At 38.6% G+C, this 59,064-nt stretch overlaps 1 protein-coding gene across 3 annotated transcripts; it reads right to left on the reverse strand.

Annotated features, from left to right (window-relative positions):
- Nucleotides 1-12,663: 12,663 nt before the first annotated feature.
- NAB1 (NGFI-A binding protein 1) lies at nt 12,664-57,462 on the reverse strand. 3 transcript variants are annotated; one of them, XM_058711132.1, is made up of 8 exons: nt 57,125-57,462; nt 45,624-46,461; nt 35,482-35,615; nt 32,951-33,002; nt 20,838-20,927; nt 19,032-19,191; nt 16,962-17,075; nt 12,664-15,195 (listed from the first exon to the last, which is right to left on the reverse strand). In XM_058711132.1, the coding sequence occupies exons 2-8, from the start codon at nt 46,440-46,442 to the stop codon at nt 15,107-15,109; spliced, it is 1,458 nt and encodes a 485-aa protein (XP_058567115.1). In that variant the 5' UTR covers nt 46,443-46,461; nt 57,125-57,462; the 3' UTR covers nt 12,664-15,106. The 3 variants fall into 3 exon arrangements, with proteins under 3 accessions (XP_058567115.1, XP_058567096.1, XP_058567106.1); XM_058711113.1 differs by having other exon boundaries at nt 19,032-19,194; XM_058711123.1 differs by lacking the exon at nt 57,125-57,462 and adding an exon at nt 56,930-57,035 and having other exon boundaries at nt 19,032-19,194.
- Nucleotides 57,463-59,064: the final 1,602 nt, after the last annotated feature.

The raw sequence follows: 59,064 nt of genomic DNA on the forward strand, positions 1-59,064 counted from the left end.
AATTTTAGGATTGCTTGTTCTAGCTTTGAGAAGAATGCTGGTGCAATTTTGATTGGGATTGCATTGAATGTGTAGATAGCTTTGGGTCGTATTGACATTTTAACAATATTTATTCTTCCAATCCATGAGCATGTAATTTTTTTTCCATTTCTTTATATCTTCTTCAATTTCCTTCATAATCTTTCTATAGTTTTCAGCATACAGATCTTTTACATCTTTGGTTAGGTTTATTCCTAGGTATTTTATGCTTCTTGGTGCAATTGTGAATGGGATCAGTTTCTTTATTTGTCTTTCTGTTGCTTCATTATTAGTGTATAAGAATGCAACTGATTTCTGTACATTGATTTTGTATCCTGTGACTTTGCTGAATTCATGTATCAGTACTAGCAAACTTTTGGTGGAGTGTATCAGATTTTCCATGTATAATATCATGTCATCTGCAAAAAGTGAAAGCTTAACTTCATCTTTGCCAATTTTGATGCCTTTGATTTCCTTTCGTTGTCTGATTGCTGATGCTAGCACTTCCAACACTATGTTAAACAACAGCGGTGAGAGTGGACATCCCTGTCGTGTTCCTGATCTCAGGGGGGCAGTTCTCAGATTTTCCCCATTGAGAATAGTATTAGCTGTGGGCTTTTCATAAATGGCTTTTATGATGTTTAAGTATGTTCCTTCTATCCCAACTTTCTCGAGGGTTTTTATTAAGAAAGATGCTGAATTTTTTCAAGTGCTTTTTCTGCATCGATTGACAGGATCATATGGTTCTTATCTTTTCTTTTATTAATGTGATATATCACATTGATTGATTTGCAAATGTTTTGTTGAACCAGCCCTGCAGTCCAGGAATGAATCCCGCTTGATCATGGAAAAAAAATTTTTTTAAATGTTTATTGATTGATTGAGAGAGAGAGAGAGAGAGAGAGAGAGAATGAGTGGAGGAGGGGCAGAGAGAGGGGGGCGGAGAGAGAAATCCAAGCAGGCTCCATGCTGTCAGCACAAAGCCCAACACAGGGCTCAAACTCAAGAACTGTGAGATTGTGACCTGAACCAAAATCAAGAGTCAGTAGCTTAACTGACTGAGCCACCCAGGTGCCCTTACCTCACCTTGCTTTGAAGTCTGCCATATCCTAGGGATGAAAGTTGTTTGCTTTCCCTATTGTTTTCACTCTGTCTGACTCTTTTTAGGGAATCTGGGCAAGCCCCCTTCTTGGGAATTTTGGTCCCATGGCTCCTTCTAAGCAGGCAGTGATGTGACCTAACTTTTCACAGCTCACTGGAATGTGTTTGTGCCTTGAGTTGGAACAATCAAATTCTCTCAGCAGGGAATTTGGAATTGGGCTTTCAAGACTCTCATCAGTCCTGGTTGATATCTGGACAGAAAGTCACTGTCAGGCTGAGCCAGGCAGACATGAGCATCCTGAAGCAGACTGCTGGTCTGACAGATGTGCGGAGGGAAGGGGAAACTGGGAAGCATTCAGCTTCTGTGATACAGCAAGAGAGAACAACTTCTGCTTCTAAATTCCCAAATCTTGGGCTCCAGTTCTTCCTGAAGTTGCCCTGACTTCCTGTCCTGGGTTCCTTAAGATATCCTTGTATTCTTCCAAAAAACTTTCCTGTGCACTTAACCTGATTCCAATGGGCTCTGCTGCATTCAATAAAGAGCTCACTGTAGGGGCCAGTCATTATATAAGATAGAGTATGTAGCCTGACACCCGTTCTCCTGATTCTCAATACAGTGAATAGCAAATAAAAAGAACATAATCCAAGTTTATTTTTCCCCTTCCCGAATATTTTTTCAAGCAGAGTGGGGGTATTTCAATTTCTTGAATTTGCTTTTCAATATGAACAGAGATTTAAGAATTTGTTTTACCAAATGCCGTTTTATTTTAGTTGAAGGCCTAGATGTGAGAGCCGGAAGTCACATATGCTTAAGATATGAGGTAATAGATTCAGGAGTTCTCATTCTAAATAATGTTGAGGCTGGGGCACCTGGGTGGCTCAGTTGGTTAAGCCTCTGACTTTGGCTCAGGTCATGATCTTGCAGTTTGTGAGTTCGAGCCCCACATCAGGGTCAGTGCTGACAGCTCAGAGCTTGGAGCCCGCTTCGGATTCTGTCTCCCCCGCCTCTCTCTCTGCCCCTCTCCCCCTCTCTCTCTTTCTCTCTCAAGAAGAAATTTTTAAAAAACATGAAAAAATTAAAAGAAAATAATGAGGCCATCAGATATTTTTCCTCACAAATTTCAACTATTTGTGGAGTGATCTAGTGCCAGAAATCTCTTACTCTGTGTAGGATTCAGGTTGAACTCTAATGAATAAAATAGCTAACTGGAAATGGAATGCCATCTTTGTTCAAAATTGATAAAGTTATAGATTTCTTAGATGATTAAAGCTCAAAGAGATCAGTGAGGTTAGGACTTGTTTACCCGGAGTCCATTATCCATTAGATGAGGCAGTGAGTCCACTGAAGTTTATGCAAAAGTTGAGGCCTGTGTACATTAGGAGGAGGGGATCAGTAGACTTCACTGGATTATCAAAGGGCACCTGTTACCAGAAACCAGTGAAAGCCCAGCCTCTTTTTACAGATGAGGAAATTACAGCATGGCAAAGACCCCATAAATGACATATAAAGACAGTGGCAGAGCCAACGGCTGGAATCCTGGGGTCCTGAACCTTATTCAGTATTCTTTTGCTGCATGGCGGTATCTCCTAAGTGCTCAAATAAAAAAGCCCCTTTATTATTATTTTTTAAAACCTCCTTGATTTTTTTTAAGTAGGACTGTAACAAATAAGTAAAGCATGTTCTCAAATGGAAAAGATAAGTTGCAGACTACAAGATGTTTTTTCCTCAGTAACTCGTAGCAATAACTTAAACATTGTAAGAGTAGCTTCATGGGTTCTCAGGGCACTCATGGAACCAGCTGAGGTATATGCACCTTATAAAAGACGGACCATTTTAGAGTACCTTTATGGTTTTTTACATGCCATGATCACCACAGTCCTGCAATTTGGAGAGCATCCCTTATGATTTACCTTCTACAAATGGGAAACTGAAGGTCAAAAAGCTTTCATGACTTGCTTAAAAGTCTCATCACCTGAAGATGAGCCACTTATGAAAAGGAGGGTTTTTGACCCCGAGTCCTTTGATCTGTAGCACTTGGCTTTGAACCGCAAAGTGCACTTCTCTGGATGAGGGAAATGCAGCTTTGGATATAAGATAAAAGGTGGCTTGTTGGTGGCAGTAAATAAATGGTAGGTGCACAGCAGGACTCACATTCATGTTTCCTGAATTGTCTCTAACCACTAATAGTCAACAGGTGTTGGTTGGTTGGTTGCTTGGTTTGGGGAAGTAACACAAACCTTCCCTAGTGGAGAAGGAAAGTGGTGCAGGAGAGACAGCACTAGACCAGGGAGACAGTCTCGCCCTGGCTCTGTCACTTGGGGGAGGTGGGACCTTTAACAAGTCACTGAACAGGTGCACCTCAGTTCATTCTGAGAACTGGGCATGTGATCTCAACATTCTGGACTCTTTCAGCAGAAAAGATTCCTTAGATTCTTCCATCTATGTGTATGTGTCGCACTCATGATAACATTCACCATGTTAGAATTCAGGTCCCCATCTGCACTCAAGCAAACATAGAATGGACATCTTGTGAGAGATTTTGAGAGAATCAAGTGATTTTAAAAACATTCTTTTATGTTTTATTTATTTTTGAGAGAGAGAGAGAGAGAAGTGGGGTAGGGGGTAGGGGTAGAGAGAGAGGGAGACACAGAATCCAAAGCAGGCCCTAGGCTCTGAGTAGTCAGCAAAGAGCTCGATGTGGGGTTTGAACCCACGAACTGTGAGATCATGACCTGAGAAAAGTTGGCCGCTTAACTGACTGAGCCAGGTGTCCTGAGAATGAAGTGAATTTTAAAAGATGCTTTTATTAAGTGAAAGAAAAAAAGAAAAAAGCAAATTTCAAAGAATGAGGCTGATTTCCTTAACTCAGAGGTTTTTATAGAAGTTAATTACCTTGTATACTACTAAAATTTTAATTTTTACAGCTCTGTGGTCTCGATTCTTATGTTCTTTGAGTTTGAGCAGGCCTATCTTTCCAAACTGCCAGGGCACATACCTCTTTTTAGGGTCTGTTGTGTCAACATACACCCCCTCCCTTTGGTGGCAGAAGCAAAGAGCAGATGAGTCAAGTTCACTTTCATGGAATTAAAGGCATCGAAGTTCAGGGCATGTGAGATCAGGGAGAATATGTTTAGGCTGAACTACAGCTATCAGAGTGTTCTATTCATACCTCAAAGCTGCCTTTAGCATGAGGAAAACAAGCACATTCTAGAGGTTAAAATGTACTTCAAATCTTTTTTTTTTTTTTTTAAATTTTTTTTTTTTTCAACGTTTATTTATTTTTGGGACAGAGAGAGACAGAGCATGAACGGGGGAGGGACAGAGAGAGAGGGAGACACAGAATCGGAAACAGGGTCCAGGCTCTGAGCCATCAGCCCAGAGCCCGACGCGGGGCTCGAACTCACAGACCGTGAGATCGTGACCTGGCTAAAGTCGGACGCTTAACCGACTGCGCCACCCAGGCGCCCCTGTACTTCAAATCTTTAAAAAATATATTGCTTGATGGATTGTTTGGGTTTTTTTTAAGTTTTTTTATTTTGAGAGAGATACAGACAGTGTGAGTGGGGGAGGGGCAGAGAGAGGGAGAGAGAATCCCAAGCAGGTACCAAGTTCAGTGCCGAGCACTGATATGGAGCTCGAACTCACATAATTGTGAGATCCTGACCTGAGCTGAAACCAAGAGTCGGATGCATAACTGACTGAGCCACCCAGGTGCCCTATTACTGTTTTCTTCTTCTTTTTATTTTTTATTTTTTTTGGGACAGAGAGAGACAGAGCATGAACGGGGGAGGGGCAGAGAGAGAGGGAGACACAGAATCGGAAACAGGCTCCAGGCTCTGAGCCATCAGCCCAGAGCCTGACGTGGGGCTCGAACTCACGGACCGTGAGATCGTGACCTGGCTGAAGTCGGACGCTTAACCGATTGCGCCACCCAGGCGCCCCATATTACTGTTTTCTTCTAAACATTCTCTTCATTCTTGATTTTCACTACTTGTTTCTACCTGTCTCGCTACTTCATCTTAGCCAAAAGGCTGAGAAGCGATGGCTACCTGTTTCTGAAACCATAAAAACCGCAAATAAGCAGGGATGAAATAAAAGTAGTGTTCAAAAAGAAACACAAGATTATAATAAACAGCCAGATGTTTGTGATGGTGGCCTGGCATCATGGGTTGAGAATCAGTAGTATTTTACTGTTAAAAGGTCATTTTACTGAAACACATAGAAAAACCGAAAACAAAACAAATTTTTTCTTTTATACAAATCTGTTCTGCTGTAAGGTCTGGTGTTTCCAATTAGTTGTTATCGGATTCTACTGCAGCCTTTTGAGATGCAGACTGTGATGGCAGCTGGGATGAGTTGCTTAAGGATTCTAGTGCCCTGCCTTCTGGCTTGCATAGTAAGCTTAAATGTGTCCCATAGTTTTAAGTAAATCTATCTTAAGTTTCTGTGATGAAAGGGGCACCTGGGTGACTTCGGCACAGGTCATGATCTCATGGTTCGGTTCATGAGTTCGAGCCCTGTGTCGAGCTCTGTGCCGACAGCTCAGAGCCTGCTTCGGATTCTGCGTCTTCCTCTCTGTCTGCCCCTCCCCTGCCCGCGCGTTCTCTCTCAAAAATAAACATTAAAAAAAAATGTTTCTGTGATGAAGGAAGGATGTGGTGTTTTATCAAGGTTTAAACAACCTTAGATTTGAATAGAAGAGGCCTGTATGAAGCCAGTTGGTAATTTTTCATACTCTTTGTTTACTTTTATCACTATATTGTTTTACTTTAATGGCATTAAACAATTGCATCAATTACTCTTCCCAATTACCCTCTGGTAGCACTACCTTAAAGGTTAACAGTGACCTACTTAGCAATAATCAAATCCAGCCTGTTCTCATCGTAATTGATTCTTGCCTAATTTGACCTTACTGCTGACCTCTACTCAGTGGCTGCTTGATGTTAGTCTTCCTCGCTCTCTGACTGCTCTGAGTATCTTTGGTGGCTCCTGTCATCCCACCTGCTCCATATGAGCTAATATTTCTCAGGATTCTATCTTTAACTATCTTCTATTTTTGTCCTCTTCACTCTCAGGGCTTCAACTACCATCTGTGAGACACCAGTACCTCCCAAATCTATGATGCCAGTCTTGACCTGAGCTCCATATTTTTCAATGTCCAGATTTTTGTTTCCAAGTAAATCCTAAGTACCTCCGCTAAGACAGAGAACCTCAAACTCAACATGTCAAACAGGACTCACTGTGGAAGTCAGCTCTCACCATGGCCTTTCAGTGATACCGTTTTGGGTACTCATGCCCTTGAGTGGAGGCAGAGCATGGGTCTGGGTGGTGGACACAGTTTGTAGTTCTTATTCTTTGCATTTGTTCAGATGATAATTTTTGTTGTATTTGGGAAACCTTTGAGTTCTTAAAAAAGTATTTTAACAAAACATTTCTCGATCTTAAAAACAAAACAAAACAAAAAAATCCTCAATGGGGGTGTCTGGGTGGCTCAGCCCGTTAAGCGTCTGACTTCAGCTCAGGTCATGATCTTGAGGTTCATGAGCTCGAGCCCCAGCCCAGAGCCCACTTCGGATTCTCTGTCCTCCTCTCTCTCTCTCTGCCCCTCCCCTTCTTGTGCTCTCTCTCAAAAATAATAAACATTAAAAAAAGACCCTCAATTTAAAAAACACAGTATATATTTATATTTGACTTTGAGTATCTTAAGCCATCAGTGCCCATGCTTCTTCCTCAAATCTTCCATAATTGTCTCATTAGTGCCTCACATTGGCTCTCATAAAAGAGCTGGAGGCAACCTGTATTTTTTTTTTAAATGTACAGTCTAATTTTTCTTCATTAAGGACAGAAACCACAGCAGAAATAACCATCACCTGCAAACTAATTCCTTCTCTAGGTATCAATGGGTTCCTAAAGCTCTTGGTGCAGTTTTTTCTTTCAGAGAACAAGGAAAATAATGCCAAATTTGCAGGGTGTGAAAAGGATTTAATTAGGTCACAATTGTAATGATAAAGATAGCCTTGCAAGCTTTAAGTGAAGGCGCTATTTCTAGAATTTTTCCACTCAGTTCAGGACTTCACAATAGTAAAATTCGCTTTTTCTCTTTGTAATTAATAATTTGTAGGTGAAATTTGGAGATGTAAATGAAGTTAAATGAAGCAGTTACTAATCTAGCTAATTTGTTTCCTTCACCGAACCCTTCCTCTCTTCCATCTAAATACACTGTAAACACACCTTAGCCTTTCATCATGGTGTTTTTCTTTGTGGGTTTATCAGTTTGTGTATACAAACTTTGCTTTTGGTGGAGTCTCTCCTGGAACAAGACTTCAAATTCTCAAAAATCCAGAACTCCATCCTGGACCTTTTACATGATCTTTGTTTTGATATTTCTTGCTGCCTGTAAGGCAGCCCTAGTCATACAGATCAACAACACCAAAATGGAATGTATGTGAAACAAAATATTGAACACTAAACTCTTTCCTAAGTTCTTTCTTAGAAAGTGGCACTACTATTCCTTTTCCCAGGGTCAAAGGCATGGTAGTTTTCATCCGATTGGTAAATATGTTCCTTTCTCATGAGCCAGACATTTATTTTAATCTGTTGTCAAGTACTGCCACTTTATCATCAATGATCTTGATTGCTGTCTTCCTCTAGTAAATAGTGAGTGTCCCTCAAGGGCAGGGACCATGCCTCGAGATCTTTGTGTGCCTAGTTCCTAACATTGTGCCTAGGTATTTTTAAGCAGGTGGCTTAATGAATGGTTGCATGATTGGGTAGCTTTCATTCTTGTTCTCCCTGGTCCTGATTCTCACTGCTCACTTTGGCCACCTGAACGTTGGACACTACTGTAGTATCCTAGCCACTCCTTCCATACCTCAGAGCCAGAATCACACTCTTTGGGGGCTCCTTGAAACACCTTAAGGATCCAATTTGTATTACTTTGCTCTTATGTTCCAGACATTTTTGGACTGTTTCACTACCCTCCCGAAAAGCTTCTAATTGCTTCCCAAATTAAACCAGAACTTTGTGGGAGTTTCAAAAGATTTCACTGAATGGACATGATCTCCTTTCTAGATGTTTCCTCTCTAATAAAATTTTTGTGGGGCGCCTGGGTGGCGCAGTCGGTTAAGCGTCCGACTTCAGCCAGGTCACGATCTCGCGGTCCGTGAGTTCGAGCCCCGCGTCAGGCTCTGGGCTGATGGCTCGGAGCCTGGAGCCTGTTTCCGATTCTGTGTCTCCCTCTCTCTCTGCCCCTCCCCTGTTCATGCTCTGTCTCTCTCTGTCCCAAAAATAAATAAAAAACGTTGAAAAAAAAAATTTTTTTGTTTGAAGTCTTTGCTCTAGTCTGTTAAATTTTCTAACGGTACTTGAATGTGACTTTTCTGCTCCCCCATTGTGGGCCTATCCCAAAGCAGTGCAATGTCCTTTTACTCCTCTGCTTAAATACCTGCCTTCAGAATGGCTCAATATTTCCTTCCTTTAGGAAGTTTCTGCTGGAATCTAGACACCACTAACAACCAGCTGATCACTTGGTTCAAAGGAAATTTAACAGAACAGGGTGCATGCGGTCTTGCCATCGAATAAGCAGAATGGCCCAAGTTACTACTTACTAGCTCTGTGATAACTAATTACCTAATCTTAAGACCTGTTTTCTCATCTGCAAAATGGGTTGTTACTTCCTGGAGTTGGATTAAATGTACAGCAATTGGCCCAGTGCTAGGAAATGGTAAATGTGACACATGGCAGCAACACAATTACCACAGGATTAAGAGTATAAGCCTGTTTTTAGGTCATTTGCCTTCCAAAGCAGAACTAGTTGTCTTTTTAATAAGGGAACATAGAAAGTAACTTATTTCTCCTGTTGAAAGTCTTGGGAAATTCGATATTTCTTCTTACTTTTAAATATTACAACAGAGGCACCTGGGTGGCCCAGTTGGTTAAGCATCTGGCTTTGGTTCAGGTCATGATCGTACAGTTTGTGAGTTCAAGCCCCACATCGGATTCTGCACTAATGGTGCGGAGCTGGGATTTTCTCTTTCTGGCCCTCCCCAACTTGCACGCTGTCTCCAAATTAATAAATATATAAACTTTAAAAAATACATTTTTTATTCTCTTTGAATAAATTAGGTAACCTCAAATTTCTTACCCTGAACTGTTAATTTTTGAAAAGTTAATTTTTAAATAAGTGCAAATTGGCTTTTTTAATACCCTAAGCGTTGGAGTTAAGTAGGTGGCTGTTTCTGTGGTATCCTTCTCATCGTACAAGCTGTCTTGTCTTCTCATCAGTAAAAATCAGAAAGATGTGGTCCAATCTGAGACTTAGCCAATGCACGCAAAAGAAATTCACTCAATCCGTATATGGATGTGTTCTGATGACAGAGTTAACTGGCTGAATTCAGAAAGGAAAAGGATGACCCAGTTCATTTTAACTGCTGATGGAAAACATCCTTACCTTATGCTGTTGGGAACCTGAGGGTGGAAAGTGTGTGCTTTAAAAAACAAAAACAAAAACAAAAACAAAACAACTAAGTAAAATGATATGACTTCTGGAGGGCCTACAGTAGAAGAAGATGCTACCAAAGAAATCACTGTCTTGTGGGAAGGGTAATAAATAGGGTATGGGGCTAGACCACGAGTGTCTGGTTTAACAGTTCACAGTTGACGATGGTAGGTCGTCTCAGAAAATTAGAAAATGCTTCTGCTGAGCCAGTTACCGGTAAGATCCCACCTACGTATGCACTACTTCAATACCTTCCCACATACTTGAGCCTAAGTGACCTGTCAGCAGAGGGTATCTGTGACAGTCGTAAGAGAATGGCCTTGCTTGCTTAGGATTGTATGTGGGTGTTGAACATGGCACTTTAAACATAAATTTATGAGGTGCAAACTTCTAATGCAAAGATGACTCATAAAGTTTCAGAATGTGTAAATATGAAGCACAATCTAACTTACCCTGTCACTGGTGCTCACCCACAGCAAAACTGGGCTGTTTACCAAACTGTTTGCACTGCCAGGACATTCACAAAATTGGCCACCCTTCCTGAGTTGGTGAGAAAAATTCCTGGGCTGGTGTTAACATTTGTGTGGCACTACCCTCTTACCTTGAACAACTGTTCTGTTTATGTAACCTGCATCTGCAACATGTTTGGTGGCAATATTCAATTAACTCTATTTCTCTGAGTTTGTGAAGAAGTCAGTTGTTTTGGAGAAGTTCCACTGGAAAACTTAAGTAGACAGCAGTTGTATAATAAAATAAAAAAGTTAAGAGGAAACTTCTCTCTAAAGTGTCTGGAATCGGTCAGTAAGAATAAAATAGAAAGAGGATCGTAAATACACATTTCATATGTATGTTGAAAAAAACCTAAGATTAGTATTTTATGTGATTCATTTTCGAGGTTCTTGTTGGAGAGTTTTATCCAATCGCTATGAAAATGTCATAAAAATCTCCTTTAGCTGAAGATGAACTAAACTTTGAAAATAGGTATTTAGCTGTCAGAAGAATAACCTTGGAAACTTTGACCAAACATACACAACCAGGAGACCCAGAATTCAGTAAGATGTTGTTTTAATCCTTAGAAGTTTCATGGCCTTTAAAAGACAGGGAGGATATGAAAGAATAAAGAAAGAAAGAAGCTCAGTTAACCAATTCTGTAAGCAGAACCAGTCATTATTCATTGTTCCCTTAAAAGTGATTGTTAAAATTTTCTCCACTGATAAAGACTTGCCAAGTTGGAACTTAAAAAATAAATTTCCGGTTAGCTTTTTCTGCACACATACAAAAAAATAAAAAGACCTTCAAGGTAATTAAAAATTTTTTTTCAAAGGTCGGTAGAAATGGAAGTCAGAGAAGAGGTTTTAAAGCTTTAACCAGTGCATACTCAAAAAGTAAGAAAAACTCTGGCCCTCGCATTTAGCTTTTGGTCACTTCTATGTAAAATAAGAATCATCTTACAGAGTCAGTAAGGAAATAGTTAACAGTAGGGTTTTTTTTAAGATTAAAGGGGTTTACAATAAAAATAAATTTCTGAACATTGGCTCATTCTTTTATTAATTTTGGAGGCCCACTTGAGAATCTCATTTATGAGGACACCCATGGATAATATAATAAATAAATAAGCCTGGATTCCCTGAAACAACACCCAGGCACACAGCTGGACCATAAGGTGGTTTTTAGTTAAATAGCAGCTACCATATTTGGTTATATGCTTTAAGCTGTTACAAACACAAAACATTTACTCAACTCTAACTTTAGCTGTTTACTTAACCGAATTCATTTCCTATAAGAGACAGACCTCCTCAATTTCAGTAGGTTAATACCTTGGTTGATCTTCTTTTGAAGTCTCAGTGCAATAAGTGAAGTTACACGCATACAAGTAAAAGAGGTATCGTGTCAATAATACTTTTTAACATTTGAGTAACCAAGTATGTGAGAAAATTCCTTGCATGCTTATTTAGGTTTTAAGTCTTAAATACCGCCAACTATAATTGTAAAGGTACACTAGGTGCTAGTAGCCTCATAATCACCGCGTCCTAAAGCTTTTACCCAAGTGGTTTTGCTAATCAAGGAAAATCAAGAAAAAACACAATTTCCCCCTGCCTTTTGACAGGTTCAGTGGGCAGGTCAAAAGAACTACTATCCTGGCAAGCAGATGTAACTGGCATTCAACTTAAAAAAACAAACAAACAAACAAAAAACAACCTAATAATTTTTTTTTTAAGTGGCCTCAAAGAGAAATGCGCAACTGCTATGGCTTTTTATCACATCTCATGGCCTTCTGTTAACTATTCTAGTCGTGGCTGATCTCTTCTGCATCTCAATCACTAAATATGCTTTCTTTCACCTGTGAAGTGCCTACTCCCATAATGCCTACTAAACACAGAATACACATAAATGTCAGCTGCTTATTCATCCCAAGTCTGTAACACATGAAAATCTGTATTTTTATCTGAGTGGTATTAGTTCCAATTCAACTAGGTATTGGATTCACAAAGGGCAAGGATCATGTCTTAGGTTTCCTCTGTGGCCTCCACCCTCATCCTACCATCTAGCACAGTGTTGGGACACAATGAAGCTCTCTATTCACCCACCAAACTCATCAATTAAAACTTCACTGCAAAGCTTTTGCTAATTCTCTACCAGTTTGGCTCAATATCATGTAATTAGCTGTAACACTGAGGCCAAATCACATTGACACTTTATAAATATTAGTGTATCATAAATGTTAAATCCTAATGTTCCTCCTTTAATTTATTAGTTGGTTAGATACGGTGGATAGTTTTTACAATGTCTTTGTAAACTTCTCTTAAGTGAGAACAATATAAACCAAACGCCATCCCCGACAGAGTCAAATTAAGTAACTGTTTGCCAAGTAACTTTCTAGAAATGAAGGCAGACAATGATATTTAGTTTTGACTTAAAGAGAGAAGTCCTGGCCCTGGCTCCTAACACCCAAGTCCAGCCCAAAAAAATCACAGAGGGGAGGCAGAGAAGGCTACTAATACCTACTGTGAAAAGTGCTATGCAGAAAGTTCTATACACATAAATGTGTGAGGCACAGAAAATCTTTATTGCCACAGGAAGCAAGTGCACTCGTCCCACCTCACCAACAGATTTAAGAGTCACAGAAACGCAGACTTCACATAATAAAGTACAACACAGACTTGGGGAGAAATGGTCCCTTGGACTATATTGGCTGTAATACTGAGGTAACCAATTGACCTTGTTCAGTGAAAATACCTCCAACACAATGAAAAAAATCAACTAATTATAACATCCAATTCATATATACAATTCAAATAAAAATATATATTATTTGCTTCAATGTATAGCAAATTTAATACATTAGTGTTTACAAAATAAAAACTGTATTCTACTGAAATTTTTCTTGTGCTTCCCCCTTATCACTAAGCTTGAAAGACCAGGAAAGTATGATACTTACGGAAACTTATTTATGGATTTAAAGATGCAGTTTGTGGGGCCATGAAAGATGGATAAATATTAGTTGGAAGATTACCGCATCTTTAAAAATTGTTGCTTATTAAAATCTACAAACTTGAACTGTAAGACACAATTAAAAAAAACCCACAAAATTTCTCAAAATAGATTAGAATACAGGAAACGTTTCATGAAACTACTGAGATACTAACCAGTTCTATGGCTAATATTAAAAACTGAACAATCTATTTAAATCATACTCCTACTATTTCTACACAGTGAACAATACCACCACAATAATCAACCTCACGCTAGCAACGAAGTTGCAAGGTCCATAAAAAGATTCTTCAGTGGGCTAAACACTATGGTACAATTAAAACATTTAGGTAGGGGAAAGAGCCTTTCAATAGTATAAAAGTTGTTTACTGGTGTTTCTACTGTAAAGCTATTCTACATATCAAAATGAAAAAGCAATTATATATGTGACAGTGATCAGAGACTACAGTCCCGACATTTCATCCAACATTTGGCTGATGAATTTTAGTATAACAGAGTACAACTGAGTATTTTGTACACAATTATGACCTAGAGCAGAATTAAAAACAAAAAAACCCCACATATTCAACTCAGTATGCTGTTGTCAGCAATATCTGGGTTTAGATGAATCTGGAGGAAGTAGGTAAAGCGGTCAAATGTCTTCTTTTAAACCAAAAGAAAAAATGTAAATTGGTAGAAATAGTATTTGGTTCTTTTAAACTATGGATTCCAATGTGAAATTCTCCTAAGTATGCAAGTACATTATTAACATTTAAGCACACCCCCATAAATATGCACACAGCCCACTAATTAGGGGGAAGAAATTAAAACATACTTTCAAGCTAAAATGAATTTTAAGAACAAAACTGCAGACACAAATATGAAAGGTCCACAAAATTGTAAAATAAATAACAAATACAGGTGTCAACTAAATGTCCACAGAATTATGCCTGCAAATGTGGATGCAGTGATTGTCCACACTTGTTACGGTCTGGGTGGTGAGACATTCCCCAGGGAGAGCCACCTACTTTCTCAGACTCTATCTAGGACATAAAAAAGAATTTCTGGATATAAAATGGTTCTTACTCTATAATATTATATATTATAGCCTTTTTACTAGTCACCATCCTTATCACATTTGGGGTTAACTTATTATGCCTTAATCTATTTAACACATTCTTAAATAACAATGTTTAAGTCAAGGCTTTTACACATCAGTTCACTTGTTTCAAATACTCTGTCTAAGTAATAGCTTCCTATTTTTGTTACGATACAATGATATAATGCAATCTGAGTCGACTAAGTAAGAGATTTGCTACTCTAGTGCCCATTTTTAAACTTACTTTAGTATTTATTAATTGCATAAATGTGCCTGATTAAGCCAGCAAAAGTGCATTTTACTACTAAAAAAGACACATTTCCTATTAAAATCAGTTTTATCAAATATTAAATACACAATATTTTTCTTGGTTTAAATTAAGCCATTTGCTTTCCATTTTTCCAAAGTCATTGCAACCTTGCCAATAACTACATCACTTAAACTTTCTTTATGACTGCAAAGATCTAAACTCTAACAAATAATAATATCTATGCTAAATACACTTAAAAGTAGACAGTGAAATTTCAAGTAAAATAAACTGTATCCACATCTATTGGACCAAACAGGTCTCCACATCTAGCTTTTACTTCTATAAATTACACAAATACATTGTACATTCTTAAATAATGAATGCTTACAATATTAATTTGTAAGCTTTTCCACGTAAAATGACTTACACAGGAATGTGAATGGATCAATATTTCTGTTACAGATTGCAACATTCTCTCAATTTTCTCTTTTGTGGCTGTTGTTCTGTCTTCCTGGTTTCCACAGACTACTGTATCAATCCTTATGCTTTGGCTATGAAATCTGTTTGAGCTGAATGAGGCAACGTTGGTTATTAAGGCTTATTTCTATGATGGAGCATTATTATCCTTAAACTGAATGCCATTTCCAGAGAACAGTGGGAGAATCACAGCTATCTTGAATCTTCAGGCTCTGTTTTGATGACTTTCTTTTCTAAAGTAAAAGCTGAGTGAGGGTAGTCTTTTAAAATCCCAAGACTCTCTGCATAAAAATGGAAACAGGGTGTGTTGATACTTTAAAATCAATGGATCACAAAAAACAAATTCAAACATATGAAACAAATCCCCCAAATCCACAGCAAACAGTATCAACTATTCATAATTCTGCAATTCCATAAAAACATTTTATGTTTATAGAGTTTGTGATTAAGAGCTTCGATTCTGGATTTAAATTCCATCTCTGCCAATTACTAGCTGTGCACATCTCCAGGCAATGTACACACCTCTCTAAGCCTTAGTATCTTTCTTCATCTGTAAAAATGGGGATAGTATCTATATAGGGCAGCATGAGAGTTAAACGATGAAAAGCACAAAAAAGCATTTAACAAATAGACCATATTTTTATTTAACATTTGGTTCAACATGATAAAAAAAATATGTGAAATAAAATGGGTCACACGTATACAAAGTTACTGGCTAAAATATTTAATCACTATCAATGAAAAAAAGAGACAAAAAAAAATCTTCCACATTTCAACACAGAACTATCTTTAAAAGTATCTCCAGCCATGACACATGATAGAAGAACGAAGACTACTTTCATAAGGAACCATTTCCTGGAGTCAGGCGTGTGCAGTTATTTCAACCTCACAAAAACACCAGAGAATGACAGCACAGAGCACTGATAGGAAGCACTAGCACTAAAAGACAAATATATATGCACACACTTTGAAAAGGATTCTAGAAATGTAACCAATACGAATAGCTGATCCGAAATTAGGCAGTTCAATTTATGAATTTACTCTATGAAAAAGTAGATTTTAAATTTAGCAAGAGTATAAAAACAGTAGCTACCATTTACTGAATTCCTATCAGCCAGGCAATTCTATATATATATATATGCTATCAGCCAGACAATTCTATATATATGCTACCTGTAGAACACTCATTAACTCCATGCGGTAGAAATGATACTTGTTTTACAGATGAAGCAACGGACTTCAAGTGAAGTTACTTTAACTCAAAGGCTGAGTGATACTACATATTTTAAAATGGTGTTGTTCTCTAATGTACACTTGATCTTAGCCAAAAGGCCGAGAAGCGATTGTTGTTCTCTAATGTGTCTAACTCACTTTTTCTTGGGTGAAAATAGGTAAACATCTAACAGTAATAAGGAATAACTTTTCCTTTATGGAGTTCAGTTTACTTCTGAAATATAAATATCACCCCCAAAATGCATCTGTAAGAAAAGTTTAGACTTGGTGTACAGGGTTTTCTTAGTATGAAAAGAAACATGTAATCCCTCAATTTCACATTATGAAAGGCTGGAAAAAGGTAATTACATAAATCAGCCATGTATTATTTGGTTTTAAATCTTGTATAAAAGTAACCATTCGTGTAATAGCTAATCAAAATAGTATCAACCTTCATAAGCTTCTGTCAATTCTTTGGAATACCATTTTCTAAAAAAGATTGGCTAATGGGGCACCTGAGTGGCTCAGCCAGTTAAGACCCTAACTCGGGGTCAAGCATCCTGAGTCAAGCATCCCAGGATCATGAATTCAAGCCTACTTTATACAAACAAACAAAAGACTTGCTATTATTCGAGCAATCTATTATTTCCCAAAGGAGAAAAACTGACTAGTAACATTGTTAGTAAATGACCTTTTTTTTTTTTTTTTTTTTTTTGGCGGGTGGGGGGTGGACACGGGGTGGGGGGGGGAGTAGGGAATGACAGTGGAGGGCAGGAAAACAGAATTTAAAGATATTTTATTCAAGTGTTACTCTAATAATATCCCATATTCTTACCTGACTGGGACTTTGCCTCACTGGGATAAAGTCTACTCAGCTCTCCATCCACCACAAAATGATGGGGTTGTCTGTTCTGTAAATTAGGCATTCGGAGATTCAAAGGTCTTTCTCCTAATGAAAAGGGGGAAAAAAGCAACATGAACAATACTAAAAACACTTTGTGGTTTTTCTTAAAAATAAGTTTTCACAAATTGCCTGAACACTCCTTAGGAAAGAAGTAAGGAAGGCCAACAGGCACTGAACAATTTGAATAAGAGTTAGAGAAATATCTTAAATGATAACTTAAGAGGGAAATGGCAATTCACGCTAGTTCCAAGGTTTATGAATCTGTCGGGACATTAAGACTGAAACATGAACTAAACAAAAGACTGGGATTTCCAGTAAGCACTCCAGCTTTAGCATGTAATACATCCCCCGAGTAAGGCATTTTTTTAGCAGTGCAACCATTTTATTTACCAAGACATGTCATTAACTATATAATAACACTAGAGACAGAGAAGGCTTCAAGCAACTTCCTGTTAACAACAAAGTCTATGGTAAATCCATGAAGACAGAATTAGCACAGATATGGTAATCACGCTTAATGCACCAAATCCTATTCTCTGTCATAATCCTAAATCCATCACACAGAGCTGACTGCTACCCCACAGTGCACTGTCCTGGTTTCACAAATTAAGAGTCACCAAATCTTTCATTAATTTTGCTTTTGCTTCTTAACCCTTTTGAGTCTTAACTGTCAAGGATGACTTAGAGAAGTTAAACAAGACCTCAACTATAAAGTTTCCATAATATTTTAAAAAGGAGGAATGTTCTTCTCCTCCAGTACTCTGAAATCAGCTGACATATTTTACTCTACATTTGGCGAATGCTTATTAAGATGGTATTGTTACTGGGGCACCTGGGTGGCTCAGTTGTTAAGCATCTGACTTTGGCTCTGGTCATGATCTCACAGTTCTGAGTTCAAGCCCCTCTTCGGGTGAAGCCCACTTCTCTTTCTTTCTCTGCCCTTCCTGGGATTCTCTTTCTGCCCCCTCACTCACTTGCGCCCTCTCTCTCTCTCTCCAAAAAAAAAAAAAAAAACAACAAAAAGATGGTATTGCTACTTAGAAAGAAATCTAATATTTTGACAGTAGTAACCACTCTCTAGAAAATTGTAATAATATGTAAACAAAACAAAAAAGACGGTCCTACAAAAATTACTGTTTTTCTTCAGACACATATCACTATTTGAAGCTAGTTATTATCTTCCTCCACTGCAGCATAAGCTCCAAGCCAGCAGGGACTTAACTTCACTGATGCATCTTCAGTGCCCAGAAGGATGCCTGGCGGCACCCAGGAAATACTATGAGTAAATGACAATGACTTGAGATTTTCTTCATGTGTGAATACAAAAAAATGAAAATAATTTTTAAAATGATAAAAATACTCATGAATCATAGCTTTCTAAACCTAAATGTCTAAGAGAACAATCTCCAACATACCACACAAAATATTTTCATAGGGACTGTAGGCCAATCTAAAGCCTGAGAGAATACAAAATTTCTTCAAGTCTCTCCATTTGTATACTATCTCTACAAATCTCTACTCTCGTCACAGTACTTTAGAAGCAGTTAACCATATTCCCTTAGAAACCAAATGTTATAAATTTCATAGATAAATCTGTTTTTGAAGTCTAAAAAAGTATGAAGTTGTGGTCTTTTAAAAAATGACAAACGTCTCCCATGGAATCAGTTTCTTGGGGGGAAATGATCTGTAATGTTTACGTTCCCCATTCCCACTCACCCTTTACAAAATACATGGCAAATGCATGTGTCGGCTACTGTTTAGGGATAATAAGGTAAAAACCAAACATACAAATAAAAAAAAAAAACCCAAATAATTACGAGTTACATTTGCAGGATGAATTCCTTCTTTTTAAAAAAGAGACAATTTACCAATTAATTTTTACACAGAATGTATAAAATAATCTCTCTAAAATATTAAGATTTAAAAGTAGGCAAACTTTTGTTTCTCTCTGACGTGCACCTAGCAACTGCGCTAGAAGCGTAGGCCACTCTCGAGAGGTACCTTGTCCGTCAGAGCTGTCAGCAGCCAGGCCGTTAGGGCTGTGCTCTTCCGACGTCTGCCTGTACAGCCCCGCGGACAGTCTTCTCTCAGCATGCTGCAGTCTCTCACAGCCAGCTGGGGCGCAAAGGAACTCGATCTGCTTTGCCATCACCTTTTCAGGCTGCTAGTAAGTAAAGCAAAAATAAAATCAGTAACTAAAACATTCTACATGGTTTTAATGGTTTAAAGATGCCAATTTCAGACTCCAGCAAATATATTTAGTATTCATTAAATTAGTTCACACTTCATGTGGTATACACATTCCATAAATATGCTTAGATGTCTATATCATCATGGTAAAACATAAAATGTTGGATTTTGTGCAAAAGAAAAAAACCTTCCTGCTCATCCTTGAAAGAGAATTCCACTTCAGCTCAAAGGCAAAATAACCTTAGCTTTGTTTCCCAAAGTACTGAGTCCTTTAAAATATTTTTTTTAAAAAGGAACCTCAGAGCAACAGCAACATCTGCTATAATCTGCTTCTAACACACAGGGTGACATCTTGGCATTTTTTATTTTAGGATCTGGCACTACACATGCTCTGATATGATGACAGTATGTTTGGGGGAGAAAAGGTGTAAAATGGCTGTCTAGAAGAACAAGACAAATACACCTCCCACCAAAATCAAACAATGCAAATTATGCAGGAAACACGAGTGCCAACAAGAATCTTCACCTTGCTCGTGGAATGAGACTGCGGTATTTCCCAACCAATCGTAAAAAGACATGCTTTAAAAAATCACAATTAAGTTGGCTGACATACAAATTTATCTCTGTGTGTGTTTTGTAAGTTTCTTCTTTATGTATTACTTTAAGTTACTTACATGTGACACTGAAAGCACTGTATTTCTGTATTTTGCCAAGCAGGTAATAATCAAAATGCAGATAGGAATCACTACCATTCCATATAAAACAGTAGCACAAGGAAGCTCCTATATAAAATTAGTTACGAAAAATCCTGATTCACAGTAGTAAAAATCAACAGGTGAAAAATATTAATTCAGAGACTGGGATAAAAGCTTATGCTATTTTTCTGAATGCACATAAACCAGATCAAAAGAACAGTAATGTCGATTCACTCGAGCTTATTAATTGATAAAACTTCAGCAAGATTTCTTCAGCAAGAGGATGGAGTTTTCATCCTCTGAACAAGACAAAAACAAGACTTGGCACTACTGAATTTGACCCAAAGCAGTCACTAGGCAGAAGATCAACAGGAATAAAACTTACAGTGTTTTCTAAAAGGTTAAATTAAATTAACACCTTTTAGAAATGTTAAATTAGATTTAAATTAAATGTTAATTTTCACATACAGCAATAACTCAATAGCAAAAGCACCTGAAGCTACACATTAATTTAAGGATTTTGTTACCATACACGAATTGAAATGATTTAACAATAGCTACCATGGCAATTGATGTTGTATTGAGAACGAGTTCTAGTTTATCTCAGAGTTGTATTACACACAGCCATAGTCAACATGGCTGTTTTCCTGGTACCAAATTGAGTTTTCTTAGGTAGAGAATCTGTCTTTCTTCCTACAAAACTACAAAGAATAAATATCACTCTATCAGATTCTGCTCATAACCAAATCAAACTACATTGTTGTTGCTATCTTGTTGATACAGCTGTGGATCAGATGACATTTAAAAAACCACCAGAAAGGAATCCAATCCCTGGATGCTTAAAACCGAAGCTAGCCGAAGCAGCCATTTATTGTTCATCGACAGACATTATTAGGAAATGTTAACTGGTGGTTTACGTTACCTGTGAACTAAGAGCAGCAAGTTCTTCACTCTTAGCTTTAGCCTGCTGGAAGAGTGTCTGCACAGAATCCTGGAAATCTGGAAATCCATCCTATGGGCCAAAGCATAAGTCCTTTTTAGTTGGAGTTTGTAAATAAAATATCAGAACTGGGAAGACAGGCCCAAGTAAACAGCTTTAATCCTACAGTTCAAGTAATCATGATTAAAATTTTAATGTATAATACTTCACTTCAGACTTTTACAGTACGAACTTTATTTCTACAGCTGTAACATCAGTAAAAATACAAATGAAAAAGAGAAAAAGATTTATACGTTTATACATTTCACATAGCATTTCATTCATCTAGTGGTTCAACTAGTAATATTCACTATCTTCATACTGGACATTCTTTTCTTTTTCTTATTTTTGGTTTGAAAACCACCACAAAAATATTTTCATGGAAATAGCATTTTCCATAGCTTAGATTTTCCGATACAATAGATTGCATAAGTACAATTACAGCAAAGGGATGGACATTTTTATGAACATTTTTCTTTCACAGCCTCTACCCAAGGGCCTTCACTGGTTAATCTTACCATAAGTTTTCTTTGCCAGCACTGGGTGGTGTTGGCTTCTTAATTTTTGCCAGTTTGCATTTTGGTATCAATATTCAAAAATTTTTGTTACATTTTATTTACTGTAGTTGTGTATACATTTATTTTGTAAATTCTTCTATCCCTATAAACTTCAGAAATGCACTCTGCTTTACAGATTTGATAAATACTCAACTCTACCCTCCAGTTTTTCTAAAGCTTTATCTTGTTTGCTTTGTTTTTTAAATTGAACTCTCTAGTCCATCAGGATTTTATTTTGTTATATGTAATATCGTAAAGAACCAATGTAAATTTCCTTCGAAGTGCTACCCAATAATCCCAACCCGAATTTCAGAATTCTTCCATGTTGACTTGTGATTTCTCCTTCAGCATTTCATGTAAGAGGCAATGGGGATTTGAATTCTCAACACCTGCACTCAAGTTCCAATTCTACCACTTAACACTGGATGAGTAATTTAACCTTTCAGAAGGTTAGTTTCCTCATATGAAAAATAAAGATAAGAGCAACTATCTGTTAGGGTTGTTGTGAGGAGCAAATGAGATACTGCCTTCAGCATGTAATCACTGCTAAATAAGTGTATCAATGCATACTTAATTCTTACATAAAACAGAGCCTACCTCGGGCACTCTACTCCTGGACAATATACCAACTTACATTATTACCACTGTACACTATATGTATATATAAAAGTGTCAATCTACTACTTTTCTCAGTTATTTTGTGGGTTTTTTGGTAATTTATTGCTCCACATGAAATTGTTATACAAATATCATGACAGCATGGTTTTAGTAACCTTACTAAAAACTACTAAAGGATTCTTCACAGAAATGGTCATTGACCTCCAAAACATTTCTCCCCTTGTTTCATGAACTATATATTTGTGTAACAAAGGGTAAATCATTAAAAACCAAAGTTCTTATAATAGCAGCAGAAAGAGATGTGATAATAACAAAATATTTTATCTTATTTGAAATAAGAGATACGGATTCAAAAGTTTTTCCCCAAAAGGGTCTTGTTTTTCCACTGCAAAACTCAGGTTTTCAAAGATTTCATCTACCAAACTTCCTTTCTTAAGTAGTAATTTACTATTTTAAAATTCAAAGACATGAAATGAAACGGAGTCAGAAGCAAATAAATTTGACATCTTGAGATAGTCTCATGTAGCTTTATGGTGGGGAAACATATAATCAACATTTTTATTTTTTAATAGTTATTTATTTATTTTGAGAGAAAGAGAGAGAATGTGAGCAGGGCAGGGGCCCAGGTAGAGAGAGAGAGAGAGAGACAGACAGACAGACAGACAGAGACAGAGAGGGAATGCCAAGCAGGCTCCACACTCTGCGTGGAGCCCAATGTGGGGCTCGATCTCACAGCTGTGAGACCATGACTTGAGCCAAAATCAAGAGTAGGACGCTTAACCGACGAGCCACCCAGGCACCCTAGAATTTTTTTAGTATTGAAAAAAGCTTCCTGTCTAGGCCCCTACAAGTCCAAAGACCCTTGGCTCAGAAGAATGTATGGAAAATCATTAACGGAGCCAGAATGAACTTTATGCAAGTGTATATAATCTAAGTCTAAATCAAAAGTACACTTTTTTAGTCATTCAGTGTTTCTCTAAGAACTTAATTTAGACCTAAAAAATCTAACTTTCTGTTTAGCAATCTCTCCTTTAAGTTCTGAAGTTCAACAAGGTAAGGTAGTAGAAGACTTGGAAAAGAGAAGCTATCATTTTCCAGGTGACTACCATGTACCACCAATTCCCAACTATCATTTTACATATATTATCTCATTTAATCCCCACCACAAACAACCCTGGGTTTCTCTCATTTTACAGCTACGGACATTGGCTTCAAAGCCCGTGCTCAAACGATAAAGTCCTAGACTTACATACTTATGAAACTCCTAACAATAAACAGAGGCACATCTCTTGGATTTTCATAAGCTGAACGGGTTTAACCCTCTGATTTATACTGAGTTCCAAATCCAATTGTACTACTTATTTGCTGTGATACTGGACAGACCATTTCATCTTTCTGTGTCTACTCTGCTAACTTTAGAACCATTTTTTTTTTAACGTTTATTTATTTTTGACGCAGAGAGACAGAGCATGAACAGGGGAGGGGCAGAGAGAGAGGGAGACACAGAATCTGAAACAGGCTCCAGGCTCTGAGCTGTCAGCACAGAGCCCGACGCGGGGCTCGAACTCACGGACCGTGAGATCACGACCTGAGCTGAAGTCGGACGCTTAACTGACTGAGCCACCCAGGTGCCCCTAGAACCATTTTAAAGAAGCAAAAATTGATAAAGAACACTTAGCACAATGTTTGGCACACAGATATTACCCAACAAATGTCTGCTACTGATATTTATTAAGTTCCCTTTAAAAGCTACTGGATTTAACCACAGTAAAATAGAGAACATGCTGTTAAGTGACTTACTGCATTTCTATGATATAGCATAGGCAGCTCAGAAATTACTTACATACTAGACATCTTGGGTTTTTAACACTAAAACCAGCAGGACAATATTGACCATACTGGTAGGGAACTGTTCTAGTGGAAAGAACAGTGGAAATCTGGAAATACTTGTTTGTTCATTCATACAAAATCTCTTGTTTGCATAATAGGTTCTAGACTCAGTACTCGATGCCTGGACTCCATGCCTCCTGCCCTTCTAGCAAACAGTCTAGAGAAGGCAAGGACGAAGAGATCCCGAGCACAGATGCCGTCAGGGAAGGCTTCCCAGAAGGCATGACATCTAGGCTGAGACTTGAAAGAAGAGAAGGCTCTAGGGAAAGAGAGCAGCTTATATAAAAGCCTGGAGGCAAAAAGAACAGGAGGGCACACTTGAGAGGCTGGAGAGTATTTAACATAGCTCAGGGAGAAACATAGCTCTCAGGGAGAAAATGAACCCAATCTGTGTTTCTGAAAGTCCAATCTGAATGTGATGGGGGCAATGTACTGAGGGGGCAAGGATGGTGGTAGGGAGACTGGTTAGAAGGCTGTGACCAAGACGAGAATAGTGGCCTTACAACAGAGAAACACACGAATTCCTAAGATACGGCTTTGGCAACCAGGAGTTTGGTGGTAACATTCTCTAAAATAATGAATTCAGCACCAAGAAGGAGGCTTGGGAGGGAGCAGAAGGTTGATGAATTCAGTAGGGGACAGGCTACATCTTACCCTCTGGAGACCTCTGTGTAGGTAAGTTTGCAAGGCAGGTTCACGGAGTTGTGAACTTGGGGCAAGAGTCAGGTTGGATAACTACACTAGAGAATTCCAGCTTCTCAACAAGCCCTGGGTGGGGGGTGCCCAGGCCAGAATCTCCAATATTCCGGTATTTTTAAAGGAACTCACAGAAGAAAGAGTGATCTATCTAGTCTTCTTCTGTTAAGAACTAGATGTGTGATCCCAGGTAGGAAAGTTAACTTCATTATTGTTCAATGGAGATTTAAACCATCTGCTTTATCTGGCCAGTGGAGATTTGTGGGGATTCCATGAAGTAATGCAAACAGTGACTCTTGGAAAAGCCCACATTGCTATACAAACATACAGTGGCATCACTGTCAGGATTATTCAACCATGAGAATTTGGAAAAGCTAGAAGGGGTAACTTCAAACTCTACATGCATGCGCAAGTTTTTGGGAAATGGACACTGCTCCTTCATTAATAAAGAGAAGTAAAAACATGCAATAAGCAATAAACAACAATATCCAAGTAATGAGTGGTCTGTCTCTGTAATGAAGACATTAGTCATTCTGATTTTCTCCCACAGTCTTTGATAGTTCTTAACAGAAAAATACAGGACTGAGGAGCTATCACTACATGATCTAGGTTTCAGGTACCCAAAATATGTGGCTTAGAAATAAAAGTGAGAACATTCCCAAGAAACTGGTGTCTTTCATATTATGTTTGGTGCAGGACTTTTGTTATATGTCTCTCAAGCTTTTTTTCCCAAGAACCAGCTGTACCACGCTATGAGCAATTTATCTTCATGTCATATTCTTGGCTGCTGCCATTAATCACAGTGTTCCCTTACTGGTGAGACTCTGATTCTGAGCACTGAGAAAATAAAAGACACAGGGTGGGATGCTGTTCGTGACCTAATTACTCTCATCCCATTGGTCTCCACCCCCATTCCTCCTCAACTTTCCCACCAAATACCGGCAAGCTTTAAAGCCACTGCTTAGCTGTCTTTAAAATGACTTGTTCCAACAGATGTTCTCAGCCTCACACGTGCATTTTCCTTTTTTTTTTCTACTCACACTTTCTATATGAATAGCAGATTGTAATGCTTCTGTTTTTCTGATCCAGAGGGGAAGAGTCTACATCAAATTAGACCAGCTTTCTCTCAATAGCTTAGTAACAGCGTAGGTGGATGTTCTGACCCTCTTCCCTCCCCCTGCCTCCCTCTCCCACCCCCACCCCCCTGGAACTGCTAGCAGATGTTTCCTCTAAGTCTTTCTTCTTCAAAACCCCAATTCTCTGACTTTCTGGACTCTATTAACAAACTGCATTTCTTTCATGCAGTTATCTCTGATTGCTTGGCACTCCCAGCCCACACAGGATCAAGAATGCTGTCACCTCCCATCTCTCTCCCTAGTTTCCAGCAATGTCAGTGAACGAAGAAAACTTACAGATGAGATTGGAACAGTAACCACCATATCCTTCCTCTCTTCCAAGACACTACTTACGACACTGAAGGTAATGACAGGGTTTGTTCTGAGAACATGTTATGTTCTTAATGAAAAAGAAAGGCTATCAACTCAAATCTATTTTAATTAATATTAAAAAAAAAATTTTTTTTTAATCTTTATTTTGAGAGAGAGACACAGTGTGAGCAGGGGAGGGGTAGAGAGACGGGGAGACACAGAATCCAAGGCAGGCTCCAGGCCCTGAGCTGTCAGCCCAGAGCCCGACGCGGGCTCAAACCCATGAACTGTGAGATCATGACCTGAGCCAAAGTCGGACACCTAACCGACTGAGCCACCCAGGCGCCCCTAATTAATATTTTTTAAAAATGAGGGAAAGATATGAGTGCCAGGGACTTTGGCTGTTGGTTTTTCACCCCCTTTAGTTGTCAAGCTGTTTTAAACACACTGTCCTAGGTACAGTATAAGTAAATCAAGCTAATTTTTCTTGATTTACTCGGTTTAACCTCCTTCCAAAGACAGTGCTTTTCCTCATGCTAAGCATTTAGTTTAACAAATGGTAACGTCTTATATTTAAATACATTTTGTAATTTATGTTGTTAAATCTTCTACTCAAAACTTAATTGTTCGGATAAGCTTCCTTGAAACAGAAAATGGTAACTGCCACCCTTTCCCCTTTCTTCAAAGACTTCAGTTGCTATACACGCTTGGCTTTTCATACCAGACTAGCAGGAGAAAAGGTATAATTCTAACAGTGTTTTTATAGCCAAGGTTCATGAGCACCCAGGAAGGTAGTTCTACTTTGCAGTTTAGGAGTCAGACCTAGATTAGCAGCCCTGGCTCTGCCACTAGATAGCAATGTGGCAACTTGAGCAAGCTCCTGAGACTTCACGGGTGTCTCCTTGGCTATACACAGAAATCATAAAGCCTCCATATAATGAGAGACAGGAAGGTTTGTGATCATGAATTTCAAATGCCTAGCAGGGACAGGCATACAATACATTCATGAAAAAGCAGTTATTTTTCCAAGTGTCCCAGAGCTTAGGTTTGGGGTTTCTGATAAAAAAGGAAAGAATAAACAAAATTCATTTTTATTTTAGCTGAAAGTGGATTTACACAAAGGGTTGTATTCCAGGTGGACAAGTTATTCATCTAGCCTTGACAGGAGAAATATTCCCAAGCCTTGCTTACTAACCTACAGGGTTGAAGAGGTGCCTTCCCTAGAGGCTCCACTGAGTTACCCTAAGGCCTCCCCAAGCTAGCAAGCTTTTTCCTCTGTGTCCACTTCATTATTCTAGGAATTACAGAAAGAAAGTTCAAGATCTTTATGTTGTTTTGTTTTTTTAATTTTATTTGAGAGAACATGCAAGTGGGGTAGAGGGACAGAAGGACAGAGAGAATCTTAAGCAGGCTCCACACTCAGTGTGGGGTGGCCTGACCCGGGGCTCCATGCCATGACCCTGGGATCATGACCTGAGCTGAAATCAAGAGTCAGAGGCTCAACTAACTGAGCCACTCAGGCGCCCCTAAAATCTCTAGGTTTTTTAATGTCAAACTTTCCCTGTAGAAAGGAGTGCTACTTAAGGACTACAGATTATGCTGAGTACTTTACTATAATATGTATCCTGTATTAAACAAAAACAATCAAATAAATAGCTAACTATCCTTCAAGGGGAACAACTGGGGTGCTTGGGTGGCTCAATCTGTTGCAAGTCTGACTCCTGATTTCAGCTCGGGTCAGGATCTCCCAGTTCCTGAGATAGAACCCAGAGCCGGGCTCCATCCTGCCAGCAAGAAGCCTGCTTGGGATTCCCTTTCTCTCCCTCTCTCTCTGACCCTTCCCCACTCGCACTGGCTCACACTCTCAAAACTACCATTACAAAATATCTTTAGGGTGGGAGGGAGGTGAGGGTGGGTGATGGGCACTGAGGAGGGCACCGGTTGGGATGAGCACTGGGTGTTGTATGGAAACCAATTTGACAATAAATTTTATATTAAAAAAAATCTTTAAAAGGGAACAACTCACTACATAATAAGAGGAAAAATATCAGACAAGGATTTTAAAACTTCTAGCCAATCCTTCACAAACAGTTCAGGAAATTACATAATTCAGCAACAAGAAAACACTTTCGTTTAGTTTCGTTAGTTTATCCTAATGCACTGATAATGGCATGCAAGAAATTTTTTCTTTCCCTTACGTGTCTATTTGTGATGTCATTTCTGTTTTATCTACTGACATTACATTTCTTTTTGTTCATTATAAAAATTATCTTTTTTAAGGGGTGTCTGGGTAGCTCAGTTGGGTAAACGTCCAACTCTTGGTTTTGGCTCAGGTCATGGTCTCAAGGATCCTTACTTTAAGCCCTGTGTTGGGCAGGCAGGCTCTGTGCTGACAGTGCAGAACCTGCTTGGGATTCTCTCTTCCTCTCTCTGCCCCTCCCCTGCTCATGCACTCTTCTCCCTCTCTCTCAAGAAAAATAAATAAACTTAAAATTTTTTTTCTTAATTATCTTTTTAAAATGAAAAGAAGTCAGCAACTTGGCATGTATGCCAATTAGTTACTGTCAAGGATTTCAGAAACATGAAAATTAAAGACAAAATTCTCATTCATATGGACCTAGTAATTAGTAATCTGCTATCATTTACAATGTGCTAAGGTTATCTTTATAGTATATTCTTTTAATAGAGAATTAGTAATTCAAATGAAATAAGAAACACTATGTTAAAAGAATTCTAAAATCTTTCTAGTTGTACTTATGAAGTCCTTGGTGTCAGTCATATATTCTGAACAAACTGTTCTCACTGTTGTCTAAAAATGCACAGGATTTTCTCCTCTGTGTCTTTGCCCATGCTAGATAGACTACCTTTGTGATGCCCTTCTACCCTCCACCCCACATCTTTACCTTCTGAAATCCTACCCTTATTTTAAAACCCAGCCCTGGGTGGCTCAGTTGGTTGGTTGAGTGTCCAACTTCAGGTCATGAACTCGCGGTTCATGGGTTCAAACCCCGCGTCGGGTCCTGTACTGATAGCTCGGAGCCCGGAGCCTGTTTTGGATTCTGTGTCTCCCTCTCTCTCTGTTCCTCCCCCGCTCACACTCTCTCTCTTTCTCAGAAATAAATAAAGATTAAAAATTTTTTTTAAAAATAAAATAAACCAGCTCAAACAGTTATCTACTCAACAGAGCCTCCCTTAATTTCTCCTCATGCCAGAAACTCTCCCCTTCGCAGTAGCCACATAGAAAGTAGATCTAGACAAAGCACTAATACTTGATGAAAAGTCTTAAGGGAGTAACAAACCTATACAATACTAACTAGCTCAGTACCAGCTTCCAGAACCAATGAATAGCTCCACTATCTCAAATCTGAATTACAGTACACAAAAGAATTTGGACAAGGACTTATGCCAATACTGTATATCTTGCAAAGGATTACAGTGGATACAGGTGTAGGTACACACATGCATAACACACACACTCACACACTCTGAAGAGATACTGTCACCCTGCAACACAGGAATGCTTTTAAAAAACTAAGCAAAAACAAAACAAAATTAAAAACAAACCAACAAAAAAAAGTAAACTGCCCTAAATTCAAAGTTAAAGTCCCTATTTCTTTCTGGGAAACATCAAGAGTGGTCTGTAAGAGCATTTAACATTCAACCTCAGCTGAGGTCATGATCTCACGGTTCATGGGTTCGAGCCTCGTGTCGGGCTCTGTGCTGACAGCTCAGAGCCTGGAGCCTGCTTCAGATTCTGTGTCCCTCTCTCGCTCTGCCCCTCCCCCGCTCATGCTCTGTCTGTCTGTCTGTCTGTCTGTCTGTCTCTCAAGAATAAACATTAAAAAATAAAGTAGCCTGCAGTTGACTAGTCATGTATCTTATTTGGGAGAGGTTAGAACTGTTATTCACAGAAAAATAAAATGCTGATTATCTTAATTCTAAATCCAGAACCCTTCAAATGGCTTTATGAACACTAGTAAAACAATAAACTAACCATACAGAACTATCATTCAATTATCTATAGTGCAACATATTTAAAGGAATAGAAGGGTCACATCTAATGCTATAACCTAATGCTCTGAACTACTAAAATGAAACTCAAAACATTGTGACTGGATACAAAAAATACTTTGCTTAAATTTCAGATAAGGGCCACTGAGAAGGTCAGAAAGATTTATCAATACAGCCTAACAAGAAAAAAATTACAGATCAAACAGTCCATGAGATTCGTGATCTCAAACTTTCAATGTTCAACAGTGATCTCTGCAGACAGACAATGAGGGAAACTGGGGCTTAAATGTGAGAACAGCCTGAGTCAGGATCACAACAGGTCCTGAGTCAGGGCCAACAGTGGGAGAGGAAGGTGGTCAGAACTTCTAGCCTAGCAGCTGACTACCTTTCCCGGTCACTGGGTAGGTTTTATACCTTTTCCTCTAAATCCTCGCTCTGATGGCACGTGCCTTCTTAGCAGTCTCTGTGTTTACCTGCCTTCCCTCTCAGTGGCAGAGTCACCAAATCTACAGGGATCCTCTCTCATTATCTTGGGATGCAACAGGATAAAACTATTTCACTAGTTAGATTATCTTCTAATGGCCTTTTGGATCATTTCAACAATTTTTTTTGCATAGTATCTGAAGCTAACCCATCTTAAACATTACTCAAGACCTAATAAGAGGTTGATTACAAATATAAGCACAACGTTTTAAATTCTTCCCTTCTTTTTTTTAAAAAAAATTTTTTTTTAATGTTTTTTATTTATTTTTGGGACAGACAGAGACAGAGCATGAACGGGGAAGGGGCAGAGAGAGAGGGAGACACAGAATCGGAAACAGGCTCCAGGCTCCGAGCCATCAGCCCAGAGCCCGACGCGGGGCTCGAACTCACGGACCGCGAGATCGTGACCTGGCTGAAGTCGGACGCTTAACCGACTGCGCCACCCAGGCGCCCCTAAATTCTTCCCTTCTTTAAGAACCACTGCTTTAGGCTAAAGTTTTTAAGAAATCAAAGATGCTTAACCATGGCCATTCATTATTTCATCTAACAGATTTTATTAAGTGCCTATTAAGTGCAAGGCACTATTATAAAATCTGAGTATAAAGTAGTGGACAGATAAGGGCTGTACTCTCATCTAATGGGGAAGACTGACAATAAAAATAAATACATAATAGTTTCATGTACCAGTAAGTGCTATGAAAACAAACAAACCAGGAAAATGAGCCTAAATGTGATTTTGAGGTAAAGGTGCCCTTTTAGAAAGGGAAGCAGCTATGTCAGAGCAAATTCTCAGCTATGAGCTAAAGCCAGGTGAAGAGCTAAAGATCTAGGTAGGGGAACAGTGAGTGATGAGGCACAAATGAGTTTGGCATGTTCCAGCAACAGAAAGTGGGTCAGTGTAGCTGGGACACAGTAAGAATGGGGAAGTGTGGTAGCAGATGAGGCCAGAGATACAAAGTTAGAGTCAGATCATAGAGGATCTTAGATGCCTCAGGAAAAAGTGTAGATTTTATTCTAGGTATGGTAGAAAGCCCTGGAAAGATTTAATAAGCAAGGAAGGGATTTATGTTTGTTTCTTTCTTTCTTCCTTTTTTTTGGTAATTGTTTATTTATTTATTTATTTATTTATTTATTTTTTTATTTTTGACAGAGCACAAGCAGGGGAGAGGGGGACAGAGGATCGGAAGCAGTCTCTACACTGTCAGCAGTGAACCTGATGTGAGGGTCGAACTCACTAACCATGAGATCATGATCCTAGCCAAAGTTGGATGCTCAACCAAGCCACCCAGGCGCCCCAGGATTTATGTTTTTAAAAGACAACTGTGGCTTTGGTATGGCTGAAAGATTAGTCCAAACAGATGCTTAGTTAAAATAATGAGAGAATTTAGGATAGTCAAACATAGTTTGTTTGAACTTGAAATTAACTAATGGATGGCTAAGAGAATTAATGACCCCCCCTCCCCCGCCTTGTCAATCCCCTGCCCAAGAAAAAAAGGAAGGAGCTCTCTGACTTCAAATTTCTACTCTGCTTCAGACCGGCCTTTAAAAAGTATTTATTCCAAATTGAGGGACAGTGGTTTTGAAACCATTCTATAGTTCTGACAGCCCTAACAAAAGCACGTTTTTCTTGCTCAACTCCCACCTTTACCTCTTGCAAGCCTAAAATCTGAAGGGACAGCCTCAACCACAATCCTCTAAGAGGCTTAATTATAGGCAAGTCTCCATTACTTGCAGCTACTAAATTGTCATTTCTCTCAGATTGTTAATATAAATAAACCTTGGCTCCTCTAAACGTATTTGATAAGATGACTAAATGATATAAATGAGATTATAAAAGAAATCATTTGGAGCCCCTGGGTGGTTCAGTGGGTTAAGTGTCCGACTCTTGATTGTGGCTCAGGTCATGATCTCACAGTTTGTGACTTCGAGCCCCACAATGAGCTCTGTGCTGATGGTGCAGAGACTGGTTTGGATTCTGTCTCTCCTTCTCTCTGCCCCTCCCCTGCTTGTGATCTCTCTTTCTCTCAAAAAAATAGATAGATAGATAGATAGATAGATAGATAAGATAGATAGATAGATAAAGTTAAAAAAAAAAAAAAAGAAATCATGTAACCAGGAGAGTTTTAAATCTATAAGCAACACCCACCGACATATCAAGCTGTAATAAAATGACTGGACATCAATCTCATCATTGTTTTCTAAGAATTTCTTCAGTTTCCTAGTTCAAATTAGATACTTCAAAGCAACAAAATTCTGTTGTTTTAAAGATTCCAAAATTCACATTTTTCACTTGTTCATGGAATATCCTTTTTTTTTTGGTTTGAATTAGTAAATAAACATTATTAGCATGAAAATATATAATGCATAATCTTACCTCCACTTTAATTCTCTTCGGAGATAATTCATCTCTTTCTCCACATTTTGACCTGAAGAGAAAAACTTGAGAAGGTAAAAAATTTTATCCTGAAGACATCTCAATCTATAAACCTCCACCAAAACATATACCACTGGAACCTTTACACTGGAAATAAGAGATTCATAGTGAACATGGACATAATAAAGAAGAGACTTTTTATCACTCCTAAATAAAATTAGAAAAATATGCAGACACACTTATACACTTTAAAAGGCCACTACCTAAGAACTACCCACAAAGAAATTACTTAATAAATATGTAATGATCACAAAATGAAAAAGGAAAAAAAAAATCAAGGAGGTTTACACTGCATGATATCCTTTTATGAATCAGTAGAAACACTTCAGGATAAAATGACCAGTGGCTCTTTAAGATGAATGCTTAAGGCTACATAAGATTAAAATACATTTTGTCTATCTATTGAAACTACAGAGGCATTTTCCCTTGACCTACAGATCCCTCTTCTGGGAAATCTCCCAAAGGTACCTACAAATATATGAAATACTATGGCCACTTAAACTACAATAAGCCATCAATTCTAAGTTATCCCTCAAAATAAAGACGTTAAAAAGTAAAAAAAAAAAGTATATCTCAGAACCAACAAAATACGTATGATGTTATCTATTATGGTGCTATTTATAATGATAAAAGACTAGAAATAACTCCAGTATCCATCAATAGGGGACTGGTTAAATAAATCATGGTATATCCACGCAATGCAATACCATGCAGATGCAAAAAATAATGCTAGATCTGTACGTACTAACACGACAAGATCTCCAAAATACGTTAAAAGCAAGATATAGAATAATGTAAATATATGCTGCCTATTGTTTTTTGGAAAAAAGGTAAAAATGAGAAAATATATTTATATTTGTTTGCAAGTGCATAAACATACACTAGAAAGCTGAAAAAAAACCTAATAAAACCATTTACACACTGAGGAGAGGAAGAGGGTAAAAAGACAGGAACCAGAGTGCAACTTTTTTATATTACATATTCACATAGTTTTGACTTTTACATGATGTAAGAGTCTTATATACTTAAAAATATATTTAACTTAAAAAATATATAAATGTACATACTACAAGAAATAGCTAAAAACTGTTGAAAGCAGCTGCCTCTCGGATGTGATGTGGTACTCAGAAGGGGGAAGGCGTGGAGCAGAGAAACTGCTGAGTTTCATCATAAGCCCTGTGTACTGCATGACTCCCTAAATCCTGTATATGTATTACTCTGATTAAAGCAAATCATTTAAATAAAGCAGTCAGAGAGGCGCCTGGGTGGCTCAGTCAGTTAAGCATCCGACTTCGGCTCAGGCCATGATCTTGAGGTTCATGGGTTCAGTCGGGCTCTGTGCTGACAGCTCAGAGCCTGGAGCCTCCTTTGGATTCTGTGTCTCCCTCTCTCTCTCTCTGCTCCTCCCCCCACTCGTGCTCAGTCTCTCTCTCAAAAATAAATAAACATTAAAAAAATTAAATTAAGCAGTCAGAAATTTTGTAGAATACAGTGAAAAAAATAAATATATCACTGAATCAGCTCTTGATTAGCTTGTTCATTTAGTCTGCAGAATTTTACTTTGTGTCAGTTTGTAAACATGTGGGATCTTTCTTTAGGCAGGGTAGCAAATGAGGCTGCTAGGAGTTAGGGGGAAATCATGACAATGACAGCAAATGCCTACAACAGTGGTTTTTCAATCTGGAGCAGGCACCAGAATAATCTGAGATACTTGTGAAAACGTGGATTCCAAGGTTCCATCCAGAAACTGTTATTTATTAGGGCCGGGGAGGGTGCTCAGGATGTGGTTTCTGAATATACATTCAATTACTCCAATGCCAGTGGTCATCAGCATCTCCTCAGAGAAGCAGTCCCACACACAACTGATGGTGAACGAGAAGTTAGGGTCCATGTGGAACCGAAGAATACAATCAAAATGGTACTACACCATTTTGCTTAGGGTTTAAGTGAGGATGAGATAAGAGGAATAAGATATTTATATCAAATTTTAAAACCACACTGCTTTTCAACAATTAAGTTTATTTCAAATATTCCATATTGCACTTCCATATTTTACATGTCCATATTCCACATCATCTGGTATCTTTCAATTTTCCCTTAAATACTCATCAATGGAGTCTTTTTTTATCTATTCTGCTAATCTCACTAGCTTGCAAACACCCTGCAGCAAAAGGAACCCCTGTGCTTCCTCAGAGAGTTCAACAAGTTCATATGGTAAGTGAGTATACAAAAAAGCCTACACATGCTGACTGACTAAATCCCATCCTCACACTCAAAACCAAAGCATCTGTGTGCGAAGAACATCTAAAACCACTACCAGAACAATGTTGTAATACTAGGGAACTGTCTTTCAAAAGAAAGACAAAAGAGGATTTCAACAAAACAAGAAAAACCACTTTAGCAATGTCTGGAAAAATGTCCTACTCCCATAAAGCAATGTAAAAATATTGCCAATTAGTTAAGACACTTACTTGGTGGTTCTGTAGGTATATTTGTAGGTGACTTCTCGAGAAATCTGCCTAGCCAGGGCAAACAGTTCATCTCTTCTCGTCAGCAGGGCGTTATCCTTCACACAGAGCTGAGCAGCCGCTTCATTAACAGTGAGCTGTGGATCCAAAACCAAGTTTAAAAGTTATAAACACCCTCATTTCACCAGTGTGAAAAATGCTTCACTTAAGGATATAAAAATGTGAGGTCATTATATAATGAGATTGTAATTTATAAAAATCAGGATGGGCCTTTCTTTATTCCTTATTAGTCCTAATGTCTAATTTCACAAGAAAATCACATCATCTACCATCTCTCAGGACTCAAATTAATCAAAATAGCCATCTTGGTTTTAGGTATTTGTATGCTTAAGATACTTTTGTTTAGGTATGAGAATTTATAGAAAGTAAGCAAAATAAAATAAAAATAAAAAGTAAAAAATGTTCTGTATCTCATTTTTATGAAAAGCCAGGGGATAGGATATGATTTGGTGATAACATTCCCCTAATTAAAAATGAGTATACATGTTCTGACACATTTTTCAAAGTGAACGGATATGAAAATTCTTAGAAAGGAATAAAAATTAGATGACTGGAATTAAATATTTATCAAATCACTTAGTACCAGAGTTATCGCAAATTAGGGCCAAAAAGGAAAATCACTGTCTTAGAGTCAGTAATTCTCTAAAATTCATCGAATTCTACTTTTTCATCAAAGTGTTAAATAATGCCAATACAGAGCTGCCACCTGACAAAACATTCTGTAATGAAATTTAAAGTAGCAAATGTTACCTTTTGAATTCAAAACCTATTAATTTTTTCATAAATCAGAAAAAGTTTTTTTCACATAATTTTACCAACTTAAATTGATGGAGGGAACTGCGAAGAGGTATATCACACTTTTTTAAAAAGCAAGAAACATGCTGGTTCCACACATGACTGATGGCAAGATGAGAATGGGATTTGATGGCAGACAGATCTGAGAGGAGTCTTGCTCCATCACTTAGCATCTGTAGGACTTTGGGCATGTAAAATCTTCTCAGAGCCTCAGTTTTCTCAGAGGCAAAAACAGGATAATCAAAATGGGAACTACCTCAAGGGATTTTAACAAGAGATAAATGAGGAGACACACGTGGCACAAAGTTGTTCTTAGTTCTTGGTTTCCTTTCATAAAAAGGCAGGCATTTACTTTCTCCCTACCCAGGCATCCCACTTTATTCATAAAAATCTTCTGCATTTAAATTTTCAAAAATAGAAGCAAAAGAAGAAAATAAATGCAGAATGCACACCTTCCATCTACTAACATTTTAATGTATATAGTCTACTATCTGTGAACATATAAACATACACGTGAATATAGATTTGCAATTGCCTTTTCTCTAGTATGCTACATTTTTGTACATCACGTATTAAGGCAGAAAGGTGGTTTGTTTACATCAGCACCTGGCATGTAAACTGATAAATGAATTTAAGTATTCTTTATGATCTCATTTTTACTAACTAGAAATATTCCATTATAGTTAAGAGTAATATATTATTTAAATCAACCTCACTCTGAACATTAAACTCCCCAGTTTTTCATGTACTACAAAGAAAGCTGCAAAGAACATTCTTAATTGTATATCTCTGCACACATATTCAATTATTTTCTTGGAATAAATTCCTATGAATAAACTCGTAAGGCCACAAAACATATTACATTTTAAAACTTATATATTTCACAAAATTACTCTCCAGAAAAATTGCTCCAAATCATAACGCTAGCAACAATTGTATGAAGATCCATTACTCAGAATTAACTAACACTGGTTATTTTATTTTAAAAGCTTTACCAATTTAATGTATTTTCAGTGACATTTGATTATAATTCACATTTCTTTAACTATAAAACTGAACCTTTTTTAATGTTTTTAAGTTGTTTTAAAATCTGCTTGCTCATGGCAGTTGCCGGTTTCTTCTATTGAACTATTTTGTTTCTTATGGACTTCAGGCATTCTTTACGCATTAAGAACATTAACTCTTCATGTGCAGAGGTATTTTCCTTTTTCAGTTTATCATCAGCCTTATAATTTTTGTCTTGGGTGCCAAGCATAGAAATTCCATTCACACCCTAATAATACATAAATGTTTTCCTGTAATTTAGTCTAACAGCTTTATTTTTTCCACTTAAGTACTGAAACCATTTAGAATATGTTACGATAGGGAAGCCTGGGTGGCTCAGTCGGTTAGGTGTCCGACTTCAGCTAAGGTCATGATCTCACAGTCCGTGAGTTCGAGCCCCGCGTCAGGCTCTGTGCTGACAGCTCAGAGCCTAGAGCCTGCTTCAGATTCTGTGTCTCGCTCTCTCTCTGCCCCTCCCCTGCTCATGCTTTGTCTCTCTCTGTCTCAAAAAAAAATAAATAAAAAACATTAAAATAAAAAAAAATTTTAGAAAGAATATATGATATAAATTACATACCTTACATCCTCCTCCCCAGATTTCCACCTGTAATTTACACTGGCTTATTCTCAAATAATTTTGCTACTGACAATGTTATAATAAACCCAAGTATCCTATTTTATTTTTAATGTTTGTTTATTTATTTTGAGAGAGCCAGTAAGCGAGCAGGGGAGAGGCAGAGAGGGAATCCCAAGCAGGCTCTGCACTGTTAGTGCAGAGCCCAAAGCGAGGCTTGAGCTCATAAACCGCTGTGAGATCAGGACCTGTGCCTAAGTCAAGAATTGGTTGCTTAACCAACTGAGCTCCGCTGGGGCACACCCTCCCCCCCCAACCCCAGGCTTCCTATTTTAAATCCACAACTGAATAGGAGAGCATAATAGAAGCAATGTATTTTCAGTCTTTTCCCTCTTCCTAAAGAATCATCAATAGACCAATTTCTTCCCTAAGTGCTTTTGAAAGGCACAGTGTTAATGGAGCTAAAAGTGAAATATACTTAAAGAATGATTTCCTAAATAAATTAACTTCAATTTTGGCTTAGTAGTAGCTACAATGACCTTGAAGTCCTTCTCAAGCTCCTTCTTATGTAGCCTGGTCTTTCCTGTATTCATAACCCTAAATTGGTATGGAGAACTTCTGACTGTCATTAAGATATTTTAGTTGATAACACTTTAGAGGTACCACCTTATGCACAACCAGAGAAAATAACCTTTCAACATAAACTGAAAACAGTATTTGGTATTCTTTCCACCATCCTATCAGGAACCAAAAAAGCAAACAAACATAACACATCCTTCGTTACTTGAATTCAGGCTTAAAAGATAAAAAAAAGTAGACTGAGCACTCCAGGCTGTTAGGGAGACCTCTGGTATTAAAACTGAGGTTGCAGAAATAACTATGGCCCACTCCAAGTTATAATAAGAAGCTGACTCATCAAGGTTACCCGTCAAAAATGTATTTTCTGTCAGTGTTTTCTAGATTTCATACTAATTAATAATTAAATCAATAAATATTATGATATATTTCGAAAACTTATACAAATACTCTAATACACTAGTCACTGCAGTACCACACTAGCTTTTTAAAAATTCCAAGTGTCTAATTTTGTTAAAAGTATAAAATATTCTAATTGTTTACTTCCTCCAATTCCTCTTTTTGTGGCTAAAAACACCAAAATTCCATTCAATCTTGATGTAAAATATTTCTTGAAGTTAGCTTTCTATCATTTATAACTAGACTTAAAATTTCCTTTACTGGTAGTTAAAATTATAATCTTTAACAATCACATGATTTGACTTTCCACTGAGTATTGTTAGCATAAAAATACCATGAGAATGCTGTGTGATAGGGAGGCTCAAAAGGCATTCAAGGCTTTCATTTTCCAGTACAGGGAAGGCATGACTGGCCCCCTCAAAGGAAACAAGTAAAAAATGTTGGATGAAATGGAGGGGAAAAATATCTTAAATGCATCAATAAGCCAGCAAGACAACAGTAAGGGTTAGTCAGGCTCAAATGAATGAAGACAGTATCTCAAAGGAGTAAATTGAGGACAGTTGCTAAACCAGATGACCCTGAGTTTCAGTCTTCACGGCCTGAAGTGTGGGAACATCTCTCTGGGAAGAGAAGAAGAAAAACGCAGGATCCACTAAAGGTGAGGCGTCTAAGACCCCTCCTCCACAAAGCTGAAATCCCAAAGCACTACACACCCACTATTAGCCAGAATTAAAAATACACCTGTACTCCCAGGAGAGTGCTGGGGAAATTACCTGTCTTGACCCTTGTTACTATGAGTGGGAGAAAACAGAAGATACTCTCTGGAGATTTCATAACTCCAAATCAGCCCTCACATGATTTTTAGCCCTAATTCACACTAAGTGGGCTGAGAAGTTTTTTCAGGGGGTCCCAGAGTTGTATTGCGCAGAGAACAGGTGCCTGGTAGAAGCAAAAGCAAAAACCTCTAGGAGAATCCATTTTCTTCCCAGACCTCCAAACATTCCCACAGTTCCAAGAAATATGAATGGTAGAAATCATAAAACATCCAAAGAAACAAGGCATCAAAAGTAATCAGCAGAAATGACAGCAGAATGAGCTCTCAAAGATTTCATTTAAAGAAATAAAAAGAGTTGAAAACATGACATGAATAATACAGTAAAGAAAAGACCAAGAAAAACTGAGAAATCAGGAGAGAAGAAAACCAAGGAGAGGCAAACAGAAGATTTCAAAAGCAGCCAGTAGTCAGATGACCACTGACTTGGAAACATAATAATGAAAACCAAAAACCAAGGAAGTATATCTTCAATTACTAAGGGAAGATAACAATAATAGAATTTGATACACAGAATAAACAGCAGTTAAGAATGAGGGCAAAATTAAGCTATATTCCAGTGGTTGGGGTAGGTCAGTAGGCTTTCATTAAGAAATTCTACAATATGGGGCACCTGGGTGGCTCAGTCGATTAAGCTTCCGACTTCAGCTCAGGTCATGATCTCGTGGTTAGTGAGTTGGAGTCCTGAGTCAGGCTCTGTGCTGACAGCTCAGAGCCTGGAGCCTGCTTTGGATTCTGTGTCTCCCTCTCTCTCTCTGCCCCTCCCCCGCTCACACTCTGTCTCTGTCTCTCAAAAATAAACATTAAAAAAATTTTTTTTCAAGAAATTCTACAACATGTACCTCAGGCTAAAGGAAACTTAATTCCAAATAGTAAACCTGAGATCTGAAGAGGGGGAGGCAGGATAGAAATATAAAATAAGGGAAATGAATTCAAAATATTAGTCATTATAATAAATGTAAAAAGGTCAAATATTACAGTGAGAAGACAAAATTTGACTCGATTTTTTTAAGAAATCCAACTATTGGTATTTACAAGAGATGTATGTAAAACATGGATTCAGAAAAACTGAAAGTAAAAGGATGCAGAAAACATAAAGCAATTACTAACAAAAAGAAAGCACATGTATTTATATTAATATCAAACAAAATGGGCTTTTTTTTAATATTTATTTTTTGGCAGAGCGCAAGCAGGGGAAGGGCAGAGAGACGGGGACAGAGGATCTGAAGCAGTCTCTGCACTGACAGGCTGTCATCGCAGACCCCAATGTGGGGCACAACTCACAAACTGCAAGATCATGACCGGAAACAAAATCTGATGCTCAACGAACTGAGCCACCCAGGTGTGCCCAAAATAGGCTTTTAAAGCAAAATGTGTTATTAAAGACTGATATAGTTACTGCAAAATACAAAGAGAAACAGACAACTCCACAATCACAGTAGGTGATTTTCACACAAAAGTCTTCCTGATAGAGCAAGCAGACCGAAATGAAATGAAATGAAATGAAATGAAATGAAATGAAATGAAATGAAATGAAATGAAATACTACTTTAGAAGGTCTAGTGAAGTTAATAAGCTTGTTAAAACAGACACAGAACGCTCTACCAACAGCTACAGAAGCACATAAAAAACACCACATACTGAACTGTAACTAAAATCTCAACAAATTTTAAAGCTTTGGCATCATGCAAACCTTGTGTTCTGACCACACTGTAATTCAGTTAAAAATCATTAGAAAAATAATTAAGGGAAACCCCTCATATTTGGAAATAAAAAAACATATAAATAGTTCATGGGGTACGAAATCATAAATAAAAAGAGAAGTAATCAGAATTGGAAAAAAATAACTTCATACCAAAACTTTGGGAATTATGCTAAATCAACATAACCAGGTCTTAAGACCACTGCTGATTCTTTAGCTTAAAAAAAAAGTTTATAACAATGATTAATTCTGTAATTCTTTACTGCCCATGTACAGTGCATTTGGAAACAAATATAAAAATACATACAAGAAAAAAGAATTTTAAGTACCTGAGAAAGTTGAAAAAATGTTTTCAGGTGTAGATAACTTCTTGATTTTCATCCACTAAAGACCTACATACAGCTCTATGTCTTGAAAGATTGAAAGAACAGTATCCACTGCGTGTATATGAAGAAAACTCACAAACAGGAACAGTGAATTAACAGTAAATAATGTATTTCTATATTTGGAAATTGAAGACAAACCAGTATCGTTCTTTAATCTTAGGAATTTAGAAAAAACTCAAGTATCTTTCATTCATTTTAAACAGTCAAGTGAGAAGATGTGAAATTATCCTACTTAGATGGTACAATTAATGTAGCACCTTCTCTTTTAATTCTCTCAAGATTTCATAATTTCCACCAAGCTGTTGAATGGTTACTAGTTTGAAGGAAGCATCCTGATTCATAAACATCTATCCTAAGCTATAATTTTGGACCAGATTCACATACTTGAGTTACAAATAACAAGTGGTCTAAGTTTCAAAAATACAAGCCACATATTCTAAAGCCCCCACCCCCACATCTCAGCCTACTAGCATTCATTTTGAGTGTTCTCTTATTTTGGGAAACCCACGATAATCTCATTACCTAAATACCATCTGTACCTATTTATCTACAGAAGCAAAGAACCCTTTAGCAAAAACCAAGTGTGAAATAATTTTTCTCTCTTTTAAAAGTAGGTTAGGACTTCTAAAAGAAAAAAGTGAGGTTGATTTGGTTTATTAAAGTCATCTCTTTAACATACGTTTGCTTTGATAATAATACTGGCTCAATTCTGTGTTTCATCTGCTATGTTTAAAAAAATCACATAAAAACTAGATTAAAGCATGAAACTAAAACTGCCAACATGTTTTGCCCTTTGTTTTCTACTAATGACAACCACAACAACTCCTCTATTAATTCACAGGTAGTGAAAACGTCAAAGTGTATCAGAATTATAACACTAAGTGTATTTTCTGGATCTATTCCTAAATCCTTGTGAGTCTGTTATTGTATGGCAACAATACGTATAACAATTGCAAAAGGATATGCCCAACATATATCAAATTACAGACTCGCTGTTACTTTAAGACATTTTACTAACCAATTTCCTTATTCTGAGCTCCATTATGCATCCAAATCTAAAGCATTTAAAAAGATGAGGTAGTGAAATTGCTGAAAACAAGATCAATATACAAAAATCAGCCAGTGATAGTAATTAAAAAAAAGTGGGGAAAAAAATTTCATTTACAATTATATCCCTTTTAAATCCTATATATTTGCATACCCTGTATTAAACAAAATAAATTTAAATATATAATAAACATTTAACATGCATATATATAGTACGCAATACTTGACCTAACAAAAAATGTGCAAAACCTATATGATATGTGAATAAAGAACTATAAAATTACTGAGGAATATGTAAATATAGACACTATACTTATTGTATGGGCGTTTTCATTATTGTAAATGTCAGTTTTTCCCAAGTGAATCCATACCTTTAAGGAATTTCTAATAAAAATACCAACAGAAAATTTTGGGAAATTTAACAAATGCATTAAAAATTTCATTTGAAAGGAGAAATGCATATGGCTACCTAAAAAAACAGAAGCAACAAGACTACTGAAGGAACACTTGCCTTTCCAGATACCAAAATATATTATTTAGCTATACTAATTAATGTAACTCTACACTGGTATAGGAATAGAGAGTTAGACTAATGAAATCAAACATGACAAGATCAGTAAATAACACTACATAAAATCAAACTTCAGTATGGCAATGAGTCTGAAAGGTCAAAGGACAAATGATAATCTGTGAAAATGTTTACAACGTGAGACAAAAGGTTAATATCCTTAAAATATAAAAAGTTCTATCCAATCAATTTTTTAGAGGTTAAGAAAAACAACCCCAACATTAAAACAAAGGATAAGAACATAAAATTGGATGTCCATTACACATATAGAAAGACACTCATCCTCCCTAAGGAAAGTAAATATGAGCAATGAAAATTTTTCATCTGTTAGACTGGCAAAGATTAAAAAGAATGATAACTGTAGTATTAGCAAGAGTGTGGAGAAATGGATACCTGCATATAGTAATGGCAGTATAGAAGTTGCAGAAGGCAATTTAGCAGTATCTACTAAAATATTAAGTCTAGATATTCTCTGATCCCATAATTTTATATGTTGGAAGCTATTCCATAGAAAATATGCATGAGTCTGTCTGTAAAGGACCAGGTGTATAATATTCATGTACCACCATACATAGTATCGAAAAAATAGAATGACCTAAATGACACCAACAAGTGAATGGTTCAGATAAATAATGGCACATTCACATTATGGAATATAATGCAACACAAAAATTAAAAAGGCACCTCTACGTTTACTTACTTGGAAAGATATCTAACGGTATATTCTACTGTGAGTGTACTGTTAAGTTTTTTGGAAAAAAAAAAAAAAAATGAATTTGGAGGGCCACCTGGGTGGCTCAGTCGGTTAAGCATCCGGCTCTTGGTTTCCGCTCAGGTCGTGATCTCACAGTTTCCTGAGTTCAAGCCCTGCATCCGGCTCCACGCTGGCAGCACAGAGCCTTTTTGGGATTCTCTGTCTCCTCTCTCTCTGCCCCTACCCCACTTGCTCTCTCTCAAATAAACTTTAAAAAAAAAAAAAAAAAAAAAAGGAATACCAATGTGAAAATTAAAAAAAAAAAGGAATTTGGAGAACAGTGTGCAAAATATGATCCCTTATTTGTATGTGTAAAGAAAACTATCTGAAAGTTTACAGATTCAATTACTTTACATCCTTTTGTAATGACTGAATATTTTTGCAGTAAGTATACATTCTTTTCTGTGTTAAAGTACAAATCTTAGGAGAAAAATCTAACATTTCTTACATGGAATACTATATTCAACTGAACATTTTTTCAATCTTTACAGGATAAAAGCTATTTAAAAAATCAGCAATAAAATCGCCTTTTTAACTCTTGAAAATGCGTTTATTTTCTAAGCACATATTGAGTGTGTTAGACTCTGAAGATATAAAAATGAATGAGACATTACCTCTGCCTTGAAGGAACCCAAAGTAAACTGTGAGGGACAGACTAGTATTCAAATAAGTACAATGAAGTGCCGAAGTTACTATGACAGTAGTATACGTAGGGATAAAAATGGAAACGGAAAGGGAGATCATTCTACTTGTGGGAAAACATATCAGAACAGACTTAAGCTTATGCTTGAGTGAAATCTTAAAGATGATGCACTGACCAGATGGACAAGAAGAGAAAGGAAGTACGTGCAAAAGAGATATATATGCATTCTTCTAATTAAGGAAGATATTTCTGGACAGAGTGCTACAAATATACAATGATGAGAATTTGAATGCCAAATGTCAAACCAAAACAATTTTCAAACCTATAATAATAACGTTCATCTAATATAATTTTATTTTCTATGCTAGCTGAAAATTCCTTTTAAGTTCCAGCTATTTTTTACAAATTTTTTTTCTAAAAAATGTCTACAAAAATGCTTTTTAAATGGTTGTATTTAAAATCCTGTTTTATTTCTTCATTAAAATACAAACTGCCTTCTAAGTGCACAGACTTTATGCTTTCCCTGCTTAAATTCTTCCCCTACACCGTAGTTCCAAAGCTCAACATGTTTGAGTCCAACGCAAAAACACCCCAACACAATAAACAAGGTCTATTTTCATAAAAGAGTTCATATTTTGCGAACACCTAAAGGTTCTTAACACTGCTTTCAGGGAGTGTATCTCCTTCACTGCAAAATATTACCCAACTTACCTCTAAGGAACAAAACCTACCACACACATACAAAGAAAAATGTGGGCTTTTTACCTCATGAAGCGTGAGATGTTTCCCATCCTTTCTCTTGGAGTCAAACCTGCCATATATTGCACTGTACTTTCGAATTTCCTCCTCTTTGTGTGGATCATCGTCACTCATCTCAAAGATGTGCCCGATCATTTTGGCCAACTTCTTGTTGGTTTTTAGCAGCTCTTTCACTTCATTCAAGTCACTTTTTGGCAGCGTGGGGGCCATCCGCTCCACACACTCGGCCACAGACAGCGCGGCGGCAGCGTCCAGGGCCTCGCTGCTTTCCTTCGGGGAAGCCGGGGAGCCAAGGTCTGCCGGAGAGAGGCTGTGCTCGCTCTCAGTGGCGTGGTGGCCTTGCCAGAGTCTGGACTCCCCGATACCCTGCAGCACTAAGCTCCCCACCACATCTGATTTCCCCTGTCCCAAACTCTGCACACAAGTGGTGGCAGCGCACTTGGGGATTTTTAAGTGAGGTTCCCGGGCACTGCTACTCCTGTCATAACTGCTGCAGGATATCCCCAGCCACGTTGGTGATCCCTCTGGTAACTTATAGATGGGTATGCTACTGACAGGCAGGGAAGTCAGTGGCTGATTGAAAAGGCCAGGGTTTGTAACCCAGTCTCTCAAAGCTTTCTGTAGCCTTCTGACATGAAGGGGTTTGCTAGCCATGCCCACGAGTGCCATGATTTCCAAGAATTCCTCTTCTCCAGCTTCACAGAGCTGCTGGACATCATCACCACCTTGTTGAATAAAGGCATCAAAGTAAGACAGCAGATTGGCTTTTTGTAATATTCTATACAACTGCAACTCCCCCAGGGTCCTGGGTAAGGCCGCAGCCATTACTGTGGATGGTCTTAACCTGCAAGAAGAAGAGAGGAAATACTCATCTCACTTGCTCCAAAATTCTTAAACCTGTTTTTCAAACACCACAGGATTTACAAATACAGTGTGGGAAGAACAAAGACAAGGAGCATTTGCATAGCAACTGTTAAGGAAGCATCCCCCTCTACATAAGTTCTCTCATTTTATTCTCCTACCAATCCTAGTGGTCAATATAATTGTTTCCATTTTAAAGTGAAAACTATAAAGAATGCAAGTAATTTGCCTAAAATCTCACAACTAGTTAAGCAGAAGTCTAAGACTCAAACGAAGGCTTACAGGGCTCTATATCCTCTACTTTTGACTTTTCACGTTGCTGCTTCCATGGTATGGATACAGAGGTGAAGTGAAGGATAATCAAATTCAGAAGGACATAATAAGTATGTTATACTGCCATTTGCCGAATACTTATTTTGCCTCAGACAATATGACAAATACTTTACATTACATCTACAGATGGTCCCCAACTTACAGGTTTGACTTACGATTTTTCAACTTTGCAATGGTGCGAAAGCCATATGCATTCAGTAGAAACCATGCTTCAGATTTTGAATTTTGATCTTTTCCTGGGCTAGCAATACTCTCTTGTAATTCTGGGCAGCAGCAGTGAGCCAACGCTCAGTCAGCCACACAATCATGAGGATAACAACCGATATGCTTACCATCATTCTGTGCCCATGCCAACCACTGGTTTTGACTTTCAGTATTCAATAAATTACATGGGTATTCAACACTTTATTATAAACCAGGCTTTGTGTTAGATGATTGTGCCCAACTGTAAGCCAATGTAAGTGTTCTGAGCACGTTTAAGGTAGGCTAGGCTAACCAATGATGTTCAGTTAGGTTTGGTGTATTAAACGCATTTTCAACACATGACATGTTACAACTTACTGGAATGTTACCCCAACTATAAGTCAAAGAAGATCTTTAATCCTCTCAACAGCCCTGTGAAATTGGTACAGTAATTCCCATTTTATGAAGAAAAATTAGCAAGATTAGTCTGGCAGGCAGAGGAAGATAGATTTCAGTATGAATTGGAGGTGAGAAGATAGAAGGTGGTGGTAATTTAAGAACCAAGAAAAAGAGAAGCAGGAAAAATTCAAACAAATAAATGACAGGATTTGGTGATCACTTAGATGTAAGTGATGAAGGAAAGGAAATGGCTACCATTTTTTGACACTTTCTGTGATTCCACGAAGAAAAGAGTTAATAGATGACTACAGGATTACACAGTCTAAGAACCGCGACAGGCATTGGGGATACAGAAAAATCAGGATGATGAGATTCTCTTTCAAACATATGGCACTTGAAGATGGCGTAAGGTAGAATGCTTAAATAGATATGCCCTGCATGCAAAGTAACAGACTGGAGCCTAAGTGTGTATAACGGTTAGAGATACAGAATGGAAAAAGGGAGGGTGGAACAGCCCTCCAAAGAAACAGTGGAGAGCCTAAGACAGAGTCCAGGAAGAAACATACTCTTAGAACCCAATCAAGACAGAGAAGCCTGCTTTTAAAGAGACAGAACAAGACCCAGCAAAGCACTTCTTGACCTCTTAGCAGCCTTTAAAAGTTATTCACAGTTGCCTGGAGACCTCCCACATACAAAGAGGAGTTGGCCAAGTACTTCCATTTAAGAGAAACAAACAAACATGTTGTAATCAACCTACTCCTTTAGGATTAAAAAGTATCCTATAGCCCTCCATGGAGAAAGTTACCGAAAGCCAAAAGAGTATGGACATCAGAGGAAAACGGAAGCTCCACTTGCAACTCAAAACTGTACAAAGCAACAGTTAACTGGGAGATACGGCAGGCAGAGGAGTCTTAGGAACATCTCTAAAGGCCAGGAGGTCACCAAATCTGGGACTTCTGTTTTATGTCATCGACCAGAATGCTATACAAAATCCTAGTCTCAGTCATCCCATTGAAGAAGAATGTAACTCCCTAACACCCTAAGGACTGACTTCTAAGGGGACCTCTGTGTCATCCACAATCTGCTTGGATCAAGTAGTGACTTCCTCAAATTTTATGGTTCTTTATTTTACCAGGGTATTGCCAGGTGACTTGATGACCTGTCACCAAGGGTTATATCCCTTTATAAGGGATATAAAAAAAACAATTTAATTGGGGAGCAGCAGCCATCACTTGGGGTGCTACTAAAAAATACAATTTCCTACGTCATAGAGTTGTACCCTAGGAGACTCATGATTTGATAAATTTGGCAACATACACTAGAAGATCCCTATTTAGTATACCTTCTGGGTACCACAAACTCCTACATATTGTGATCATCCAGATTTTTTAAGTCTACCTTCATATTCATGCCACCTCAGCCCTCTGGATAAAAACATTCTCGCATCTTCCAAATCACCCACAAGAGGATCCGCTTGCCCTCCCACTCCAGGGAGCCTCTCCAGGGAGAGAGCGTTTCATCCAGCTGGACACTAACCCCTAAGAACACAGTTCTTTGGAACTACAGACGCAAGATAAAGTCTGTATTGAACTACATTATACCAAATAGAAGGACTTCTAGAAAGTGTCTGAGGTAGAAAAAAGGAAACCTCCTTTCCCATCATGCACCTAATGCAAGAGCTTCAAAGACTTTCAGCTCAAGAGTATACAAAAAAAAAAAAAAAAAAAAAAGTACAGGTACACACACAATCTTTTTAATAAAAGGACTATAACTTTGCAAGGTTTGTGATGATTTCATCATATGTGCTCCCCCAAATTATACAATAAAGGAAAGACTACATGAGAAAATCTGTAAGAATAGTTTTTGAATCTTTTTATTAGCAATAAGAAAGGAAAGGAATATATGTTAGACAAATATAAAAGAGAAAAAACTTAAGAACTAAAGACCCAAACTTAAGTTTTATTCTTCTGACATTAAGTCTATAAGTTTGGAAAATATTAATTTAAAATGTCTATCCTTTCTCATCTTTACCTAGAAAGAAAAGAAACCCTCTAGTTCCTAAGGGGGTAAGAAAGTAGTGCCATTAAGAAAGCAGTAATTATCATACTGCCTCCGTAATGACTGATAGGACCAAATGTGCATTTCCAAAGTCAAGATACCAGATGAAAGATAAATAAGTCAACTATTTAGAGTCCCAGGAGGCTTCTAAAGGCCCACACTGACTGCTGGGAAAGGAGTTTTCTCCTTAAGCTTTTGCTTTAGGAGAATGTTTCAGTTTCCTACAAAAAAGCCAGTTGTGATAATTTAAACACCCACCACTTCATACATTAACTTGATTTGATTTAAAAGAAAATTCTTATAAGATGAGATTTTCTGTTTTTACAAACGCTGTATCTATTCATGCTTCAACATGAAGGTCAAACAAGTCAAGAGCAAGCATCTATCTACATCTCTCCAATCTTTAGTAAATATAAAAAGATCCGAACGACAACACGATAAGCAGGTAGCTAATTGTATAGTAAATCTACTCAGCTGAAAACTACTGCTACCTGGCCTTTGTAGGATGCTGAAACAACCATGCTGAGTCTGACCTTTTTATGAATTCCAAAGTTAAGAGAAACCGGTTACTAAATTTTACTGCATTCAAAATCTCAACCAAAGGCCTGCTGCCTATATACAGCAAACCTCCACTTGTACTAGCTTGAATGTTCTCAGCCTGGTCAGTTCAAGAGGAAGAGGAATTAAACAACAATGGATTCAGTTAAGGCCATTTGTTATTCATTAATCTATTTTTAATGGTAATAATTGTTACAGAACCTTAAAAACAAACTCACTTTGCTTCCTTACTGGATACCATCAGTCACCTGTCAGATTTGAATTATGCTCAATAAAATAAGGGGTTAGCTTGGCCCAGAAAACTTGACAGGTCAACTCCTACTATTTTGTCCTTGAACCACAACGAAGCACTTAATATGGCTACAGGAAACAAAACTTCTCTGGCATTTAGTGTAGGACAGAGGCCTTTACTGGTCACTAGAGAAACGAACCTTTCCCTTAAACCTGCCTGAATCCATTCCAAGAAGCTTCAGCCTGCCTCCTGGTCATACAACTCTATCAAAACTCTCAGGCAGCTATTATCATTAGCCTCTCTCTTTAACCTCTCTGCAGCTTGACAGAACTCCATGAAACACTCTATGCCAGACTTTGGTAATGGCAATGCCTTCCTTAAGTGAAAGAGTTCTCTAAACTTTTACATTAAATCTCTTTTCTATTGTCTTTCCATATTCTCCATCAAAAGAGAATCTCAACCACTCCCAGGCTTCAATTATCACAAAAAGCAGACTGACCTCCAAATCGTTATCTGAAGATTGGACCAGTGCCAGGGACCATGGGGTTACTGGCAAATGTGCAACAAGCACTGGCTAGTGAGTAAAAAACATGCCTTTCACACAGGCCTACTTTGTAAATGAAAGTAAACACTTTGTGATTTAATAAAATAATAAACTTATTTAAAAGTGTAACCGAATTCAGGGGCGCCTGGGTGGCTCAGTCGGTTGAGCGGCCGACTTCGGCTCAGGTCATGATCTCACGGTCCGTGAGTTCGAGCCCCGCGTCGGGCTCTGTGCTGATAGCTCAGAGCCTGGAGCCTGTTTCAGATTCTGTGTCTCCCTCTCTCTCTGACCCTCCCCTGCTCATGCTCTGTCTCTCTCTGTCTCAAAAATAAATAAACGCTAAAAAAAAAAAAAAAAAATTAAAAAAAAAAAGTGTAAGCGAATTCACAGTAGTGGTCGAAGTGGTCACAGTAGCTGTTGTCATTACAGTATATGTTTCTCACTCAAAAATACTAAAAATTATCAATGAACATGTGCAATTTTTTAATTAAAAAAATAATCTTCGTAACTGAAAAGTTTTGAGAACCATCAGACCAAATCATTTTTCTGATAATTTCGCATTTCACCTACTACCTGGAAATTGTCAAAACTTCACATTTTCCTCCCTTCTTCCACACTCCCAAATCTACTCTTCCCAACTCTTATTTCTTTAGTTGCGCCACTACTCTTTCATCTTTGTTTTCCTCTTCCTTTCTCAAATCCTCATCTCTTTAAACCACATCACCACCCTTTTTCTTTCTCTGCCTCAAAAGCACCCAATTCTAGTTTTGACTGCTTCTTGCTTCAACTTTGAAAACAGCTCCCCCTTACCTTCAATACATCCCATACTGCAATACCTACTTTATCTTCCTAAAGATCTTCCTCTTTACTCCACCTGTGCAAATGCCCCCACTGCAAGGGAAAGAAATCCAAACTACTCATACAGGCATCCCAGACCCAAACCTACCTTTCCAGCCTTCTCTCTGGTCCCAAACATGCCCCTGTGCTCATGCCAAACTGATACACCGGGCATTCCTCGAATGTGCCTCCCACTTCCCTGCCCCTGTGCCAGGCACGCTCCCTCCCACCCACCTCCACTAGCCTTTTCCATAAAGCCTTTCCCACACCCCCTTGGTGTAGGTGTCCTCTCCCTTCTCTGAACCCCACACTACTTCCTGTCTCATTTTTTCCCCACTTATTCAAATATGCCAGTTACTGACCTAGTCCTGGGGATCTGGAAGAAAGATGACCTTCATGGGGAATGAGTTAAGAGGGAGTAGGAAGACAGGTAGGAAGACAGATAAGCAGACACTTAAACACTGTGACAAATGCCATTCTAAGTGTTATACATAAGAAGCCACAGAACAGAGAAGCAACCCCACCTGGCTCTGCGGAACAGGTTACTGTCAGGCTATAAGCTCCCTGAGGGTAGGAACCGGCCTTGTTATCCCCCTCTGTTCCTAGCAAAGTGCTCAATGTAGAATAAAGTCTCTATGAAGGCTGCTGTTGAATGAAACCAACATTTGAGACAAAATCTGATCATTGGCCCCCTTTCACATACCAAAAGGGATGCTCTCTGTGTAAATTGGTGTCCTGAAGAATTTCGAATCTAGTAACAGTGCTTTAGCTGTTACTTTCCCTATAATCTCCTACATTCTCTCATCCTCAATATTTATTTCTCATAAGGCTGTATGGTTGATTCCCATAACATGGCTATTTTTCCAAGAGATCAAAGGATGCATTCCCTGATGCAGAAACTACACATGATTAGTGTTAGAATATACTTCATGTGTTAGTCCAGACCCAGCACCAGCATTTTAAGAGATCATGAAAGAGAAATCTTTTCCCTCCATTTCTACAAATAAAAATGCAATAGAAGCTATCCTCAAATAACAAATACCAAATGGATTCATAATCACTACTCTTTTTTTTTTTTTTCAACGTTTATTTATTTATTTTTTTTTTTGGGACAGAGAGAGACAGAGCATGAACGGGGGAGGGGCAGAGAGAGAGGGAGACACAGAATCGGAAACAGGCTCCAGGCTCCGAGCCATCAGCCCAGAGCCTGACGCGGGGCTCGAACTCACGGACCGCGAGATCGTGACCTGGCTGAAGTCGGACGCTTAACCGACTGCGCCACCCAGGCGCCCCTCATAATCACTACTCTTGAATCCTCCTCTTCATGACATAGGAAATATACACACTTTTGTGAAGTCGGTGGCATTCCAAAGAGGAGAGACTCTTCCAGCAGTGAGGAGAAAGCAAGGGCAAAATCCCAGTAAAATGTGACTGATTTTTTATGCAAAGGACTATAAATTCCTTCCTCCCAACACAGGCTGAAATTTTTACTTTAAAATTGTCTAAGTTAACAGCAGCTTCTTACAGATTTATAAAAAATGTGAAAAAAACTTGGGAAGTTAGCTCATGAGTCATTTACAGATTAAGGTGAATTAGTTCCACCAGACTGTTTTCCTCTTAACATCTAGATGAGATCCAGTGTGTGCCAAAGGAATGAAAGATAGGGACTGGAAATGGTAAGGAAAAAACAGGAAACTTGAGGGTAGAGACTGCATTTAAAGCCTCTGAAGTACCACCAAGTTTGGAAGACTGTAGCTTAAAGGTATAGGGCCTGGGGAGAAGGGCTCAGTGGGTTACAACACAGGTTGAAACACAAAAGGTTTACGAAAAGCCAGAACTGGGCTTAGGAATGGATGAGCCTTAAGCCTAGGAAATGAATTCTAACTTTCATCCTAGTCCTACAACTCAAGTTAAAATAATTAAGTTTAGTTACATCATGGCTTACACTTAAGACTGCAGACTTGGCCTAGGCACTAACTCCTGTATGTTCCAAGTGCCAAATAATTTACTTAAACACATTTACTACTAAGCATTTAGTGATCTTAAGGTATTCTGGATCTCATTGCTGTCATAGCTGTGAATTAAACATATAGCTCCTAATGGATATTAGTCGTAACTTGGGAAACTTAAAAAATGTTCCCTCCTATTGATTTTTTCTGATTTCTGAATGAAGCTGGAGAAAATGTCTTACAGACCCCTTAAAGTTTTAATTAAAGTATCCAATGCTTAAGTTTAATCTATTAAATTAGAAAAACATTATATTAGATTTATTTTTTCAATTAAACAATAACTACGCATTAACATAGGTATTTTATAGGATACGGCTGGAAATTCTTCAATTAACTCACAGCCAAATCATTCAAGAAACATTGTCCCCTGAGCACACAGAATGCATGTAGTGTATATAAATGTTATCACTTTTTTCAGAAATTTCTCTTTGGGGCGCCTGGGTGGCTCAGTCAGTTAAGCGTCCAACTTTGGCTCAGGTCATGATCTCGCGGTTCGTGAATTTAAGCCCCGCGTCAGGCTCTGTGCTGATGCCTCGGAACTTGGAGCCTGCTTCGGATTCTGTGCCTCCCTCTCTCTCTGCCCCTCCCCTGCTCATGCTCTGTCTTTCTGTGTCACTAAAAAATAAATAAATGTTAAAGAAAGAAAAAAAAAGAAATTTCTCTTTAAAATTAAATTAATGTACTGTGCAAATTAACGTGCAGCCCCCTAAACAGAATGTATTGAGAAATGACAAACTATTTGAAACCCTAATGGTATGTTTTAGCTGTGAGAATTCTGACAAGATGAGGATTACTATTTTTTCCCAGCATCAACTTCTCTGATTTCCCACTTGTTCCATTATTAAGTTTAAGAGAGTTTAAGACATTCTACTATTGTACTAGTTTTTTGAACATGTCAGATCAAAAAGGAAATTTGCATTTAATATCGTAACTGTGCTAATCTTCATTCTACTGAAAAGTATGAAAGAAGCAGGTAAGATAAAACTAAATCCAAAGCAAAGGGGCTAGGGACCTTTTATTATGCCTGAATGGGGATTATTTATTCCTTAATAGATTTAAAGAACTCCATGATGAAATATTCATATGCAAGACAATTATACATTAGCAAGATCTAAACTGTTCAAAACATTATAAAATGGTCCTTTCCATGAAAGAAATATAAAGCATAAAACATCATATTCATAATGCACATGAAGAGCACCAACAAAAATAAACAGACTTCTAATGGAATAGATGAGACCCAAGTCTTAGAAAAGAGTCTAGGTCAAGAGACACACAAACCTGCCATATTTGTTTCCATTCAACTACCTTTTACTTTAAATATTTAAAGCTCATGCAATAGATTCTTCAAAGGTCTCTCCCACTTTGTAATACATTTAATTTCTTCTTTCAGAGCATCCACAATGCAAACCCCCAAAATCCTTAATAATAAACCATTATGTCCTTAAAGTGTGATTAAAATATCGGAAGCTTTAGCTGATTCTCAGAGGAATGAAAATCTATTAACTTTCCTATAGGAAAATGGGTGTTCCTTAATAGTCACAAAAAAAGGAAAATTCTAAACTATTTTAGTTGAGATTAAATTATATCAATAATTCTGAAAAAGGATGAGATTTAATTAATATATCAAATTACTTATTAGACACATAAACTCACTAAATCTTCTTTTATCAGGTTTAGTATTCCTAAGGATTTCTGTCATTTTAATTATATCCACAATTAGCAGGCAGAATGAAATAAAATTAAAAGTCTACAATGCCTCAATGTTATTATTATTAATATGGATTAATTCACATATAACAGAGATCACCAGAGACAAGGAATAGGAGATTTTTCTAATACCAGCATGGCATATTAACTTTTGTGCAAGATGCTAAACTAATAAAATTAAAACAAGAAACTTTCCCATGGTTCCTTGAAATTATTTTCTTTCAAGACCTAATTTTCCAGCATCCAACACCCCAACAAGAACAAAGAAGGCTGACCTTGCCAGACAGCTATACATTCTTAAGAGGACTTTTATATGTATTTTAATACCTAGGGGTATAACATAATTTTTAAGCTTAAAGGACAATATTAAATGTCTCAAATGATATTGAAAGATGGAGGAAAAAGGATACCCTTGAATCTAAGAGCCCACTTCTACTGGCACTTAGGTTAGAAGCAGCTCTTTTAAGCCTTCACCCAAAATAGAGAAAGTCCTATGCATCCTTTTCCAATATTTCTCCTTAAAACCCACACATAAATTGTGACGTGTCATAATTTGGTATGTTTCACAAGGGAAAATCTTCAAAAAAGTGAAAATCTAAAAAGGTAATTCACTGTGTGCACACTTTTCTAACAAAACAGCCTAGCATTTCCTACGTGACTAATCTATTTTAAATTCCGTTCCTCTGTTCCTATGCAATCTAATATTATCTATTAAAACTGCCAAAATATTTTTAAACAAGATCTGAGAATTTCCCTCTCAGCTTCTGATCTTTGCACTCCTTGAGTTTGCAGACACGTCACTGGCAAACCAATTGGTAGTGACAGGTTACTCCAAGTCAATTCTTTGGGATGCAATCTGAAATTGAGTTACCCCAAATTTTCCATGCCTTACGGATCCCAATGAGTGTGGTGGGATAAAGCTACATGCAAGTCAAAGATTCCTTCAGATAACCTGCTGCAAACTTGGTCTGCAGAATCTATACCTGCATCTTCCAACTCAATTATTCTTTTCCAAGACCTCGGAATATTTTTATATTTTTAGGCTTACTTGGAAGTGTCGTTTCATATCTTAAGCCTTGTGAACCCTGAGATTGAAAGCCATAAACCTGATAGCACTTGCAATGTTTCTCCATGAATAAGATCACACACCTCTGCCTGCATCCAAGGCTTTTATGTCCCACATGTGTTTGCAAATTCCACACTCGGCCTTAGTGAGCACGAGTCTCTCGCTTCCCTACACCTTGGTGCCAAGTTTCTGTAAGCCACTTCCAAGCAAAACTCTCCTTCCGCTTTTAAAAAGAAAACTACATTTGGAAGGAGAGGATACCCAGGAGAAAAATTAAGACTGAGTGTAACATTTCTATAAAGTAAACAAATCAACAAAAAGATTCCCCCCCTGGGGAAGGTGGCTGCAAAAGTCAGGGGCCAGCGCGAACACCCACCACGCACAATACACCACGCACCCCCGAGCCCCGCGCGACGACCCCAGTCGCGTTAGAATGGACTCGCTCCCCCGGCTCTCTCGGAGGAAAGACGCACAACCCAGGCCCGCTGCCTTGCTCGCCCTCTTCTCGCTGCCCCGGCGCACCGAATATCTCCGGGAATCGCCCACACGAGCCAGATGCCGCCCTCTCCTTCCGGTGGCGGCCGCGCGGGGCCCGCTCCCCAGGACGCCGGCCCCCGAGTGCCCGCGCGGCCCGGCGACTCTGCCGCCCCAAGTTCGCCCGCCGCCTCACGAGCGCCAACGCGTCTCGCACTTGGCAGACAGCGAGCAGGTACGTACTCGGCCAGCGGCTGCAGCGGTCTTGGCACACTCTCCCGCGAGGACTGCTCAGCCCCAACTCCAAAGTGACGGCCCCCAGCTCTCCCTCCTCAGGCGGCAGCGGCGGCCGGGACGCCCCCGCTCCCATCGAGGGGGGAAGGGAAGGTGGTGGGCGCGCTCTCCCTGCTTCCCCCCCAGCTCGGACCCGCCGCTCCTTCCTGCCCGCCAGCCCCGACGGCGCTCCGCTTGGCCGCGTTGGCGGCGGCGGCTCCTCAGGGCTCCGGCGCGCGGGCGGTGGCAGCCGCACCTCCCCCGCCGCGTCCTCCCTCCTCCTCCCTTCCCTTCTCCTCCCGGCGCGCGCTGCACCCTCCCCCTCCCCCGCCCGCCTCCGCCGCCTCCACCCCCCGCGCGCTGTCACATTGGGAGATTCCGCTCTTGCTACATTCGCCGCTCCGGCTCCCGCCCACGCGCGGCCGAGTGACGCAGATCCCGGCGTGGGCCGCCGCGGGGCGGGGGCGGGGGCGGCGGCCGCCGGGACCCGGGCTCGGCCTCTTCCCGCCGCCCCCTCCGCGGAATCCGGAGGGCGGCCCATTCACACGGCAGCTGGGAGGAACCAAGTGGGCGCCCGGGAGGGGGCGGCTCCCGCGAGTCCCGCTCAGGGCGGGGGGAGGGGGCGGGAAGGAGGGAAACGGGGGTGGAGGGCGGGAGGGGACGCCGCCTCGGGCCTGCTCTCCAGCTGCCAAGTGAACCGGGAAGATTTGCAATTTAAAAAAAAATTCTTTTTTAATGTGTGAGGTTCCCAATATAGTATTTCAAAGAGCATACCCCGCCAAATCCAACATCCTCCGGGAGGCTGACTTGAAAAAAAATAGAGAGCGCCCTCGGCCCACTAATCTGGGCGCCGTCCTCGCCCCCGCAGGCGAGGCGGGTGCGCCAGGTGCGCCCCTTGCCCTTTGGTCCCAGGCGGCCTGCGGGAACTTAGCCGCGACCGCACTGAGTGGGAGCGGCAGGTGCGCAGAGCTGGGAGAAAAACTGGCGATTTTGGAGAATCTCTGCCTCGCCCATCTTGCCCCCTCCCCAGCACTGCTTCGGCGTTGGGGGTAGGGGAGGAGGGGAAGAGTGAGAACCCACAAACCCGAAGTGCGGATTTGACGACTGTCCTGCTTTGCCCGGCAACTTAATTCCACCCTTCTCAACCCTCCTAAAAACCTGCCTGTGTTATTTTACTGGTTAATATTTTCTATTTCCTGGGTGAAGAAATCCGATGGTGCTTAGAACAGTTCTGGGGTGTATTTAAACAGAGTTCCCGAGGCACGCTATAGAATTTTTGAGTTTGGTTCGCATCAACTTTTCTAACCCAAGAAAGTATTAAAACACCTCCATAAATGTACCTCAACTACTGTCACAATCTTTGGAAATTTGTTTTAGAATCTATTATCTCTTTACAAAAATGGGAAAATGAAAGAATTCCCCGAATGTTTAGCAACGTGCTCTTGAAGGGCAGAACACATTTAGTAAATCTAAACTACTGCAGATACAGGTAGAATTCCGTTTTAACATACATATAAAAACTCAGTTTTATAGGAAGCCATTCCCACATCCTGGCTGGGTTCCCAGTGTGCCTACTTCGCTGATGGGGATACAAGGCATTCTTTGAAATGGGAAATTCTTCATACCACATCTTTATGTTGCAGCAACGGATGGGATGATAACATTGAAAGAAAAAGGCCTTATTAAAGTACTGAACTTCTTTTTTTCTTTCTTTCAAAAACACGTTGAAAGAATGAGTATTACCACAACGGGATATATATAATTAAACTTCTTTTTCCAGTGTTACTGAAAGATTCTGTATGGAGTAGTTGCATTGACATATCAAATGAATAAGCATGCTTGCTTCCTCAAATTCTTCAACTGAAGAAATCACTGCTGGAAGTTTGTCTTAGCCTAATTGTCATGGTTTT

The sequence above is a fragment of the Neofelis nebulosa genome, chromosome 2, assembly GCF_028018385.1.
Source record: "Neofelis nebulosa isolate mNeoNeb1 chromosome 2, mNeoNeb1.pri, whole genome shotgun sequence".
In the NCBI taxonomy this organism is placed as follows: domain Eukaryota; kingdom Metazoa; phylum Chordata; class Mammalia; order Carnivora; family Felidae; genus Neofelis; species Neofelis nebulosa.

Excerpts from the sequence above, each read along its gene's own strand:
- NAB1 (XM_058711113.1), bottom strand. The coding sequence starts at position 46,442 with ATGGCTGCGGCCTTACCCAGGACCCTGGGGGAGTTGCAGTTGTATAGA. Across the intron at positions 19,195-20,837 it reads TTGCTGCTCTTAGTTCACAG|CAGCCTGAAAAGGTGATGGC; the intron begins GTAACGTAAACC and ends TTTACTTACTAG. Across the intron at positions 15,196-16,961 it reads TGAGGCAAAGTCCCAGTCAG|AGAGTCTTGGGATTTTAAAA; the intron begins GTAAGAATATGG and ends ATTTTTATGCAG.